This window comes from Mangifera indica, chromosome 9 (genome assembly GCF_011075055.1).
Source record: "Mangifera indica cultivar Alphonso chromosome 9, CATAS_Mindica_2.1, whole genome shotgun sequence".
Classification (NCBI taxonomy): Eukaryota; Viridiplantae; Streptophyta; class Magnoliopsida; order Sapindales; family Anacardiaceae; genus Mangifera; species Mangifera indica.
In genome coordinates this window covers 4343118-4415206 of record NC_058145.1, presented here as the reverse complement: position 1 = coordinate 4415206, position 72089 = coordinate 4343118, and the positions used below count along the sequence as shown (strand labels likewise).

At 32.1% G+C, this 72089-nt stretch overlaps 3 protein-coding genes across 4 annotated transcripts; all 3 read right to left on the bottom strand.

The window, feature by feature from the left end:
- Positions 1-34281: 34281 nt before the first annotated feature.
- On the bottom strand, positions 34282-36834 carry LOC123224901 (putative pentatricopeptide repeat-containing protein At3g13770, mitochondrial). The gene is made up of 2 exons (XM_044648662.1): positions 36264-36834; positions 34282-36155 (listed from the first exon to the last, which is right to left on the bottom strand). Exons 1-2 carry the CDS (start codon positions 36754-36756, stop codon positions 34711-34713), a joined length of 1938 nt encoding a protein of 645 aa, XP_044504597.1. The 5' UTR covers positions 36757-36834; the 3' UTR covers positions 34282-34710.
- Positions 36835-36969: 135 nt separating this feature from the next.
- On the bottom strand, positions 36970-42236 carry LOC123224902 (exo-poly-alpha-D-galacturonosidase). Its single transcript, XM_044648663.1, has 3 exons — positions 41510-42236; positions 37957-38288; positions 36970-37579 (listed from the first exon to the last, which is right to left on the bottom strand). The coding sequence occupies exons 1-3, from the start codon at positions 42181-42183 to the stop codon at positions 37089-37091; spliced, it is 1497 nt and encodes a 498-aa protein (XP_044504598.1). The 5' UTR covers positions 42184-42236; the 3' UTR covers positions 36970-37088.
- Positions 42237-42502: 266 nt separating this feature from the next.
- On the bottom strand, positions 42503-46946 carry LOC123224903 (transcription factor bHLH48-like). 2 transcript variants are annotated; one of them, XM_044648666.1, is made up of 7 exons: positions 46015-46946; positions 45798-45926; positions 45651-45716; positions 44507-44575; positions 43903-43974; positions 43338-43535; positions 42503-42890 (listed from the first exon to the last, which is right to left on the bottom strand). In XM_044648666.1, the coding sequence occupies exons 1-7, from the start codon at positions 46513-46515 to the stop codon at positions 42870-42872; spliced, it is 1056 nt and encodes a 351-aa protein (XP_044504601.1). In that variant the 5' UTR covers positions 46516-46946; the 3' UTR covers positions 42503-42869. The 2 variants fall into 2 exon arrangements, with proteins under 2 accessions (XP_044504601.1, XP_044504599.1); XM_044648664.1 differs by having other exon boundaries at positions 42503-42893; positions 46015-46944.
- Between the last annotated feature and the right edge of the window lie 25143 nt (positions 46947-72089).

Sequence of the window (72089 nt, the reverse complement as noted above, 5' to 3'; positions counted from 1 at the left end):
GACGGATGGGATCGTAGGTGGGGAAGGGGTGCCAATAACGGTCGATTTCGAATTTAATTTTAAAAATGATACTTTAATATCATAATTTTTAAAAAATTATTTGAAATGTGTATAGTTAGTATTAGCATAAAATGCGCAAAAATATTAAATATAAATTAATAATAATATAATATAAATTAATAAATATAAATAATTATTATTTTAATTGAATATATTTATTTAAATGAGAGCATCTTTATCATAAAAATATATTACAATCAAAATATATATTTATTTGTATATCTAAAATGAATATATATATATATATATATATATATATATATATATATGTGTGTGTGTGTGTGTGTGTGTGTGAATGTTTTCAAATATATATATATTTTTGGTATAATTAGAATAAATTCTCAAATCATATCAATCGAATCGTGCACACCCTTAGGGGGCGTTTGGTTTAAGTAATGTTTTATTATCAAAATAGAAAAATTATCTTGAAAATATATTATTTAGAAGATTACTAAGTATAAATGATTATTATATTTGATAAAATTTGATAGGTATAAATAATTATTGTGTTTGATTAAAGATAATAAAAGATTACTAGTAAATTATTTTACTTAAATGCCCTTGAATATAATTATTTTTAAATATTTTTTATATTATTTGTCATATTAATTAAAAATAAATTTATTTTTGTCTCAAAAAATTAATAAATAATAATATAATTATAATAAAATCAAGATTATCTTGGTAATCTTTAAATACCTAAGGTGAAGGTGATAATCAAATTACCACATATATTATTTGTCACGTCAACATTGATAATAGAATATTACTGTAATATTTTATTACTGATAAATCAAACAAGGGAATAAAAAATAAATTATCAAGGTAATCTTTAAAAACTGGAACCAAACAGCCCCTTAGTGAGCTCACAAGTTCACCATTCCAACAAATATTAAGATCGAGCTTGGCTAAAAAATCATATTCAAGCCTCAAACTCATCTTGCCTTTAGTCAAACCAAACATGGTTTGTTTGTGACCCTAATTGAGAAAATTTATTATGTATTATACAACCTACAGAAAAAAAGGGATATTAATTAAAATAGACAACCGTTTTCCCGCCTAAACCTTTTTCGGCAACAAATTTAATGTTTTACCTTTTTAAGCAAATTATTTTTTTCATTCTAAAAGTACCCCTCGTTTAATTTCTCAACCTTACCGTAGCATTTCGTCGATTAATTGTCTACCTTTCACGTGGAATTTATTTTATAAAATCTACCTTTCACATCGATTAATTGCCTACCTTTCTCAGCCTTAACTATACGCATTAAGATTAATTTATCTGTAATGAATAAAATCTATAGATTGAAAAATAGATATACTACAAATTGAATAAAATCTACAAATTGAAAATGCTAATCTATAAATAAAATTGAAAAACACATTGAAAATCTATAGATTGAATAAAATTTATGAATAAAATTTATTTTATAAAATCTATAAATTTATAAAATAATTAAATTTAAAATTGATTGATATATATGGAAAATAATGGATATATCGAAAACGGTACGTTTTTATCAAAACGGTGCGTTTTCTCAAAAAGGGGTGCAGGAAAGTGTTAAGGGGTGCGGGAAGGGAATGAAAATACATACGGGTGTGTGAAAATACAAATGGGTGCTTGAAAATGTGAAGGGGTGCGTGAAAATACAAACAGGTCTGTGAAAATACAAAACAAGTGCATAAAAATATAAACGGGTGCGTGAAAATGTGAAAGGGTGAGTAAAAATACAAACGGGTGCATGAAAATGTGAAGAGGTGCGTAAAAATATAAACGGGTGCGTGAAAATGTGAAGGGGTGCGTAAAAATACAAACGGGTACGTGAAAATGTGAAGGGGTGCGTAAAAATACAAACGGGTGCGTGAAAATATGAAGGGGTGCGGGAATTGACTAAAGGGTACAGGTGCGTGAATTTACTAAAGGGTGTGGGAATGGGTGCAGATGCGTGAAAGGGTGTGGGAATTGGTGCAAGTGCGTGAAGGGGTACGGGAATTTACTAAAGGTTGCGAGAATAGGTGCGGATGCGTGAAGGGTGCGGGAAATTGCACCCCTCCACGCACCCCTTTATATATAAAGGGGTGCAGTAAATATATATATATTATTAATATAATATATATTTTTTATATTCCATGCACCTGCACCCATTCCCGCACCTATTTACACACCCGCACCCTTTCACACACTCGCACCCCTTCCCGCACCCTTTAGTCAATTCTCGTACCCTTTCAGAAATTGTCGCACCCTTCCACACACCCTTTCAGCAATTGTCGCACCCTCCCATGCACCTGCACCCATTCCCGCACCTCTTCACACACCCGCACCCTTTCACGCACTCGCACCCCTTTCCGCACCCTTTAGTCAATTCTCATACCCTTTCAAAAATTGTCGCACCCTTTCACGCACATTTTCAGCAATTATCGCACCCGCAACACTTGCCGCACCTTTTCAGCAATTGTTGCACCTTCCATGCACCCTTTCAGCAATTGTCGCACTCTTCCACACACCCGCAATGCTTGTCGCACCCTTTCAGCAATTGTCGTACTCTTTCGGTAATTGCTGAAAGGGTGTGTGGAAGGGTGCAGGAATTGACTAAAGAGTGCGATAAAGGGTGCGAGTGCGTAAAAGGGTGTGGAAATGAGTGCAGGTGCATGAAATATAAAAAATATATATTATATTAATAATATATATAAAATATATATATATATATATTATTAATATAATATAATATATATATACATTTACTGCACCCCTTTATATATAAAGGGGTGCGTGGAGGGGTGCAATTTCCCACACCTTTTACACATTTCCTGCACCCTTTTATATAATATTAAGGGGTGCAATTTTCTGCACCCTTTAGTAAATTCCCGCACCCTTCACGCACCTGCACCTATTCCCGCAACCTTTAGTAAATTCCCGCATCCCTTCACGTACTTGCACCAATTCCCGTACCCTTTCACGCACCTGCACCCGTACCCATTCCTGCACCCTTTAGTAAATTCACGCACTCGTACCTTTTAGTCAATTCCCGCACCCCTTCATATTTTCACACCCCCGTTTATATTTTTACTCACCCCTTCACATTTTCACGCACCCCTTTCACATTTTCACGCACCTGTTTGTATTTTTATGTACCCTTTCACATTTTCATGCACCCGTTTATATTTTTACGCATTTGTTTTGTATTTTTACGGACCCGTTTGTATTTTCACGCACCCTTTTACATTTTCACGCACCTATTTGTATTTTCACACACCCGTTTGTATTTTCATTCCCTTCCCGCACCCCTTAACACTTTCCTGCACCCCTTTTTGAGAAAATGCACTGTTTGAGAAAAACGTACCGTTTTCGATATATCCATTATTTTCTATATATATATCAATCAATTTTAAATTTAATTATTTTATACATTTATAGATTTTATAAAATAAATTTTATAAAATTTGTAGATTTTATTCATAAATTTTATTCAATCTATAGATTTTCAATGTGTTTTTTAATTTTATTCATAGATTAACATTTTCAATCTATAGATTTTATTCAATCTATAGTATATCTGTTTTTCAATCTATAGATTTTATTCATCACAGATAAATTAATCTTAATGCGTATAGTTAAACGTAAGTAATTAATCGACGAAATACTACAGTAAACGTTGAGAAATTAAACAAGGGTATTTTTGGAATGAAAAATTCAATTTGCTTAAAAAGGTAAAACGTATGAATTGTTGTCAAAAAAGGTTTAAGCGGGAAAACGGTTGCCTATTTTAATTAATATCCCAGGAAAAAATAAAGGCAATGTCTTTGACCTGCTTTTATAAAATTTTAGGCATAATTTGATTAAAATTAAGATTGTGTATAATTTGATTCAAATCATACAACTAAACCAAATTATTTAAAAATTATATTTTAGTTTAGTTTATAAAATAGTTTCAAACCAAATCAAACTGAACTAAATTGTGAATCATATTTTTTTATAGGCCAAAAGACTTGTTTACCACCTAAGATTTGATGTAATTTCAAAATCCTACCCCATTAACTTTCAAAAACTTAAATATCCACCTGTGAACCAATTTCTCATCTCAATTAAGATTAGAGGTAAACTTTTATTTAATAAGAAATTAAAATTTTATCACATTTCCCTTTAGGTTTTTGACTGCAGCGTCCACTTTTAAAATGTCACACATGAGTATGTATCACATACAACACGATTGTGTGTGCTTTTCCTCAAAATGAGCATACGAAAATTGTGAAATTTCCTATTTGAAACTAACAACACATGAACGTGTATAAGACCATATATAACCACGTGTCATGATCTAGAGATTGCAAAACTCATGGGTTACATGATTTTTGATTGACCTTCAACAATTTTAACATATACGTATATATGGAGGAAATATCTAGACATCCTAAACAAGTTTTATCAATTAACTAAACATATAAAACCACTCAACATTACACATCACCAACAATATCATCTTTAAACCTTATACGCCATACATAATCAGTTCATGGCATTTGCAAACGAATTTAACATCATACAAGCATATGACAATAATCAAATACTCATCATAGCATCGTGTACTTGCTTTGAAATCATCGTTGTTCGTTAAATATTTTAACTCAATAGAAAGCATGGTTGTCTAGCCAAGAGAATGCAAGACCAACTTACTTGACTTTTGAAGAATGTCATAATCTTCACGTGGTTGTGACTTTTGACGACCGGTGGCTCTTCCTGACGACCAAAGACATCTCTTCTCTCTCCTCTCTTTCTGTTTGTGCGATTGGAGTGTGAAAAAAAAAATAGAATTAGGTCAAATAACCTTTTTTTATTTTGTCCCCTAGACATAACACATGAGCTTGTACCCACTATACACAGGCGTGTGTTGTGTCACATAACTATGAAAATTCATCCAATTTTGTTTTGATCGTGATCTTATCCAAAATTCAAATTTTGCTAACGATAAATGGTTATGTATACCCATATACACGGGTGTGTATTACTCTAAAAAATATTAATTAGCTCAATTAAAAAGTAAGAGAAAATACTAGAATGCTCTTAGACTTACCTATAGGTACTACACATTTGGACTTCAAACTTTGATAACATAGAATTCTTAACTCAACTTAGTCATCCAGGGAATACTTTCTATCCCAAAACTTTGATGATGTATTCTTGGTCATTTAGGATACATTTTTGAATCCTAATATATGATGACACTTATATGCAATGCAAGTAAATACATTGGTGGTGAAGACATTTTATTTAAAGATAATTTTTATGAAATCTTTTTTTCTATATTGATTGGTTTGAGTTGAGATAGAGATTAGGCTCCTTGACCATGTGAATTGCATAACAAGCGTAGTGCATTTTCTCTACATATCTATGGACTATTGTGTCATAACTATGTCCTATTATGAGCATGTGAAGAGAGACTCTCACAGAGTTCTCTCGTAACAACCATTATGAAAACATATCAAATAAAACTATCATTAATTAAAAATAATGATTACAAAATTACATAATCGTATATCGATCACAATTGTCTCTAGGACACTACTTTAACGACAATGTCTTATAGGGTGTCATTTTAATGGTCATCTGATAACTATTATTATAAGTAAACTCCATCAATAATACAATGTTAGCTTAACTTGTTCTATGATCCATACAACAAACTTTCAACATGTCCTCTAACACTTGATTGGTCCTCCTTACTTGTCTATCAATCTGAGGATGATATGTTTTATACCTAGTGACTTATGTAAACTCCTATAAAATATTGACACAAATTTGGTATCTCTATTTGATTTCTACACATAATGTACAAATTGACATTTGTGACACAAATGTCACCAATTCGATATTTGACACAAATGGTGAATAAACCTCAGTGCTACTCAAATATTCAAATATGTTACATAAATTCATATTGTTGAAAAGATTTGTTAGTAGAGCACCGACTTTAACATGCACCTTATCAATTTTTTCAACTTTAAAATTCTCTTAAATGAAGAAATAATCACTTTTATATGATACATTAACATTCAATTCTTCAACCTCTTCATTAGGTATATATCTTACCTCAATTTCTACTTCAAATGTTTCATTCAATTGAGAGGGTTCTTCAAAGTTCACCTTGCTCATAGGAGTTTTGCCAAGCCAATTTTGAAATTAGAACTTTCATAGCTAATTTGTGCATTATGACGCGTTAGTTGCTCAAGGATTTGTAAATCTTGCTAAAATTACACTATTGTCTTGTTCATGCTATGAAGCACGCATTAATTTCATCTATGTCATCAATAAAAGGTCTAAGACAACGTGAAGCCATTGCAACCTATGTTTTGGAACCAATATGTTGTACCCAAACATTAATGATTGTGTTTAAAGAATTTTAAAGTAACATTTGTTTGGTTTTGAGGTTGTTTTATGACTTGAATAAAAAACAAAAATAGAAGAAAGACTAGCAGTCCCTTGTTTCATAAGAAATTCACTACCAACAAGAAGAGACTAGTTTTGATTTGCCACTCTCAAAGACAAAATAAGGAAAAGTATGTTGTTAATTTTCGACTAAACAAATAAATTACTTCAACAAGAATGTAGAGTATATACAAATTGTACTTTATGAAATTATTTTTCAAAAACTATTATTCAGGATATTTTCTCCACCCCTAAAATGGGGTACAATGCTAAATGGTAGGAAAATAGTCTTCCTCTTACAGTCGAGAGTCCTATTAGTGTTATTATTACTAATACTCCCTAATTACACAAGGTGCAACATCTTTGATCTAATAACTTAATCCGTTTTCAATATATTATCCTCTTTAGAGTTTAGTCCATCATAGTTTTATTTTTGAGTTTTATAACTAAAACTCATCTTAATAATTTAAGGAGTTTACATGAAATTTAACAAGTTTCATCTAAAATTCCTAAGCAATGTGGGATGCACACACAAACCTGACATCACTCTCGTACTTTACTGTATGAGATTTGTCTAGAGGTAACATCCCTAAGCGATGTGAGATGTACATACAAACATGACATCTCTCATGTGTTTTAACGATGTAAGATTTACCAAGGGATGCCACATTCACCCCCCACCCCCCCCCCCCCCCCCCAATTACGGAATTTAGTATCCTCATTGAGGTTTGTCTCATCATTATTTAAGAGGACACATTGAGTGATTCTGATACTATTTATAACATCTCTTGTCTAATAGTCTGACTCACTGTCAAGATATTTTTACTTTGGATATATAGTTAATCATAGTTTTATTTTTGAGCTTTGCAACTCAAAACGCGTATTGATAGTTTAAGGAGCTTATAAGTTATTTAACCCTTTTATCTTAACATCCCTAAACTATGAGAGATGTACACACAAACCCAATATCTTTCTCACGTTTTACTGCTATGAGATTTGTTTAGGGGTGTCACATAAGGATTTCTATTCGTTCAACAAATATTACTTTTAACTAATTAGGAAAATAATGAACCTATTAATTGAAACATATCTTATTCTAATATGGAGAACACCTAAAATAATAGACCCAGCTTAATTATGATTCCTAAAACAAGAGATTAAATTGAAGTAGGACTGTAAAACAATATAAAACAGTAACAAGAAAATAATGGCATCAATCCAATCCAAGAAGCCTATTCTTCCTAACCTTCAAGTGAGCAATGTGATTAATGGAGGTTGTAACTCCTTTGCTTTGGCCTTTAACATCTCTAAATTGGTTGTATTTTCCTATAAGTAGCAATTTATGTGTTGTTTAAAATTTCTTAGCCCTTCAATGAGTAATTTGCCCATAAACTAGGATCCTCACAATTTTAAATAACCTCTTTAATGCTATAGATCACACCATATATTATTTATAAAATGAAAAGAAATAAAGTTTTTTCTAATATATTAAATAAATGATGACTATTTTCTCATAAACTATGTTAAAATGATAAATTGTTATCTTTAAAGTAGAAGAATGATAAATTTCTATTTTCCGTTAGATTTTATCAATAAATTCTATTAAAATTTAGAGAAAAATAAGAAAAATATAAAAATTCCCTAATTAAGTAAAAAACAAAAATGCCCTCGACTATTTTACAAATCATTAACAATTCATACGCTTTTCGTCTCCTTTTGCCATTGTTCTCCTCAGCCACTAGATAATGAATTGAATCCAACAACTCATTCATCAATTGATAAGCATTACTTCTCTCTTATTTCTTTGACTACTCCAAAATCGTCTTATGCAACAACATCATTAGCCCTACTAAATAAAATGTCTAGGCACAAGAAAACGCACTTGCAAACCACTATTTTGACAAGGAGTCATAGCCACAAGCGGCCACATTACTGATTTATTTATATTTCTTCTAATCTATGCCACTCCACCATACTATGATTTTCAAGAATGGTGTAATAAGCAAACAGAAAATGACCACGAACCATTTCAGGAGAAGTTCGATGTCTCCAATTATATTAATTCCTCATTTCTCGTTACGGTTGGATCCCTTATTTTATATCTTTTACATTACCAATCATAGAATCAAATCTTATGATCCTGCATCATTGTATTCAACATACTCAAAGTAGTATCATCTAATAAAAGTGTTCTTGATTATAGTTATTATATCGATCTATCTTGAATTAATTGTGTTGAAGAAATGACATTTCAATCAATTATTTGTGGGGTTCACTAAACTAATGGTGGAGTTGGTATACGTCAAATGGTTGGTGATTAGAGTAAATTATTTATGGCCACCGTTAAAGAATTTGTCCAATATGTGTTTAGTATTGTTTTTGGTATGTATAGAACGTTAACGCCACAATTTTAATTGGAGTTACAATGAAATGATACAATTTTCATTGAATTGCACTATCTCAATGGAGGTATCAAGAAGAGTTAAACAAAGAGAGAATTTTCGGTGATGAGATTAAGATTAACAATTTATTATTTTGATATAATTAGAATAAAATATAGTTGTCTGCAATCTTAAAAGCTTCGAAGTTTTTGGTTTGTAACGATGTATTAGGACAAACGTTAACATTTCTGCTAAAGATAACATGTTCCAATCCTTTAATTTGATAAAATTATATTAGTAATTTGTTTTATTCAATGAATAGCAATAAAAGTTGGGGTTTTAAATGGAATTTTAAACCAAGGCCGGCTTAACATACTAAATAAGAGATTCAAATTCTTGAGATTCAAATTCTTTTTTAAGTAGTTTATTAATTAAAATAATATCATCCCATGTCTGCGCTGGACCATCATAATTAAAAATTATAAAGTCTAAAATACAAGTGGTAGGGATGTGAAGTGGCCGACACTCAACTAGGGTGTGTCTTGAAGAAAACAAGGCTGAATAATTTCACTAGTGTGCACCGTCATGAGTAGTTAGTTTTTGCACCGACACCGAAAGGGGTGATGGTGATTGATTTGTCATCTTTTACAAGTGTTTATATGGCCAATATATTACCCATTGGGATTACAATTTTCCTATCTCATTTGAACCATCCAGTCACTTTGGGCTTAAGTTGACTACATTTTTCATGTGAAATTTTAAGTTAAAAATCAATTATATTACACTATTTTTTTAATATTAAATTGATTATATTAAATAAATAAAATTTAAAATTTAAAATTAAACATATTAAATAGATAAAATTATAAATTCAATAATTGATCCCATAACTAATATATTAAATAAATTAAAATTTTAATTTTGATATATTATTTTAAATCTTATTTTTAACCATTCAAATTAATCTTAAGGATTTTTGGGTTAACATTATCTATATTATATATAATAATTGATATTCAGACGAGTACTTGTATTTATTAAGTTTTTAAGTATTCGGTTGGAGTTAGTGGATATGCCCTACAAAGTGGCTTCTTAGTAATATTCGCAATTGCTTAATCTATTATTAATTTAATTTTTAAAATTTAACTTACTTAGATAATTACAGTTTAAACAAAAATAAAGATCTCATTTAGAGGTGATAATAGGTTGGATCAAGTTGTATCGAGATGATTCTAACACAACCCATTGAGTCCACGTGTTGGGTTCGATGGAGGCTCACCACTTGAAAAATTTCTGTACCAAACTGATCCAACAAAAACTTAAGGCTTGAGGCATGACTTAGGGCCCTAAGATTGTGCCCCCATGAGTCCTTAGCAAGTCAATACATGTTTTTACGAATTAGCCCATTAAATTATAATTTTAAATCTTTATTAATATTTAATTAATTTTTTATCACTTAATATTTTTTAGTAGGATACGTGGAATTGATCTATAAGCCTTATCCTATGATCCATTTTTTTAATGAATATTCTTATATATATAAATAATAATATATTATCACATAATTAAATAATTTTAAATTATAAATAAAATAATATTTAATTATATAATGATATATAATTAAATATATAGTTGCAGCTCCTCAGAATTATGGTTGATCTAGAATAAAAGCCGGTGTCTTGCAATCACGTGTGATGGATTTAACATCAGAGTAAATTAAATGACGAATCCAATCCAGGACAACCCGAAATCCCATTTCTAAAAGATTACAACATTTTGGTCGGTGAAAAGCATTCTAAAAAAGCTCCTTCATTTAATATGTCCTCCCCTATTTAATATTACATGATGCATACGACATGGCTCCAATCCATCCAAGAAGTTTCATTTCCTTGGGTTCTTGAATCATTATTACATATCCCCTCCCCCGTTTGTGGGTTTCACAAGGAGATTCCAAAAGCTTCTTGAGTCAATATATGCTTACAAGAAGTTTTCAGAATATCAAGAAATGAAAGAGAGATCTAGTAGTTCAATTAAAGATCAGCCGCCGGCTAATTTATTTTATTGAAGGTGGAAACACTATCTCAAGAAGTAGATGAACCAATGATAACATAATATTACCCACAAACTATAAAAATAATACGATTGTAACCACACAACAGATGATTAAATCATGAATTCTACTAACTAGTTGTTCATAAAAAAATAAGTGTGGAGCTGAAATAACTTACTTAGAAGACCTTCCAGCTTCAAGTATTGTCTTATTCAATGTTCGTTCAATTGCTCTTTTACCTAAGGGTGAGCAAAATACTAGGTAGAAATTAGAATAGTTGAGTATTCGAAATTCAATTTTGGTTTCTATCTAGAATTGATTTATTCTAAATAGGTTTTGTTTCTAATTTTTATGGAACTATTCAGTTTCAGCTCCATCCATCAAAAAAATTACTCTAGAACTGGATCTAAAGCTAAATCATCAAACCCATCATTGACCCAGCATCATTCCCCTGCCTTTAATAGCAAAATCAATCTTCTTCATCAACTTTTCACCATTGAATGATCACCACAACCATTGTCACTACCAACAATAACAATAATAAAAACAAAACAATAAATTTCTTTGAAAATGGTGGAAAGAAGAAAATTTTAATCTCCAACAGTTTCAAAAAGGGGTTACTTCTCTCATTTTCATACATAAAATTTTGAGCTCTCAATTTCTCTTTAATCTCTAATAGTTTCTCTCTAAGTCCTTAAGTGCTCTTTAGGTTTTCTTGTGCTAAAGTTTAAACTTGATTTAATTTATCATAATAGAAGAGTATTGTCTCTCTTGTTATTCCTCTATCATTGTATCCTAAGAAACAAATAGTATTCAAATTCTTGTGCATGCAAGTGAAGGAGGTGAATCTGTTAAAGAAACTGTATATTACATAGGTCTTGACTTTCGACCTTAGTTTGTTCTATATTTTCTTCATTGGTTTCTATCTATCATATTGAATGTTTTCCTACTCTAATAATAAAATTGAAATATTTTTTAATGTCTTTAATTTTAGTGATTATATATGATATATTTTTTTGTTACTAACATAAAATTTTATTCACAAATTTTACCCACAAATGCAATATAGACATTCAATTTGACAATAATGATGCCCCTCAACATACAAAAATTATTCGTTATAACATTTACATATACATCTCAAGAGTATTATGATCATTTTACATTATTTAAGTTTTTTAAAATGTTATTCAAGTATTGATGAACAGTCATTAATGGAGAATGAATGCCCGTTTAGTGTCTATGAGATTTCATGATGGATGAACAATCACACAAGCGCAAGAAAATAAATTTAATTCCATGAATACTTGTTCAAGTAAGAGAGACATTCGTTCATGAGCGGTAGTTATAACAAATCATGATTATGGAAGATAGAGAAACATGATTCAAGCAGTGTAATTGTTATGCACACTCGTGCATAATGGTTGAACGTCTGCTTGTGATGGTTAATTATGAAAATCTATATAAAGGAGTTTGATTTACAGAAGATAAATTTTTACACTTTCATTATATATTTGCACAAAAACAATTCCAATGAGATTGAGGGCCAAAATTAAATTGACCAGAGGATTAATTATCAAATTTTAAAGCTTGAAGACGTGTTATACGTTAGAGGAAAGGTAAGTAGGCTATTCAATCTATTTTATTAATGTTATCAAATGAGGATGCATGTTATCAAGTGATGTTATTTCATGAATGATTAATCACCATAAAACATGTTTAACGATGACAAACATGTATATAAAGAGTTGTAAATTGAATGAATATTTATATTATTAAGCATGTAAACGTGAATAATTAGAATGATTGACGACCTAAGTACCTTAGAGTTTTACTTTGATGATTAGGGTGTAGAAACAATAGTTGAAAGTATGAGATTTTGAGTAACAGAATCGATTGAATGCCCATTCTTAATGGTGAATTACCATTCAATTGTAAGGTTAAGGATGAACAGTGAACATTTCAAGGGATATGAATGGCAATATATACATGAAGTGGTGAATATTTGTTACAAAGATAGTCATGTCCGTTCATAACTAAAATTTATGTCTAGTTGTGCATAAACTATGAACACATGTTCATGAAGCTATTCTATATGAAATGAGAAGGTAAATTACTTATGTAGCCTTAGGTTATGCGCACTAAAGCAAATAAATTGGGAATAATGTTAATCTTTGTGAAATAAGACGACTGAATATAGATAATAGCCTTAATCTACACGAAATAAGGTAAATAATTATGTGAACTATCTTTAACTATGTGATATAAGGCACATATTATGAGATATGAATATTATGAGTTGAAATGATGTTGATAAGTCGTAGGTTTTATGGAAACGACTAAGTATTTGAGTAATCAGCCATAAACTTTGTAATATGTGGTATGAGGTTAAGAAACAATAGCAGATATTCTATGATCATTGACTTGAAGAGATTAACTATATACCAGTGTTGTGTGATTTTTAAAATTAAAAAAAATATGTTAGCTATTATTGTGTGTTTTGTGGCGTAAAGTTAGGTGGAGGTACTACTATTGTATGATATGTGGTGTAAGAATAAGACGCCAATTTTGTGTGATATTTGACATGAGACTGAGGAAAATGTGCTACTATTGTGTGACCTATGAAATGAGTTCATGAGTCACTACTATTTGATCTTTGGCTTAGGAACCTAATATGAAAGCGTTAAGGTTGTTGTGCGATAATACCTATGAAGTGCTTCATACACACACCCATATGGGGGCTTTTGTAATAGGGCATCAATCTAATAGTCCATGTACATTATGTATATGGAAAAAGGAACTGTATTAATTTAATCGAATGATCATGATATCTTACTAGAGGCTAATCTTAGTTTATATTTGGATGGTTATCAAGTGAAAAACTCAATATGAATCCATCCACTATTAACCCAACAGAGAGTCTACGAGTCATACATAAAAAAAGTTGATTAAAATTATCTAAGTTTAATCTAGTACAAAGTTTAGGTATTTCAAGAGGTCTTTGGGCTCAAAATGTAATTATCATAATCAAGGACCAAAGTTTAATAATCTTGAGATGTTTGTATGTGTTGGAAATTGTGGAAATTGGAGTTTATCCAATTCGGTAAAGATAAACCTAAATGGATTACTTTTGGCATATGCACAATTGTACATGGATCATGCACCAATGTGCATAATCCTTGGATAAAGATAATCCATTATACTTATTTGCCCCAAAATCTAGATATATCACGAATTATAAGAGATTAAGGTTGATATACAGTATGCATTATTGATGCATGACCGTACATGACATCCATATATACATACACAAATTTCATAATTTCAAACTTTTTTTTTTTATTTACACATCATGTATGCCCATACAAAAACACCACCTACCTATGCATCACGTTTTAGCATACTTTGGTGCACATTTCATGTTCCATGGATACCGAGGTAAGGTATGATCCTACCCTTGGATCAAGAACGTCATTTACACATTCCAATGACTTGTGAAAGATAAAGGAGCCTCTAAACACATTTAAAAATTCTTAAACACTTTATGGTTGTATGTCATGTTTGTAAATCAATGCATATATGAATGAAATCCTAAGGAGTTCACAGTTTTGTTTGATTTAAAAAAAAATTGAATTGTTACTCCACTACTATAAAAGGTCATCAAAAATAATAACTTCCACCTTAGAAATGAAAAGATTACTAAAGTAATCTTAATTATTTTTTTTTTATAGTTTTACCATTATTTATTATATTTTTAAGACAAAAATATCTTTTTTTTTTAAATTAAGATAACGATAAACCTTAAACTCTTTTTGTTACTATTTTACCTTCAGTCATATAATTTTAAGACAAAAATACTCATATTTTCAATTAAATTTTCAAGCCAACCAACCCCACCCAACACCCACACCACCATCAATCACCACTGATCACCAGTTGTTAAAACCTATACAACCACCACTATAACACCCTTATGTACTTTTTAGGGGTATTATCATCTTTTCCCTAAACTTAAAATTGAATTTGAATCGTATTAGGCCGAAATAGAAAATGGAATATCCACTTTGGCCTGACATATGACCATGTCTATTAGATGTACACCTGTACATCATGGAATGTATGATTGTACATCGCATTATATAAAAGGACTCCCAATTAGGAAAGAGTCTTGATTGAAAAGGGATTGGCTACATATGTCTATTTTTCCATCATAAGGAAAGAAAATCATAATTAAAGATTCAAACAGACAAGAAGTGAATCTCAAAGAAGAGAGAAACCTCAAGTTGTCAACAAGACCAAGACTTTGGTAACCAAGATTTTTGAGAAAGAAAACTACTCTGAACTCTATTAATAATGAAACCAGGTAAGTAGGAATGATTCTTTCACTTTCTGTGATGAATTTTGATTCCTTGGGATTACTAAGATTAAATAGAAAATGAATATTGTTTGAGTAAAGTGTTGGATAATCTTACCTTGTCAATTGATTTGCATGATTGATGATGGTTTCTGTGAGAACCAGTCATATGGTAGTTCAAACCTAAAGGTTTGTATTTTTTTAATGCTTGGATGTGCGAAATTGATTTCTTGATGTTAGAATCATTGAAAGTAGATGAAAACTCTAGCTAAGAATGATCAAAATTCTATTCAAGGATGTCATATATGGTAGGGACATGGGAAGTCATAGGCGTGCATGCATTGGAATAGTAGAAATCTATAAGGATGTCTCATGTACGCCTCATTTATAATTTTGATTTTACTGATGGACAAATGTGCGATAAAGAAGGTGTGGTCATCTTTTGCTTAGAAGGGTTTTTTGATGTCATGTTTGCTTATATGCCGGTAAGTATGATCGTACATGGCTAGAAAATAAGATAAAGCCTTAGGATTTTGGGATGGAAGAAGATGAATAGTTTCAAGAGACATACTCCCATGCACCTAATGCATGCACACGCATGAGAGTGACATTCCCATACCTTAATGACATTAGAGATGTATGCTACAATAAACCATTGGAATGATCATATGTCCATAGAATACCATGTATGCCCATACATGGCCAAATACGCCTATACATAGAAGACAAAGTATGGTCGTGACTTGATTATGTACAGGTTGTTCAAAGAAAGATAAAGATGGAATTTAAATGAAAATTAAGGCTTATTGAGGTGCCAGGATATCAAAAGTATAAATAGATTAGATTAGAGTAAAGTTCGAGAAAGTTTGAGTGATTGGATATTAATAGAGATTCAAGTATCTTAATGAGATATGAGATAAGATGGTACCTATAAGACATAGTTAATAAGATTATAAACTAATTAAGAGAGTGTTGATGACCTAAGCACACTCATAGATATGGTATAGTTTATCGATTATTGTCTATAGGGAGAGATATGATTACCAAGATCGTATGTCTATTGATTGGCTAGGACTTACATTGAGAGTTTGATAATTAGGGTCCACATAATGTAAGCAAAGACTATAAGTCTGTTTATTAGTAAAAAGATGAGACAACTAGGATTAGAGAACTTTATAGATTAGTTACTAGATTGGGTACATTGATTCCTTTTACTTGTTTAAGATTTGAGTAGCCTTAGAATTGAGACAGAGATAACATGGGTTAGAATTCATTCTTATTGAGTGTTTTTCACTCACTTATTTCTTTTTCATCTTATAGGTGACAAAGTTAAAGGTGATTGGTTAATGATTGAGTGACATACGGTTGATGAACTCTTAAGGTTGGATAGATCAATTTATGGTATGATTATAAAAAACTTCGATTATTATTATTTAGTACAAATTATGCTTTATGATTTTGATAATAATGCTTGAGGATTATTTGAAGATTGTTTTTATTTTAATTAATAAAGACATTGAGACATTTTAAATAAGATATTGATTTATGCATGTTTGAGTTTAGAATACTTTATTGTATATTGAGAATGTCATACATGCATACTTAGATTTTGTAGCACTTGACCCTAAAAGATAGGTTTTTTCAAGGTGGGTGCTACAGTTGGCATCAGAACCTAGATTTTGAGATCCCAAGCATTTAGAATAAGATTGTATGTTCTAGAAATGAGTTCCACATGCCACACTAATCACATATGCATGCCTATCATTGTAAGTAAGATTTCAAATTCCTATAATTAGTTTGGTCATATGATTTATAGATTATGGGCTTTGATATATTAAGAATGAGGCAAACACAAGGAATTGCTAAAATCCCTCATACAGATAACCTATATGAGGCACAAAATTTAGGGACAACCACTTTCACACTGAGTGTTGAAGACATCCTAAACATTGTCTTAGAGGTGTTGAGGAAGCAATGAGATATTTTGGAAAAAGATAGTGAGTTGGTTCAAGCACCATCGATATATAATGAAACTGAAGGACCATACGATCCAAGAGAAGAGGCACCAACTGTGGGAAAGACATAACTACACCCTATTTATGGACTACCAGGATCATACCAACCATAGAAAATTTTTGGTATGAATGATGCTACAACAATTAAGGAATAGATGAAAGTTGTAGAATGCCATATTCCTATTCACCATGATGGATGTTGAGAATAGATATGTCGTTTATTTGTTCAAAACAAATGTCAAAGTATGGTGGAAGATGATCTCAAAATAGAAAGATGTCTTTAGATTAGCTTAGATAGAGTTTTGGGAGATGTTCGATGCTAAATACAAGGCTTTTGGCATGACCTTTGTAAGAGATTAAAAGTTTCTTAATCTCTAATAAGGGTTGAGCATAGTAAAAGACTATGCCACTTGATTTAACTCTCTAAAATGATATGTTCTTGGACTAGTGAGTTCCATTTAAGGGCAGATGAAAAAATTCATCCTTAGCTTGAATCTAACCATCACCGAACATGTGACAATAGGAGAACACCTTTTAAGAGATTGTATTAAGACATTAGATTGTGCCTTAAGATAGGAGACCTAGTACCAACCCTAATAGTATGTGTGATGATTCAATCGACTTAGTCCTAACTCGAGAGTTTTGATAAAGACAACAGGTTTTTCTAATCCCAAGATAAGAAAAAAATGAAAAGCTAGTAAGAAGTATAAGAAGAATGATTCACTCATATTTTTGAAATATGGAAAGCAACATAGAAAGGAATGTTTGACTAAAGTGTGCTTCAAGTGTCACTAACTTGTACTTTGAAATGAATTACACTGTAGCCATACCTCAAGCTGATTAGAGTAGAAGAGGTGTCATTGGGAAAGTCTACACTATTACTTAAGGCTAAGGTAGACACGTCAATTGGGCTAGACCAAATAGAAGCTTGACTTGAAACACGAAAAAAACTCGAGCACAACAAAACCTGACCCGATACTATAGAGTGTTAGGCCAAACCCATGGGCCTGTCGAGCCAGGCTTAGGGCTTTAATATTATATCCATAGGTTAGCCCAGCCCGACTTGACACTGTTTACAAAATAAAAAAAATTTTATTTTTTTTCTTCCAACACAGAAGCAGGCTTCTGCTGCCTTGCGATAGAAGCAAAAATCTACTTCTAACAAATGGCAGAAGTTGATTCTGCCACTTGGTGAAAGATTCTTCTACCAAATGGCAAAAGCTGCTTCTGCTTGGCAGAAGCCGTTGTTTAATTTTTTTTTAAAAATTTTAATTAATTTATTTTTTCTCTATAAAAACCTATTCAATTTTTTATTTTCACTTTCAATTACAATTATAAATTTCTCAAACTGTTAATCTCTCAAACTCTCAAACTCTTAATCTCTCAAACTCTTAATCTCAATTATTTTATAATATTTTTAATCTCATTTTATTTTAATTTTATCATTACAAAATATTACAAATGGATCCAATGTCAAATGAATTCAATCAATTTGAATATTATCATGCTGGTGCTGATGATATTATTGATGATGCATAAGGTGAAATAGGTGGAACACCAATAAGTGAAAGTAGTATAGGTACAAATTCGCATTATTCGACAAAGAGAAAAAGAAAACAAACGTCAATGGTATAAGAGCACTTCCATAGAATAAAGGAAATAATAGACAGAAAATTAATTCATCGAACAGTATGTAAACATTGTGGTTTTTGTTTAACATGTGCAAGTGCAAATAGGGCGAGACATCTTCACCGACATGTTATTGATTACTGTAACAAAAAGTCCACGTGAGCTTAGAGGACAAAAACAAATTACATTCACCAGATTGTGATCCGTTGGTCTAGGTGCCACTTCAGCAGGAGGTCCGAGTAGTTCTGAACATATGGGATCAATATCAACTTTTTTGTACGATTAAATGAAGATGCGAGATTACATGACCAGGTACGTAATTGCTTCTAATCAACCTTTTAGTTATGCAGAAGATAAACTTTTAGAATGGATGATGTAAAATACTATTCAAATAGCATTTAGAATCATTCCTAGGTAAACTCTTAGGTTAGATATATTGAGAAATTATGAATTAATAAAAATAAAAATTATTGGAGAATTAAGTAATTTTAATGGTGTTATTTCAATAATTTCTGATTTATGGACTGCTACAAATCAACATATAGGGTATCTTTATGCAACTGCCCATTATATTAATTCTGATTGATAATTATGCAAAAAAAAATATTGCATTTAGAAATTTAGAATATTCGCATGATGAGCTTACAATTTATCGTGCATTAGCAAATATTTTTGAGGAATATAAAATTAATAATTGTATTATTTCAATTACTTTTGATAATGCTAAAAATAATGATAAAATTATTGAATATATGTATAATCATTTATCTCCTCCATTTAATGGAAAATTATTTCATGTTAGGTGTGCATGTCATATTATTAATTTAATCACTCAAGAAGGCTTGAGCTTGACAAAAAAATATTTAGAAGTAATTAGACATGTCATTGCATACATTTCATCATCCCCATCACGGGTATAAGTATATCATCAATTATGTAGATCAATAGGGTTAAAAAGGAAAAAAAATTAAAAAGAGATATTAAAACTAGGTGAAATTCAACATATCTCATGTTGAAAGCATGTGAAGGGTATGAAGTTTCTATAACATAATACTTCAATACCCAACCAAAAGATTCGCAGGATCCTATTTTTTTGATAGATCAAGATTGGTAAATAGCTATGGCTTTAATGAACTTGTTAGAGCCATTGAAGACAGCCACAAATCATTTATTAAGTATGTATTATCCAACAACTTGTTCTATGATATATAGTATGGTAGAAATAAGTGATATTTTTAAAAAATATAAGTATGATCATTCTCATCATACTTTTCAAAATATATATATACAAACGGAACAAAAATTTAAAAAATATTGGAATAAAATTCCTTTACTTTATTCTGTAACTATTGTTTTAGATCCTAGGGCAAAAACTAATAGATTACAAAATTTATTTAATGTTATTAATAAAAATTTGTCAATTAATAACAATATAAATTCTGTTGAATATGTTTAAGATTTTTTACTTGATATGTATAGTATTTATGAACAAAAATATGAAAAAACTGGATAAAGTTCTACACCAGAGGTAAGTTCTAGTAGTTCAGGTAAAAAAAAGTCATGCATATGGTCTCTGTTACACAAAGGTAAACAAACTGCTAGTCAAAGTACAAATTATAGTCAATTTTATAATTATATCAATAGTGATCATTATCCTGAAATTGTTCAAAGATATAATGCTGAAAAACTAGATGTTTTGGCATGGTGGAAAGACAAGGCAGAAACTTTTCCTGTGCTTGCAATTATAGCCTAAGATCTACTAACACTTCTGGTGTCAACTGTAGCGTCGGAATCCGCTTTTAGTGTAGGTGGATGCGTGTTGGATGATAGACAATCCAATTTACATTCAAATATAGTTGATGCAATAATGTGCATGAAGGATTGGGTCAAAGCTAATTTCAAATTACAAAATCGTGTGGTAGAAGATGTCTTTGAAGAATTCAAAGATTTGGATGTAGAAGATGAGTAGATAAATGTTATGTAGTAGATATATTTTATTTATGTTTTGTAATTTATATAGTATGTAAATTAATTTATTTGTAGTATGTTATCAATTTATAATATTTTTCATCATGTAATCACGATATTTCTCCATTACAAGTGAGGGATTATAAATAAAATATTCGGCGTACTATTCTCGGTTTTAATAATTAAAAAATAATTTGTGTTTAAAAATTTTAATTAATTTTTTTTGAAATATTGATTAAATGGGCCGGTCTGACTTGATTATAGCTCAACCCGGTGTGACCCAATTAAAGCTTAGCCCAGCCCAATTAAAGCCCGTTATTATATTGGTCAGGTCTTTATATATCAATGGGTCAGTCTGACCTGAAGGCCCATTACTGTTTGGGTCTCGAGCCTGGCCCATTAACCCAATGGGTCAAGCTGGAGCTAGCTCGCCCTGGCCCGACCCATTGATATCTCTAGGCTAAGTAGAGGCTAGTCTAGTGGTAGTGGTCCATTAGTTACCTAATAGGGATATGATGATGAGTGAGAAGATTCTTACAAGGCAGATTATAGAGATTAAAGACATAAAACTAATGGTCTATTTCATTAATTTTGACATGTCTGGTTTCGAGGTGTTATTAGGGATTAATTTCTTTAAGAGATATGAAATTAAGATAACCTGTAAAATAAATAAAGCTACATTTACCCATAACAACAAGGACGTGTATAACTTTGGCGAGTGGCACCTGCATAGCATGATCATAAGTTGTGTCAAAGCAAGAATAATGTTAATGAAGGGATACATGAGATTTCTAGTTCATTCTGTAAGCAGTTCTGAGATAGAAAACCCTAGATTGATAGATATGCTAATGGTATATGATTTTCCTCAGGTATTTTTGGACAAGCTACCAAGGTTAACATTTGAGAGAGAAATAAAATTCAACATAGAATTGGCATGAACATAACATCGATTTCAAAAGCCCCATATTAAATGACTCCAACTAAGCTACAAAAATTAAGAAACAACTTCAAGAATTTTTAGATAGTATATTCATTTGATTAAGTCACTCTTATAAGAAAGCCCCGATCTTATTCATTAAGAAGAAATATAGGTCTTTAATAATGTGCATAAACTACTGAGAGTTGAACAAAGTGACTCTCAATAACAAATATCCACTACCCAAGATCGATGATTTATTCAACCAATTGAATTAAGCATTAGTGTTTTCTAAGATAGATTTGAGGTCCAGATATCACCAAGTGAGGTTCGTTGAGAAAAATCTACCCAAGACAACTTTAGGACTAGATATGGGCATTATAAATTAGTGGTGATGTCATTCTGGTTAACCAAAGCTCTGACCATTTTTATAGACCTAATAAATTGAGTATTTCAAGATTGTCTAGATAAGTTCATCGTTGTTTTCCTCAATGATATCTTGGTATACTTAAGAAGTAAAGATAACCATGAAGAAAACCTAAGACTAGTTTTGTTATGAATGAAAGAGAAATGACTATACACCAAGTTTAATAAATGTGTGGTTAGAATAAGTATCTTTCTTGGGACACATGGTAGTAGCTAAGGGTATATTTATTGATCCCAACAGAGTTGAAACTGTGTTATACTGGTAGAGGTTGAAAATTGTGAAAGAGGTAAAAAGTTTTTAGGATTTGTTAAATGCCAAAGAAGATTCATTGAAGGGTTTGCAAGATTACTAGATTGGTCACCACTCTCATAAAGAATGAGACCCTATTTCAGTGGACTGATGCTTGCGAGGAAAACTTCCAAGAGTTAAAGAAAAGATTAACTTCAACACTTGTTCTTATACTACTTAAAGATGGTGTCAACTACAGTTATGATGTAATAAGGTCAAGTGATCACTTGTGCCTCAAGATAACTAAAGGATGATAGGAATAGATATCCCACACACGACTTAGAATTAGTAGCAGTTGTATTTGTCTCTTAGATCTAGAGGCATTAGTTGTATGGGGTCAAATGCAACATCTATACCAATTACAAGAGTTTAAATAGTGGTGGTGGCTAGAACTAGTGAATGATTATAACTGTGAGATAAGATACCATCATAGGAAAGATAATGTCATAATTGGATACACTAATTAGAAAAGTCTTTTTAGCCCAGATTTCTATACAATGAGAGTTACAACAAAAGATTGCTAAAGAGTATATTGAAATTATGAGTGATGCATTGGTGAGATTGGATTCTAGATAGACCCCAATGGATGTGATTCAAACTCTTTAAGCTAAGGATGATTGGTGTAAATAGATTAAAAAGAGATTGGCAAAAGGCCTTGAAATTGAGTTCTAAGTTGTAGATGAGATTTTGAGATGGTGAGGGTAATTTGCATCTTTCATATGTTGATCTAAGATAAAAGATTTTGAAAGAGGCTTATAGTTCCTTTTCCGTAACTAATCTTAGGAGTGTAAATATGTACCAAGGCTTGAAAAAAGTTTTTAATGGCTTGACATGAAAATAGATATAAGTGAGTACATGGCTATATCTATCACTTGCCAAAAAGTCAAGGCTAAACATCAAAGACAATCGGGACTATTACGACTTCTAAACATACTTGAGTGGAAATAAAGGTACATCTCAATAGATTTTATATTTTGGCTTCTAAGAGTACAAAAAGGGTATAATGTTATTTTAGTGATCATGACTTGACTAACCAAGTTAGCACATTTCTTGTTAATCAAGGATAGTACCTCCACTGATTAGTTAGGACAAATTTATGTTTGAGAGATGGTGAGATTATATGGAGTATTTCACATGATAGTCTTTAATCAAGAGATGAGATTTGTATTTGCTCTTTGAAAGAGTCTACAACGATCCTTTGACATGAATTTAGCCTTCAGTATTGCTTATTAGCCATAAATAGATAAACAAATAGAAAAGACAAATTATATTATAAAAGACATACTTTGAGCCTTCTATATAGACCATCAAGCTACTTAGGTCAAAATGGTACCATTGATAGAGATATCACCTTGCAAAGCCCTCGAGCAGTCATTTAGGCCTGAAAAGATGATAAAAGATGTTTGATTGTTTAGAAAAGGAATGAAGCAAACCAATATCTTCAAAAGAGCTACATAGATAAGAGAAAAAAAGATCTAGAGTTTAATGTAGGAGATAAAGTTTTTATTAAAGTAGCTTTCTACTAACATATGATGAGGTTTGGAAGGAAAAACAAGCTCACCCATAGATTTATTGATCCATTCAAGATTTTGGAAAGGATTAGTAAGCTAGACTATAGACTTGTTTTGCTAGCAAGCATGGATTGCATCTATAACAAGTTCCATGTTTATTGAATTGTAAATATATAAAAGACTACAACACCTATAGGTATGCTCAAAGATATTTATGTATTTTTCTTGTATTTGGATTTGATGATATGTTGTTTAGAAGGTATGAAAGATCATGCATTACAAGGGTGAATGCCTATACATGTCTTAAAAAGGGCCAATCATCATTTCATGCAAGACTTGTGAAAATGGTTATGTGTAAAGGATGAACAATTGTGCATGCCCATGCATCCGTTCATTAAATTTGAATTGGATAAGGATTAATTTCTTAGTGATTTTAGGATATGTCTTAAGTTGTATAATAGAAGGAACAATCATGCATAAAGAAGACATGATTGTCCGTAGCATTATTACACTAAATTAAAAGGGGACAGATGGTATGTTTGGCTTAGTTCTATCATACCATAATTTCAAAGCAACAATGAGCAAGAGAGAATGAGTTGTATCAAGACCCAAAAAACACTAAAATAGGATTTTATCACTAGCAGCCTTGCCATGTGAAGATTATGCTTGACTTTGAAAGCCAAATAAGTATGGTGGCTAATTTAGTTGTAACTGGGTGAATGACTGTGTATATCTTTTCTATGGTTTTTCTAATGGTTCAAATAATGATCTCCAATATGACAATGTTGATGATTTCCTAAGACTATGATTATGCATATGATTGGAATAATGTAAGTGTGAACATGGATTGTTATACTAATAGAAATTTTTTTGATAATGCATGATTCATGGATTAAAAGCATGACTATGGTTTTTAGGCTATACAAAACATGTTTTAGAGTGTTAAAGACCATTATTATGTGATTTGGAATTGTTGGTTTGGTTGAAATATGTAAAAACCAGTAGGACTAAAAATTTCTAGGCGTGAATGCATGATAGTGCCTGTGTACAGAAACTCCCGTGCATTCTCATTTTTAAAGATGACTCTTTGTGCATCATGCATATATTTATCCTAAGGTTTAAGCTTGCACAAACGTATTGTATGAGATGCATGCTCATTCATGGTGTTTAGAATGATCGATGTGATAGGAATAAGGGACAAATATGATTCAAGTATAGGGATTCAACGACATTAGACAAATTTTAGGTTGAAATTACTCAAAATGATGGACGAATGCTCATTACTAGTAAAGGTGAACACTTACAAGAAGCTTTGTGAAATGCATAAGGACCAGGGTTAGACATGCCTTTAGATAGAGCAAAAAGATAATTTTACTCCTATATTATGTGTTAGAGTAGGGATTAAATTAGAAAATGCCTGTTTAAGGTGAGATTTGAATAGCTAGCAAACCATATATGCTTAATTGTGTGGAAGATGGTATAAACCCTACTAGAATAGATTTAGATCAAAAATAGAAAAAGTTAAGAAAAATGACTTAGATTGATATTACCATTAACTATGTATAAAAATGACATTATATATGAAAGTAATAAGGGTAAGCAAGAGTTAGATACCCATAAGATACATTATACACTTAACACCAAGGCACATTAAACCACTCATTTCAGTTTAGGTGCGTGTGGTAAGGGAAAGTGACATTAGTTAGTTTATCAAGTGGTTAATAAGATGCACCATGTAGGCACCTATGGCAAGGCTTATCCAAGGTGTTAATGTATGCCCTAGCAACCAATCATGTTGTCAATTTCAAGGTATTTCATTTTTGTATATATAATTTACAGTAATAAAAGAAATGTTTAGTTTTTTACATATGCATTCTGTTTCATTTTATTTGTTTATTCTTTAAATACATTGTGTACATGTGAGTTTTCTAAATAATATGCATCTTTAGAAAATCAAATCATCAAAGCATTCCCTACATATATAATGCCAATTATGCAATGACATTGCATAGTGGACATACTGAATATCTCCACTGACTATCATGAGATGATATTAGTGCGAGTGACTGTGAAAGTCATATCATTAGGGCATTAGTATGGATTAACAGTTAGTGTATTGTTTTTCAAATATGACCGATCACGATGAATCATATAGACATTTAAAATGTAGTAAATGATTTGTCATGAGATCATATTAACGTACCATTGATCTTTAGACTTGAGATATCAAAATTAGATCTGATACAGATACGTTTGTTTCATATAATGTATAAGCACAAGACTATATGTTCATCAGTTAAGTTCGCAGTAGGACACTATACCTGTAGAAAGGTACCGACTCATAATAGAACTCAATTATAGTTATATTTGGTAGTCCAATAGTGGTATAGACGAGTGGACTGTGTAGCAAATGCTTACATGATTAAAGTGTCAAATCCTTGTAATCATTCCAATCTGATCGACCTAGTATACAACTATAATAACAGTGTATTCACTAAGAAATGATATGGTCAAACTAGTTTGATATTCAGAACGATTCTTTAGTGATTGAATAGGCCACAATTAATCCTGAGAGTTATGTTATATAGCTTAAAGGTTTTCGAGTTCACAGTTATGAGTTACAAGACCTATATTATCCTAATAGAAGCTTAGTAATAGACTTCGGATGACTAAGTTATAATAGGTCAAACTAAGGGTAATTTAAGGATTATGCAAAAGAGTATAAGAGTTTCTTGCTTATTAAGTGACTTTTCACTCACTTTTCCACTTTCATATGTGTAGACACAAGTGATTGTGATAGCTGCAAGACAAGTGACAATTAGTAAGCTTAGTTTTGACACGAAGGCATTTGTGTTGGAGAACCCCTAGGTGTTTTGATGATGATAAAAACATAAGTTAAAATAGCTAACAAGTCCATGAAATTGTTAAAACATTACAAGATGGACAAATTATGCAAATTGTAGGAATTAAAGGACGAGCAATTAGTAGTCAAGTATGAACGACCGGTATGAGGCAAAATTTGTCTCAATAGCCAAATCGTGCATCATTTATTCTTGAAGTCATTCACATCTGTAAAATTTTAGAAGAATTTCATTTGGTATATACTGATCTGTACTGAAAGTTTGCAAACCATTCAAGACCAATATTTAATATAGAATAAGTAGATTACTTATTATGCTGATCATTGGCTCTAAGTCAACAAAGTCAAAGTCAAGAGCAGAGCAAGGAAAATCAACGAAATTGTCCAAATTATGCATGAAAGCATCCAAACTAGTCATAATGAAAAATTTGCTCGGTATGATGGTTCTTACCCAATTGCTCGTTGCCTCATTCATAGTTCTATAATTTTGAAACATTAGAGTCTAAGGCTATAAACGACCAATACATTCAAATGTATTGATTAGTACTAAGAGACGGGAGCATTTATTATCAATTGTTAGGAGTTCCAATCGAGATTGACCCAACACCATAATTGCCAATAATGACTGCTCCATAGAGGGGTTTAGATTATTCATACACCATTTTTCAGAGGAAAACATCTCTCTTCATTTCAATGAAAACATTTTCAAGTAGAGTGGCTCTATTTCACCCCCAAGATATATTTTCACTATAAATATAGCAAGATTCAAGTGAAGAAGGGTTTGAGAAACTATTAAACAAACTTGTATACTTTTTCTTCTTTCTATTACTCTCACTAAGCTTTCATTGTAATTCCTTGAGAGACCAAGTGATCTTAACTTCTAATTTCAGCCTTAGAGGGCATTCACACACATTAAACTCTTGTAATTAAATACTTGAGAGCAAAATCCCTTGCCAAATAGTGTTTTTGGTGTAATCCCAGGCAAAGTAAGTGTAACGAAATATTTTAAGTGATAGTAGAACTCCAAGGGGGTTTGCCTAGAGAAATGGATGTAAGAGAAAGCTCCAAACCACTCTAAATTGAGTTTTTCTAAACTCTACCTTTCATATTAGCTATTATTAATTGTCTATTATTAATTGATTGTTTGTATTAATTACTTGTGAGCATTGAATTGATTGTTGTCATTTACTTTGATATTAATTGCTTTTGTGTAAAGAAAATTAGATGTGTTCAAAAGATTTCAATTTTTCTTAAAGAAAATTATATGTTGGAGATTTGGGACACTATGCTGATATTTAGCTACACATTAGGGAATTCATTATGGATGATGATATTTTCTATTATATATGACATCCTTTGCACGTTTTTGAAGTTTATATAAATAAAGAAATTTTTGTAATTTCACATGATAAATGAAATGTTTTAAATCTATGTTGACATGGCAAAAGGGTCAGGTCAGCCTGAACCCCTTTTCTAAGCCTAAAATGGGTAGGCTAACCTAGCATGACATTGTTGCCATTTAGAAAAAAAAAATGAAATTTTTAAAAAAGTTCTGTAGATGCAAAAGTTGTTGGCCTAACCAAAAAAAAAAATTAATTTTTTTACTATATAAACCCCTTCTCCCCCTCCCAAAATTCATGCACTAATTCTCTCAATCTCTCATTCTGCTTAATCTCACATTTTTTCATCATTCTCTCATTTATATAATCTCTAAATCATAATCAATATTTCTCTGTGTATAAAATTTAGTATCTATTCTCGTTATAATTTTGTCAATCAATCATTATTTTTCATTCATCAAAATATTACAAATGAATCAAGACTCAATGGATTTGATTCATTTGAATACTATGACATTGATGATATTATTGATGAGGCATGTGAAACATGAGTACCAAAACATGAAGTGGGATAGTCATAGGCTCGATTGAAAAAAAAAAAAAGCAAAAATCTATAGTGTGGAATCATTTCGATCAAATAGAGGAAAAGGAAAATTAATTCAGTGGGCAATGTGCAAACACTACTATTCATGTTTGACATATGCTAGTTTAAGTGGTATCGGTCATCTTTGCTGACATATTACAAAATATTGTAAAAAAAAATTTCACACAAGAAGAGAGGTTGACAAAAAATTGTCATCATTAGATCACAATTTGTTGGCGATGCCAGTATAAGAAAAAGTCTGACCAATTTCAAATATATTGGAGAAATGTCCAATTTCATCTATGATCAAACTAAAATGCAAAACTACATGGTCATATATGTTGTAACTTTTCACCAACCTTTTTTTTTATGTTGAAGATGAAATTTTAGATTGAATGATATAGAATAGTGTTTAACCCTCTTTTAAAAGAATTTCTAGATCTACTCTTAGGGCAAACTTTATTAAAAATTATGAATTAATAAAATAAAAAATTATAGGAGAACTTTGTAATTTTAGTGGTATTATTTCAATATAACAAATTAGGTCCTAACATACCTATGTACAACTGTCTATTATATTGATTCTAATTGGTGGTTGTGCAAAAAGATAATTGCATTTAGGTAATTAGAATATTCTCATAATGGTGTTACAATTTATCAAACATTAGTGAATTTTTATGAATATAAAATTAATAACTCTATTTTTTCAACTACATTTGACAATGCAAAAAATAATGATAGACTAATTAAATTAATTTTGAATCATATATCTATTCTTTTTAGTGGAAAATTGATTCATATTAAGTATATATATCATATTATTAGTTTAACAGCTTAAGATGGTTTGAGCTTAGTTAAAGATCAAATATCAATAATTAGATATATCATCGCTTACATTTCATTATCTCCATCAGGAATTCAAACATATTATAAATTATGTAAGTCAATAAGGTTAAGACAAAAAAGTTAAAAATCTATGTTAGAACTAGGTGGAATTCAACATACCTTATGTTAAAAGCATGCAAAAGGTATGAAATAGTTACAATACGCTTCTTCAATACCTTATCAAAAGATTTCGAAATTCTTTTTTTTTTTTTTACTGATTATGATTGGGAGATTCTTATGGCTCTAATAAACATGTTAAAGCCCATGAAGACAGTCATAGACCAATGCTCAAGTGTGCATTATCCAATCACATGTTCAATTTTATATAATATGTTTGAAATTAGTGATATTTTAAAAATATATATATATATATGTCTCATAATACTCTTCAAGATATTACTAGACAAACGGAGGATAAATTTAAGAAATATTATAAACAAGTTCCTTTACTTTTTGCTACCATTGTTTTAGATCTTGAGGCAAAATTGTTAGAGTAAAATATTGTTTAGACACTATTAATGAAAATTTATTACTTGCCAATGGTAATAGAATAGATGATGTTCAAAAATAATTATTGAAAATGTATACTATTTATGAAAATAAATATGGAAGGAGGACACAAACTTTTGAATCGAATGTAAGTTCAGGTAGTTCAAGCAAAAAAAGATCACATGTATGGTCACTTTTGTGCAAAGGTAAGCAACCTGTAAGTTAGAGTTCAAATTTTGGTGAGTTTTATAACATATTAAAGCAAAAGGACTTATTTCCACCCAAAGATTAGTCTTTTCCTAAGTTCTCACTTATTAACTTTAAAAATCTCAAACATCTATTCATCTATTAATTTTTGTAGTTATTGTCAAGGATAAAATCGTTATTTAGTAACAATATTAAAAAAAACTAAAAAATTTATTACATTTTTCCCCTAGATTTAAAAATCTAATAATTTTCTCTCACCTAAGGTTTGAAAAGTGACAAATTCAATTTAGAGATTGGAATTTTTTCCAAGTACTTCTCCAACGATTGGAGCTAGCCTTTCCCACCCATCTTTTCTTGGTAGCCAAAGAAAAAAGAAGGGTAACCTCTTTTCAGTTCGTCCAACGCTTGAAGGATGATAAATCTTGGCCACAAGTCAAAGATCCGTGGTGTGATTCATCTCCCCAATGGCATCCGAGCATTTCTCATTGTCATCCAAGTGTCGTTCAAACGTCTCCATCATCATTCAAGCATCATCCCATCATCATTGTGGCTAAATCAAGCATCATGGTTGAGATCGACAAATCATACAATGTCCCCTTTCAAGCGTTGGACAAATCAAAAAGTAGTCTTCCTTCCTTCTTCTTCGATTGCCAATGAAAGATGGATAGGGATGGTCGACTTTGTTCATCAAAGAAGCACCTGAAAAAAATTCCAAACCTTAGGGGGAAATTTGTCACTTTTCAAACTTTGGGTTATGATAAGGGAAATTGTTATATTTTTAAACTTAAAGAGAAATATGATAAATTTTTATTTTTTAAAAATATTTTTGCTAAATGATGATTTTACCTTTAATAGTAACTGAAAAAATAAACAAATGGGTGAGTGTTTAAGTTTTCTAAAGTTAATAAATGAGAATTTGAGAAAAGACTAATTTTTGGGTGGGAATAAGTTTGTTGGCTTTATATTAACATTGATCACTATCAAAAAATAATGAAACAGTATGGTGACACTAACATATTAGATGTTTTAGCATGGTGAAAAACAAATCAAGAAAGTTTTTCTGTGCTTTCCACCACGACACAAGATCTACTAACCTTTTGATGTTTACTGTAGCATCAGAATATGTTTTTAGTGCAAGTGGATGCATGTTGGATGATAGACGATTAAATTTACATCTTAACATGTCGAGACTATGAAAGATTAGGTAAAAGTTGATCTCAAAATAGTTCAAATTACATAATTGGGTTGCAAAAGATATATTTGAAGAATTCAAGAATTTGAAGTTTGAGTACAAGTAGATGGTATGTATGTTGTACTTATATTTGTAATTATACATTATGTAAATGAATTGATTTGTAATATGTTTGAATATTTTTTATCATATACCCATAGTATTAATCTGTCACAAGTGAGAGATTATCAATAAAATATTTGAGATACTATCTTTGGTTTTAGTAATTAGAAAATGATTTTTAATTAATTTTACATAATAATAAAAATTAAAAATATAAGTAGTATTATTTAAATAACAGGCAGTCTCGCATCAAGATTCGATGGTCGGCTCATTAAAGGTTCAAAAAGGCATGACCTTATATATATAGGGTCTTGCCTTGGGCCTTTACAATGAAAGCCCCGCGATTGGGTGTACCTTGGCCTAGCACGACCTGCAAGCACAGTGGGTCACAGTGAAGTCGGCACAACCCATTGTCGTGTGTAAGTTTATGCATGCTCAAATGGTCAAAGTTAATGATATTTCTCTTTTGAGGGTAGCACTTTTGGAAGGGGTTTTACACACTAACAGCCTTGATACATAAAATTTGTCACTATTTTTTGATAGGGTCATTTAACACTATAATAATTTTACCATATTATTTGTGCCCTTGGTCAAAATAATAATAGGATTATGAATGTTTCTAGATTAGCTACCATATGTGCTCATAGGTTTCTCATGATCAAGTTACAAGTTGATTCCCTCATCATGGTTCTACCATGCTAAGAGTATTCATCAAACATATATACACATTCATATGAGTAACAAATGAATACTTATTGTTTATTAATGATAAAATAGATATATCTTAGGATGAAATTACATAGATAAACTTAATAGATAGACTCTAGAGTACCTACTCTAACATCTACCCACTTCAATCGTCCTCTTGGTGATAATGTCTTGCAAGAAACACTCATTAGGAAGAAAAACAAAACTACAATTCAAATCTCTAATCAATTTACTAGTTGAGATTAGGCTACAATTGAAAATGGAAATTGACAAAGCATGATTCAAGTTTTTATTCTTTTTAACTCCATAGTCTTAATTCCATCCATAACTACTCTTTCTTCGTTTGGCATGGTTACCCAAATTGTTGATATTGATTTTGTATTCGATTTTAATGATGCAACTTCTAATACAACATGACCATAGGCTTTACTATCTAAAATCCAACCCTTATGCTTGAAAGAGTTTTCAAAAATATTATAATGAAGTTTATAGTTGGCATTTCTTGCTTATCATCTCCAAGTAGTGATGTCAGCCTTTCGCATTGTTTTTGTAACGGATTTGTTGAATTCACCCAGGGTGTTTTCTATATTGTTTCTTTGTCTTGGTGTTTCGTGGTGGCTGCATATCCCACAGATTTGTTATTCTTTGTTTTGCCAATTTGTTGTTTACTTGATGATCTTTAAATAACCATACTATGTGTGTCCAAATCTTTTACAATGTTCATATCTAGGCTTCCTATTTTGTTCCTTTCCCTTGTTATTTCCAACTTGTACTTTGAAAACAACAATCTCATGTAAAGGTCTCCTTATTGCATTTTTCAGAGGTCAAAAAAGAATATGCATTAGATGATGAGAGCAAAGAATCTTTATATAATAAATTAGATCTCACAATGTTATAAGATTCATTCATCCCAATGTGAAGTTGGTAGAAACTTTATTCTTTCATTTTCTCTCATTGCAACACCACAAAATCATCCTATCCATTCGTTCACACGAGACTTGACAAACCTTGCAAGTTATTCCTATAGTCATCTCATTTTCAGATAATAAAAAGAAATTGTCAATCTCACGTTGTCAGGTATTACTGATCTCTCTTTTAATCTCTTGAATACAAGGACAACTTCCTTGGTAAAATGCCCCCCAAGTTCTTTTCACGTGTCGAGCATTGTGCCATGATAAAGGACACCCTTATGTAGTTCTTTCTTCAGTATCTAGGACATCATCATGGAATTAGAAGTAATCCAGTCCTCTTCTTTTGGGCCAGCAACGAACAAATTCAAAAATTTTCCATCTTCAAAACCAATCTTTGTGTTTAGACACCAATTCATTGATGATGCTTCTTTGCTAATTTAAGTTATTCGTTCCTTTCAAGATATGGGAAACAAGTTGTTTTTCCGATTTACCAGAATTGCTCAAAGTATGGGCTTCGCTTTCTTATTGGATCCTGTTTTGTTGGCTGTTGCTTCGATGGCCATCTTTCCAAAACCGTGATCATGCAATGATATTTCTAACCTTGCACTAATACCATGAAAAAAGTTTGAAGAATTATTTTCTTGTTTCTTTTATGCTTTGCAAATGACATAGTTGTATACAAGATACAAAATAAAAACATACACAAGGGTTCCAATTATAGAAGAAAACTAAGAGCAATATTATACGTATCCATTTGTAAAAAAATATGTATATATTTACGTATATCATTATATAATTGAATGTTATTTTATCATTAATTCAAAATCACTCAATTACATCGTAGTACGCATTAAATATATACTCAAAATGAATACACATAGTTTTATTATTTGTATAAGTGGGACTTCATATTAGATGTCATGTTACTGATCAATCAAATTAAACCCTAACTCCTATCTATAATTGACTACACAAACAATATAAAACTTGTAATAAAATCGACAAAGTTGTGATCATATCACCGGGTGAATTACTTCAGGAAAAATATGAATATCCCACCAATTTATGTTCAGCTCTCTAAAAAGAATGATAATCTTAAAATTATTCAGAAATCTAGAAAAGGAGAATCTTGCGCTTGCATTAACTGTTGCACAAAATCGCTCTGGTAAATGTCTTTCCATATTTACGTCCGATAAACTTTCACATTATTTCATGTCCAACGCTGAGGGCAATAGTTGTCACAGCATCCACACATTCTCAGTTTGTCACATTTGCAGAGCCTTGCCTTAATATATGGATTGCCTTTTCATCTCATTCTTTCTCCAAGTTCTAAAATTTACATCATTTCCCAAACCAAATCCAAAATTACACTCTCAAGGTGGCTAAAATAACATTTCCATTGACAGAATTCAGAAATCACCAGTAGTCTCCACAAGAGCAGATTCCATCAACAATATGATGGAATCGGTTTTTATCCCTTAAAGACACTTTTCGAGCATAAACTTTTGACACAAACTTGGCGAAATTGTGGCAATCCACACAAATCCTGAGGTTTTTTATTAGGTGAATTGGGGTTCCCTCACGAGTATTAACTAGCCCAAAAGTCAAAGCAAGTTTTTCACTGTGACCTAGCAGTACCTTCTCCTTCTGCTCTTCATCCACATCATATAAAACACAACTCAAGTCAGGGGCATAGCCAGCTTCCTTAAACTTGACTGACAACTCTTTCACTTTTGTGTATACCTCTTCCCTCTTTGGGTGGGAACAATCACTTGCATGAAATGTGTGACGCATGTGGTCAAGCTGAATCCAGGTTCTGCCAGGCTCCTTTATCACAGCCTTCTCCTTCATCAGTTCCCTCACAGTTTTAACATCTTCCCATCTCCCAGCAGAAGCATATAAATTTGAAAGAATGACATAATTTCCAGCATTTTCAGGCTCCATTTCCAACAGCCGTTGGCCTACAAATTCACCAATATTAACATTAGAGTGAACTCTACAGGCACCTAACAGACAACCCCAAATAGCAGCAGTAGGTTCAAAAGGCATTTTTTGAATAAACTGAAATGCCTCTTTTACCCGACCAGCTCGTCCAAGCAAATCAGCAACACAACCATAATGCTCAATCTCTGGCCGAAACCCATCTTTAAGATTCACCATCTCACCAAAAATTTCCAGTCCTCTATCTTCCATTCCACCATGGCTACAACCTGATAAGACAGCCAAATATGTGACACTATCAGGTTTAACTTTGTTTTCTTCTGTCATCAAGTCAAAAAGCTCCATCACTTCTCTTCCCATTCCATGTTTACTATACCCCACAAGCATTGCATTCCATGAGATAACAGTTCTCTCAGACATGCTATTAAAGACCCTGAGTGCGTAGGTGAGGTTTCCACATTTTGAGTACATGTCTATCAGGGAGTTTTGAAGTACAACATATGAGGGCACTTCGCACCGAAGAACATGGTCATGAACTTGCTTGCCATGATCCAACGCTGCAAGACCAGATAACGCAGTCAAAACACTGGCATAAGTAACATAATTTGTACTCATTCCTTCCATCTGCAGCTTCTGAAATAGCTCCAGTGCCTCTTCATCGAGACCTAGTTGGGCATAACCAGAAATTATTGCAGTACAAGAAACAACATCCCTTTCTGGCAAGTATTCAAAAACTGCTCGAGCTTCATGGATCCTACCAGCTTTGGCATACATATCGAGAAGTGAACTTCCAACATATATATGGGATTCAAAGTTGCTCTTAATTATAAGAGAGTGGATTTGTCTTCCCAGATGAAACCCAGAAACGCCAGTGCAAGAAGTTAAAACAGTTGCAAAAGTGAACTCATTAGGTCCCGTATCTGCAGAAACGAACACTTCACTATCAGTAACAGGAAAAACTGTAGGTAAACATTATCTACAAATTCCCCCTGTAAGGCAGTGGTCCGAATAGTAGAAATACAAAATACCCGATTTTAACATCTGCAGAAAAAGATTCAATGCTTCAGAGGAATACCCTCGCTGAGAATAAGCCGAAATCATTGCAGTCCAAGAAACCACATTATGCTCACGCATTTCATCGAACACTTGCCTTGCATCACCCAAACACTCACATTTGTTGTAGAAGATAATCAGTCTAGTTCTAAGGTAAACAGGCGGTAGATAACAAGTTTTGATCATGTGGGCATGGACCCTTTGGCCATCTCTAATCGTTCTTCGGTTGAGGCACGCATTTAACAGCGTGTCGTAACCTTCAAATTTCATTTCAATGCCTAAAATGGCCATTTCTAAAAGGGCTTCTGATTGTTTACCGTTGGCGCAAAGAGCTTTGAGAATTTGTGAATTTGGCTTGAGGGAGGACAGGGTTAGTCGATGAGCATATGCTAATGGATTTATGGTGGAAAGAAGATCTAGTTTTTTGGGATGATTGAAAGAGCAATTCATTTTCGAAAGCCATTTCATGTTCGTAATTAGCTGTTATAAGTGCCGAATAAATAATTATAATCTATGAACGGCGACCTTTACGGTCTTACTCTTACAACAACATGGTTTGCCATTTCAACAAACGCTCAGGGGCCTAGCTTTTGTGGACTCTGGCCTTTATAATGCTATACCCCTGGACAAGTATTTAACAGTTATACTGCGGCAGGCAGGGCAGAAATAAGTAACCATGAATATTTTTAATATAGCAACTAACATTCTGAAAAGAATGTGATTGCTCCACTCCATTCCATTATTTCCATAAAAGAAAAACAATCACTCAGGATAGCTTGCTCTGCCATCTTTCTGTTTTGTCATTGTTTGTACAAACCTGAATGGAAATTAAGCAAAGAAATATTAGTTACAGTGGAAGGTCTGAAGTCCAGGGGATTGTTCCATCTCTCTGTTTCATCATCATCGTACCATCTCATGTTTACATTCTCAACTTCAAAGCCTTGTATGTGTTCCATGATGATCCCAGCTGCACTGTGATTTACAAGTCCCTGGCATCCTGGTCTGTAGTCCACCAATCCAGCTGAATAATTTGTCCATCTTTTGTAACTGAGGTTCATGTTAATGAATCTCACATTGCATAGTAGCCCATGGTTTGAACCAGATAAGAAAATGCCATTTTCAGAATTTGCAGTGATGTTGATGAAGAGTAAATTAGAGATTGACCCTTCTGTTGAGTTAGTGTGTCTCGGACAAGTTGTTACATATATCGGTTCTGCTCTCCCCCACCAAGATGGATCATAGTATCTTGTGCTTATATTTATGTTGGAAAAGGTAATGTCGCTTACATTTCCTGTACAAAGTAATCAGTTAATACTCTTTCATTGTCAAGACTATCACGTGAAGAACCAAAAATCATGTTTCTCAAAGCAAATTGAGCTTCAAAGGTGTTTCGTGCTTCTCATTCTACAATCTTACAAAGATTAGACAAATATTATCTTCCAAAATAAAAATCATTGAAATTTCATAATCATCTGATTCCAAAGAAATCAACCAACTAAATAAACCTTTCTCTTCAACTCTGAAAATCTAAATTTCCAAAGATGTATTAACAGTTTAAATGATGCTATAACAGTAGCAACCAAAGATATGTTGTTTTTGAGAGTTTTATTTCTTCTAACTATTAAAAAAGCCCTCACACTGATAAAAAGGAAATTAAGATGATGTTACCTCCATCGCGAATTTGCAGACCTAGGCCCCTATGAGAATCCACAATAGTGATATTGTCAAACAACAGCCCCTTAAAATCATACCAACTAGCACTACCAAGTTTGATTGCAGAAGATTTTGTCCTGATCCAACAATCTGTAGCTGTCAAATTATGGAGGGGGCCTGTGTATGTCTTCGGACAGATTGCATCATCTCCTGTATCAATCTTGCATCTTGTAATCACAGTGTTATTTGAATCCTCGATATCTATTCCATCATTGTTAGGTGTATTAAAGTCTCCATAAATAGAAATATCATGAATTGATGTGTTTTCACAACGTACTATGTGCAAACTGCAATAACATAATCTACATGTCAGACAAAAACACAAAATCTAAACACATCCAAATCCAAGGGATGGATAAATTGAATTGACTGCATAATAGAGTATAACACATTTCCTTTAACCAATACTTTCAAATACATATTCCCGAGACAAATGATTCAAGATTCATGAACAACAATCAGAACATCATAATGAACCAATCCAATATCTAAACTACAGAGTTAGCAAATCAAATGCAGTTCAAGGTTTGTCATCTGATGCAAGATAAAACATGTTAAAATTACAAACAAAAGAAGTTAACCATTAAACCACATTAAACACTAAATCATATTACTTTCGGGGGGCATTTGGTTTGAGAAATATTTTATTATTAAAATGAGAAGTTTATCTTGAAGATAAATTATCTTGAGGATTACTGGATATAAATTATTACTCTATTTGATAAAATTTGGTAAAAGTGGATAGGTATAAATAATTATTGTGTTTGGTTAGAAGTAATAAAAAAATTCTAGTATATTGTTTTACTAAAATGCCCTTAGGTTTAATTATTCTAAAATATTTTTTATGTTATTTGTTATATTCATTGAAAATGAAATCATTTTTACCTTAAAATAATTAATATATAAAGATATAATTATAATAAAATCAAGATTACCTAGGTAATTATTTAATACTTAAAGTAGAGGTGGTAATCAGATTATCTCTTATATTATCTGCTATATCACTATTAATAATAAATGATTACTAAATCGTTTATAACTTATAAACCAAACAAAGTAATGTAAGTAACAAAAGAAATATTACCAGAGTAATTTTTATAAGTCTTTAACAAAACGCCCCCTCAGGTTTTCTAATTAAGATAACCAAAATTTATGATGCTTACATAATTAACCAAATTTTCAAACTCTATAACCATATAACCAGCAAAAGCCATTTTTTCAAAAATGTCCTCATCCTCCATTTTCCACCATTTTCAAAAAATCAAATGACTTTGGAGACAATTTAAACTTCAAAAAAGATCAAATTATTAGTATTTTCCACAGATCAAGTGAAGATTTAACAAGGATTTTGAAGAGTATTGACTAAAAAAGTGGTGGGAGACTAAACCAAACCACATGATCATTCCTCATTGTTGAAGTGATTTTCACATTGCAAAATGGGCAAGCATGTTAGTTTTTGATACTTGATTTTATTTGAAAAGACTTGTTTCATGGTAAATGTTTGAGTTACGTTTTTGCAAAATGTTAGGGTTTGGTTTGATTTTCGTTTTTCTGTGTTCATTTACTGAAATTATTGGTGTTTTGGTTGTTGGTGGTGTGGATGTTGTTGTATTTGATGCATGCAGAAGTGTTTTGGTTGTGCTTGTTGTAAAACTATAGAATTGCAAGTTAATCAATTGTTGGCGTAAAGTCTTTGTCTATCAGCACATTTCTAGTGAGTCAGCATAATAATTTGACATCAACCCAAAACACTTATAAAATACATTGCTTTTGAATGGCATATGTTTTTGTGAGTTACCATAAAAAATTACTAACCCAAAACAGTTATAAGATGTTTTGTATGCAGTTGGTGTATTTTTTAGGAGTTAGCATAAAATTATTACGCCAATCCATAAAACTTACAAAATGTTCTGTTTTGGTTAACATAGGTTCAGTGAACTGGATTAAGAACATTAAGCCAACTCATAACACTTACAAAATTCTTTGTTTAAAGTTGGTGTATTTTTAGCAAGTTAGTGTAAAAAACTAAACCAACCCATAACACTGATAAAACGTTTTGTTTTCAGTTGGAGTAATTATCACGCCAGGTATCAAGAATCCTTCTATAAAATACATTCTTGATAATGAATTGTTTAATTTAATTTTCTCACATCATAACACAAGTTATACCATTATTCGCCCATAAATCTTATAACAATACTCACATTAACTATAAACCAATACAACATCAAGACACATTCAGTCTAAGTCATGATAAAAAATAATAAAATGAAAAAATATATAGATTAATGTAAGATCAATCTTGTTATCTAGATCTAGCGATTTTTCTTATTTGATATTGTGTTTTTAGTGTGATAGACTGCAATTTAGAGTTTGAAAATGATAGGGTTTTGGGTTAAGTGTTCTGAGGTTAAAGATGAAGACAAAAATGGAAGTTGGTTTCATTGGTATAGGGTTGAAATTTTAGTTAATCACATAAAAACCCTCAAATTTTTTTGTTAATAATTAACTTTTTTTTTTTTCATATGAAGCTATGCAGTTTGATAAGCCAAATTGTCCCCCAGACCTTTCTAGTGAAAAAAATTAAGTTCTCACAATTCAAATTGCTTCTAAAAACACTTTTTTATTAGTTATCATGCATGCACATTACTGCACCTAAAACTTTGCTTCTGTTTAATGTAACTGGAGAATCTATACTGAGCAACATAATGCAGAGAAAGTGGAATAAATTGTCTCGCAAGTAACTTCAAAATTTAAGGGAAAGTGTGCTAGTTAGTGGATTTCACATATTTGATCACTTAATTAATTAATTACTATGAAATTATTTTGAAGTGATATAAAAAACTTAAAGCAAATATCTCAGTATGGCTGAGCTCAAGAATAAATTTGGATGCTATTCTAAAAATTAATTCAAATCTGAAAACAAAAAATCTTAATTTTCAAATTGATATTCAACTAAACAAAAACAAAAAATCAATTCAATAAATAGTACAGCAACAGAAAAGAATACTAAACAGTATGTGATTAACATTTCTCTGAAACAAAATGGTCCACTACTGTGAGTAAAGTGACAAAGAGGATGACATTAACACTGCAATGTCATCCTCTTGAGCACATTGACGATTGCAACTTGCCATTTAAAACAAATGGGCATCCTTAAGCTGAGTCCATCACACTTTTGCAGGGCCTATTTAATAAGTGACACATAAATGTTGATGAATTTGGAACACTAAACCCTCCATTGTCACAGGGCTATTCAACCTCATCAATTTATCTCAATTTTGCTTGTTGGGTTTCTATATTCAGTGCATTTAAAATTCTACTTTGTTTTTTTAATTGCGACTTCATAGCTACCATATGTGTATATATTTTAGCCTAATCTAAATATTGATCATTGAACTATGAAACTACAAATAGAACCCTAAAAACAGTAATGATGCAAACTATAAACTTGCCAAAGCTCAAAGTCAATTTCTAGAATGAAAAGGAAAAGGCAAACAATACTGACCACCAGTAAGCCGGCTCTCTTAACCTAACGCCCCAAATATTGACGTTCTTGCAATTCAGAAATCCCACCAATCTTGGCCTACACTCATCACCCGAGCAAGCACCAGTTTGGTTCCAACTCACCATCACATTTTTCTTCTCGTTTTTTTTCACAACAAACTTAAGCCCTTGACCATCTATGACTCCTCCCCCCGTTATCCCAACATCAATCGCGTTCTCCGCCATCACCACGTACCATCTAGACGACTCTTTTGGGTAGTCTTCTATCTCCGTGCCACCCAGAAGCACAGCATCTTCTTCGATGTTCAGGATCACACGGGATTTCAGGTGTATGGTGGCGGTTAAGTATGTGCCAGGTGGGAACGTCACGTGACATGGAATTGTGCAGGGACATGCGTCGATGGCCGACTGAATGGCGACGGTGTCGTAGGTAAGACCATCTCCGGTGGCACCGAAGTCGGAGACGCAGAGTGTGATGGGAGGAGAGTGGGTGGAAATCGGAAGTTCGATAGTGGGTGATGAGGTGTCAAAAATTGATCGGGTGAGAGGGAATGAGATTAGGAGCGTTATTATCGTGACTAATTTGGGAGATAAAGTAACCATTTTCTTATTGGAGTCGTTGGCTGAGCAACCTTTTAAGTGCGAGTGCTTGTGCTTGACGATATACTGTGGCATTAACTTACCCTTTGAGGTTTGGTTTCTTCAATTATGTTCTCGTTTTTGTTAGGTGAGAAGCAAAACAAATAAATAAATAAACAAATATGAATTTAATTACTGTATTTAGGCGCATAATCAATATCAAGATCAAATTTTTGTGGAGTGATAATCTACACATAATGATCCTAGTTCGGTTTAGAATTAGAAGGACCATTTATTATGGTCAAAATTACTCGTTGATCTGAAGAATTACCATGCGACGCTAGTCTAACAGTAAAAAGATCGATGGTAAAAAAAAGGTCAATGTTAAACTAAAATAACATAAATAACCATAAGATTGCAGCACAAAAGTTTTTTATTACGATATAACTCAATCAATCATCTCAGAATTCTGAATAAAATCAATCATCTCAGAATTCTGAATAAGATTGAATGATTCTATCCAAATATATATATAAATAAGACGTTCTCATCTCCAAACTCCAATACAGAGAAACATGGGTTTCCATCTTCACTCCAATGAATAGAAGACATGAAAACGCAAGAGAAATTATGAGGCCTCCCCTCGACTAACTGCTATAATTATGATTGATATTTATACAATAAAATGTTGAGGCATCCTCTCAACTAACTATTATAGTTGTGACTGATATTTATACAATACTAGCTACCGTGGAACTTCTTTGGTCTTCATAGCTCCATTTTCAATTGATTTGAGTGCAGAGCTGCTGTGCCACAGTGCAAGTTTGAAGTTAGACTCATAATTTCATAATCAACAGAGAGAAAAAACTTATGGCAATTGTATCTTTATTTTTTCATAAGACTAATGGGTTCTGCTTCTAAAGACACTAACATAAATCCCGATGTCAATAAATATCAAATTCTACATATAAATTTAGATTTATAAAAATTTGCAAATTACAAACAAACAAGTTAGCCTTCAATATATCATATGAAATGACAATCCATTCCACAGCAAACTGAGAGATCAGGGTTTATTTAGACATATGAATAGTAATAAAATGAATATTACTTTTTTAAGTCATTGCTTTTAAGAGTTGGGAATTCATTTAAGAAAATGGGACTGGTTTAAATCCTCTGTCCATTGGTAATCAAGTGTAAGGATTAAATAACAAAATTCAGTTCCCAACTGAAAATAATTTTTTGTCTACCTGAATTTGCTGAGTCATAGGTGAGTTTTCCGGAGTAACAAAGTGATGGCTTTCTTCTTCTCTTCCCCAAATAGGCTGATGATGTGCATTCAAATGCCATTGCTGTTGATATTGTTGCCAGCTTGCATTGATTTGAACCTCAGGAGACATTAGAGGCATAGACATGTTGGAAAAGTTACCGTCCGTTAAGGATCCACTCTGCAGGTATTTAAGAAGAGTTGTAAATGTTAGTGATACTGATACCAAAGGTTGTCTGATGAACAGAACAATACATTTGGCAGGTGGAAAAAGGGTGGTCCAAGTCTGACCCACTCCCACACCCATATTAGTGAAGAGAAATACTCCTAACATTCTGGATAGGAGTCTCATCAGATATGCTATATTATAACTACAAAAGTTCTTGTTGCCCAGTCCACCAACAGAACAGATTATATGCCGTTTACTGATGGAAATTAGTATTACTAGGAATATGAAAAACAATCCAGCTACAATATCATCAATTAGAAATTACACCCATGGAAAAGCTACTTGTTGAAATAAGATGAAAAGAGGAAATGTATATTACTTCTGAAGCCAATATATTGTCAAAATTGGCATCAATTCTTGGATTCACTGCTGCAAGTCTCATTGATAAGAACTGAAGACAAAAAGAGATACAAATAGAATAAGATCGCAATAATAAAAGCAATAACAGATAATGAAAATATTATCAGGACAATATAAATACACGAAGCTTGCTAACTACATCTGACGTTTCTTCTTCATCATATAGGGGTTTAACTTTTACCTGCCACTGTGGCAATGGATTAGTTGGGAGCAATTCATTTCTTTTTAGTTTTGAAAAAAATAAGGCTAATGCCAAAAAATGAGAACTAAATGATGAAATAGGAAGACTAATTTCTAGCCATTTCACTTTCTATATGTTCTTTGCAAGAAAATTTAGTACAAAAAAATGCCACCTAAAAGTTTGAAAATAGGAAGACAATAATTTTTTTAAACCCAAAAATAGTGCGCTTAAGGTGTTGAAGGTCACATCTTCCGGCATAAACCCTATTCTAAAAACATTCCATAAAAAATCTTTGTATCTCATTTGTCCAGAAGAAAAAAGGAAAAAAGAGATAGGAAAATGAAAAGATAAAAGATTGATGACTGGGATTTTCAAGTCTGACCTCCACTTGACGCTGCAGCAACTGCACATGATTGATGATCTCATCTAAAACTAAAGCTGTACCAGAAATCTGCAAAGCAAAGACTTTCCTCGTCAAACACTATCAAATTTAGTATCAACTTCAATGTCAAAAAGAGTTTCAGTTAACTCAATTCTTGAAATGATTTATAGGGAACATTAAAACCGATTTCTCATCCTCCTCAGTCAGATTAAACATAAAATGAGGTTAATGCAGGCAATTTGCTATATTGCAATACAATGCATTGACCCCTCATGTATAAAAACAAGACCTTAATGATTTTGATTAAAAGGATGCTAATCATTTTACAAAGACCATACAGGGCCCCAAGTATTAATCGGCCCTACATATGCTAGAACTTGCAAATTATAGATGACATAAAATATGCCATTATTTATCACCCAAACAAAAGGATGCAAGTAGAAAAAACGTTCAGTTTCATTGGCCAAGTTCAATCATAAAGTCTTTGCTAATTTACTTAAACTTCACTGTCAAAACAATCTTGCCCAAGTAAAATCCGAGTCCATGTCTAATCTCAATCAATTAACTGCATCAGATCAAGGCCATTAACAAAGAGGGAAGTGAGTTTGGCAACTGGATTTGTCAAAGAAGCCATTCTATTGTCCTCCATTTATCACCATCCTCATTAGCGAAAGGTACCAAACTTATTCAAGAAGATAGTACCATAAACGTTTCTTATGGGCATCAAACTTTCCATTTCAATGAAATGGGACCCAAAAGCAATTTCATCCGATACAAGTCCACTGTACTTGTCTCCCAAGCGCTTCAATACAGCTAGCATTCCCACATTACTTAGATTTACCTGTCTAATGCCCAGCAATGGCGTTCTCGTCATTTAAACCAGCAGTCCAAAGCATTATTGCGAAACTGACGTTGAAAAGGACTTGTAAAAACTCAACCCAAATATCACGTTAAAATTTTGAAATTACCGTATTGCCACTTGACAACACCATCTTGACAGAAGCATTCCCCACTCAAGTGAAAAGGAGTGACAAGGACAATACCGTTACTTAAAAAAGAGCACATAGCCTAAAAATATAGAATTATCGCTTTTGGAAAAGAATATTCTTAATCTAATGATTAATTAATCAAATTACAAACTAACCTTATCGCATCCTGGGACCAGTTCTTGTAGCAGCTTCATTCGTGCATTAATCTTCTCTCTCCTCGCCTGTGATAATAAATCAATTAAATGATTAATCATCACTAAATAATGATTAATCAACGCCTAATTAATTATTGAGATTATTACTCTCTCAGCTAAGCTATGGCTATCTGTGGCTTGACCACGACGAGCTCGAACGTGAACGTATGGAAGCTTCTGCGCATCTACGCTGCTATCGTTTGCACCGCTTTTGCTCTTCTTTGTCGCTACTTTGACCTGTGATAACACAAATTAAGAAATTAATTTACAGCTAATTGCCACTTAAAGACAAACACTAGAAACCCTAACATCATTGTTTGTTCACCTTCTTATCGCACTCTTTTCTCTTCACCGATCTCTTATTCTCCGCCGGAGGTGATGAATTGGGGTTGTTGGAGTCTGATTCTGCTGGCTCGTTCTTTACTTTCCCGAGATCCCCGCTTGAATTTGACGGCACCGACTCCGTGGTTTCCGGAGTGTTATTTCTGTTATTATTTTTTTCATTCAATCTCGCGGCGCGTCCAATCAAAGCTATGTTAGATGGAAAAGTCAAGTTTGCTCCAACGGGGAAATGATAGGGTGGGCAGTGAGCATCGGCGGTGACTGTGTGGTTGTTTGAGTAAGCAGGCGCAGCAGAGTCCTCGGAATCACGAGAGTAGTGGAGGAGTTTCACGGCTTGTGGGGTGGGCAGCTCGAGGAGTGCAGTGAAGGAGCTTGCATTTTCTTGTGGCACGGCCATCAACTGTTGAATTTCTTCGTTGAATTGGAATGAATCGAGGGCGTTCGGGTCAAGTGAGGGTCCAATTGCACTGGATCTGGGTTCCATTGAACCAAAACGAGGAAGAACCAGTTGGAAAGACGTTCAGAACTTGAGAGAAATTGATGGTCTAAAAGGAGAGGGATGCGGACTAGAAGAGTTTAAATGATTGCTTTGTGGTTTGCTTATGTTATGCTTTTTCTCTCTGTGTGTAGGAGATTACTTCTCAGCCATTTGAAGTAGAGAGAAAGCAACGTTTCTCCGTTGGATGTTTTGAGCGAAATTATACGGAATCTTTTACGAGAAAGAGCGTAGTGAGCTTCAACAGAGAGGACCAGTTGGTTGAAATTAGGAGAAAGAAAGTACTAGAGACCGGGTGAGGTTGGGTCCTACCTTCACATGTATTTCGGAGATCAAGATCCATGTAATCAGATCCAGCCGTTCGATTCATCGGCCAAAAGACAAACCGTTTTCTTTGACTGCTACGTTATGATGAACTTTTTATTTGGTTCCTATTGCTATCTTGAGCATGGATTAAGAAATCATATCCATCTTATTATTAATTAAGTAGCTTTTTCGTCTTCCTAATTAATTTTTTAATTCAATGATTAAATAAATAAATCATTAAGATTTCAGGAATAGATTAACAGGATAACACATGCAGCAGGTTTAAGCATCAGTTGATTTGATAAATAACCTAATTAGTTACCTTACCTGTACGAGGCCATAACCGGAGCGAGCCTCGTTGCGTAAGCTATAGTTTCGCTCCCATAGGGTGGGGACCGGACACGAATCGGGATCAGACACTGTTATTAAACACAGAAGATGACCCATCGCTTTCTTGCATTTACATGCAATCTAAAAAATAATAATAATAATAATATTTTTATTTTTACAGTCCGCCCTATATGATAGGTAGAGGATTTGACTCTCCAGTTTGACCGCCTCAAATGGAATAACAATTAAGGCCACTTACTTGCCAATTCGCTCACTCCCTTGGGAAATTCAGTTCGTAGCATTTATTAATGGGTCATTTGTCGTTGTAAAAGTTTGGTAACGAACTAACAGATATTTCACAATTTTAGAGTACTTAAAAAATATTTTTTGTAAATAAAGGCCATAAAGGAATATTTGTACTAAAATGTTAATATTATAATTACAGCAGTTAGCTTTTAATTTAATAAAATCAAAATAATCTCTTAAAATTGATACTAATTAGAAAAGATTTTTTGGTTTTAGTATTAAATTTTAAAGAAGAAATTAACGACACTTAGCTTTTTTTTGTTGTACAAATCATAATTGTTTCCTTGGTAATCACAATCTTTATTTGTTTTGTTTAAGAGTCGCTATTGAATGTTAAAAGTTAAAACTTCAATTCAATATATATATATAAAAGTTGATAGAAACATAGTTTCTGACAATGGAAAGGCTAATGAGAGACACTTCTACACTTGATTTATCACTTTAGTATTGTAATATAACATCTAATTTATATTATTTAGGTAATATCACTATTTTGGATATAGATCATATTAAAAATTAACTGTTTATTTTATTTTTAAGTCTCTTCACATTCTTACACTTAATTCTATAACAGTTTAATGTACTTTTTATTAGTGTAAATCTCATCTCCAACAATTTGGTGCTAAAATTTTATATTACTAAAGACTCTTCTTTATTTTGGTAATAACATTCCTTTCTTTTCTCAATTGAACTTTCTCCAATGGTATCCTATAAAAGAAAAGCTACAAAATCTATTATTGCCACTAATTGCATCTATAAAAGCAATCTTTGCCATAATTCCCTATCTCAAGAACTCAACCTCATTGGAAAATAGCCTAATCCTATGACCAGAGGGTACCCATTTATGCCCTTAGAGGTGGTGGCACAATTAGCTAATCTAACAAGTGTAATTCAAGTGTTTATCCAACTACTCAATGTTGTTGTCCTAACAACACTTATGGGGGCATCAGTTCCCCCAACAATAACCAACGTGATGTCTTACTTTTCACGTATGAATACTACAAGTCTCTTTGAAAGACAACAATAGGTAACTCTTATGGTGAGGGTTATGTCCCCTATTTGGTATGTAGACCAAAACTCGCGTAGAAAACTTGTCATGCCCAATCATTACACTAACGTTCCACATGTAGACTTGAACTCATGGAATAATGATGTTGACCTACGACATGCAACCCTTAACTCATGTCATGACAAGGATAATTATTCGTGGCCCACAAGTTCTCCTTAACCTCCACAATTGACCTTTTAAGTGTTAGTATTCATGGACTCAAAATATAATAGATTGTAATGGAAGTATAAATTAAAATTTTATATATAATAGTCATCCATGATTTCAACAAGATTAGTTTATGAGACAAAATATGCATAGTTTGAATATATAAAACATTCGTAGGGTCTATTTAGTGACTTACTCACGTTTGGAGGTTCTTTCGTCTTTTAATGGAAATTTGACAAGAATATACTTTCGATCTAAGATTGGATGGCAATAAGATGATCCATATGAAACACACAAGCAAAAGAGACTGTAAGGGACATTTAGAGTCTACTAGAACCCCAAAGAAAATGAAAAACATGTTATAGAGTATAAAGAGTGTCAAAAAGTTCATATAGATTGCAATACAGTCTGTTCATGTACAAACTCATTAATAAGTGTTTCAAAAGGGTGAAATACACATTACAAGCATGATATAACTGGGATAGTTATATGACACATCATTCAAATGAGCGTTCATTAAGTATGTATGATCATTCATGTTATATTGTATCTATCAGAATTCCACGATTGATTCTTGGGATATATGATATAATATTAAATAAGGTCACCTAGGGAAAAGGAATGGCCATTCCTTTAACTTGAAAGTTCATTCATCTGACTTGAAATTTATCGAATATTTAAATATCTTCTATACAATCTAAATAAGGTCAATTCTCAATATTTCATTACAACCCCTCTATTTATGGGTTATTGTAGTTTGGTCTATTAGGTAGATAAAATCACACTTAAGTTAAAGCTCAAAATTGTCATCTTATATTCTAGACATGATTCACTTTAAATATCCCAACGTCTCCTAATCTCATGGTCTACCCTTTTGTGTATGACTTGTGAGCTCTTCATCATGTTAGTAATGAGTAGTTTCGTGACAAATCGACAATCTATAAACCATTTGCACATACACCAAGAATGGTTTCTACCAAGGACATGTCTACCCAAATGATGAAATGTCAGTGATAGATAGACATGGTTGAGGGGCATGCCAGGTTAGGTCGAGTTGGCTTTGGCATAGCTCACCATGTTAGGCCAAGGTCCATATAGGAGTAGGCCTTGCGGGATGAGCCAACCTATATAAAATTAAGGCTCGTAGGCCTTGTCATAGGTTAGCCTGATTTTTTATTTAAAAATTAATTATTAAATTTTACTAATTTAATACGACCGAAAATTGTAAGTGGTAGAGCAATCCTCCAAATAACATTTTATATTTATTTTCAAATGATGTAAAATCATTTTCTATTATTTATTGTCGTATATAATTAAAGGAAATTCTTTATTTTATTGGTAACATTGCATTGGAGTTTTTTCTTTGATTACATTTTCTTGATTTATTATATGTTTGAGTTGAAACAATTATTGCTTATATGCTCTGTTGTAACAACCACAGATAAGTCCAAGGGCATTTCAATATTTTTTCTTGTTCTAAATAGAATTTTTAAATGTTCTCCAAAGTGATATATAGTCGTGTATCATTAGCAAATTTGAATTTTTAGATAAGATTGTGATCATGGCAAGATCAAGTGTTGTCTTAGTTGTGCGACGGGACACATGCCTGTGTATCACATATAGTAGGCAAAAATAAAAATGTGTTTAACCTAATTCTCTCACATTATTCTCATCGAGCTACACCCTAAAAAAAGTGAGTAGAGAGATAAAAGTGCTTTGGTCGCCGAAGGAAGCCATCGATCGTTAAAAATCCTTGTAGCCACGCGAAGAATTGCTTGTACATAGAAAGACAAGTAAGTTGGTTCCCTCCTTAATTGTTAAAGATGTTTATAATGATTGTTTGCATTCTGATGATCAAATGACAACCTTCTGGATGTTGTATATATGTCTTGATGAATGTATATGTGTGTTAATTGATGTATGAATTAGGTTGAATTCATTCCATAAATTCTATAAATGTGTTAGCTAAGATTAAGCTATAATTTGATAATTGAGACTGTATAATCCAAAATTGTTGCATCTATTAAGTGTTTTAATTAGAGAAAGGTATGTATAACTACCTAGTGACATGTTTAGATCAATTGTGTGTGCTTGGATTGCAGGAAATAGCACAAAATAGTTAGATTCAACAATTTTGCGATAGCCAGATCACGACACACGGTCATATATGGTCTCATTTACACTTATGTGTCCTTAGTTTAAATAAGGAAATTTCACAAGTTTTGCATGCTCGTTCTAAGGAAAGGCATACATGACCGTGTATGACTTTTCAAAAGTGGATGCCACATTTAAAAGAGACAATAGGGGTCTACCTTAGATACACACTCGTGCAGTTAGTAAAAAGAACCATTTTACACTTAATTTAAGTACAATGAAAGGGAAACAAGTGAAAAAGGAAGGGATAAGAGATTTTATAAACAAAAACAAGCTAGATAGACTAGAAAAAATGTCTGACTATGTGAAAGATTGCACAAGAGCTCAATCAAGTTAGATCCAAGTCAAAAATCATGCCCTTGTATGAAGAGGTACACGTTTGTATGTGATCAACAAAATTTGAATTGGGGATAAGGATTAGTTTCGTGGTGATTTTAGAAACTATCATAAATGTGTAACAATAGGCATGCTCGTATGTATGATGGCACACGGTTGTGTGTCATTTGTTCCTAGTAAAAATAAAAGAGGTATGGCGATCTGTTTGGCTTATTTTTCTTTGATATTTCATATTTTTAAAACACAATAGAGAGAGTTTGAGAGTCTTCTGAAGTCTAGAAGGACCAAAGGATTGTTGGGGAATTCATATGTGCCACATGAAGATAGACGAACGCCAAAAAAGAGGTAAGTACGATGATCTTTTTATGGTGAATGGATTTCTTTTTGGATGATCTAATGATGTTGTGTTTGCATATGTTGTTAGAGAATTATTGCTTGATGATGATGTTATTATGCTTTTAGTATTACAATAACACTTGTGATTGATGTGTAGTTAGAGTCATGTTCTTTGTGAGTTTACATCCTTGCAAATAGAACAAATTATGATTCATTTGGACAGGTGGTTTTACTATAATGATCTATTAATGAATACAAATTTGGATTGAGGATTTTGTGTGTGATTACGAATACCTAATTTCCTAGAAGTGGTTAAATGTTTGCTTAAGGATAGAGAATTTAAAGCATGCTAAACTGAATTCGTAAGCTTGTATGGTTGAAATGATCATGTTTACCTACGATTTTGCTTTGATGACATGTTAAAATACGCTTAGACTCGATACTCAATGGAATTGGGTGATTGGAAGTTGGTTTTTAATAGTCGGAGATCGATATTCAGATGAATTTGCAATCTACAGAAACAATGACATATGCGCATATAGATTAGATCGTGGTTGTGTGTATTTAGGTGCAAATAGTCTCTGTGTATTAAGGAGGGAAGATCATTTAAAATTAGGAAAATACACACGTCCATGTGGTTGGGGCACAATACTGTGTGTGATAGTAAACTTGTGTAAGGAAAATACATAGTCATGTGTATTTGGGCAATTTGAAAGTAAGTGTGTATAATGTAGCCAGGTCCATTCATGGATATAAAATGACTATTTTACCCCCTAAGAGAGGAGAATAGAGAGAATAATGATATTTTGGTCTTAACGAAGGCGGATTGAGTTAATTGGGTATTTTGGAGGCACTCACTATGTGGATGACCACATGGACCTCGATCAAAGTAATTTTGAGTCATTTTAAATTTTAGATTTTAATTATATTTGAAAAACCCTTAAAAGAATTATTCAATTCTATTTAAATCTTTTAAATTTTAGTCATTTTAATTAATTTTCTACATAGAAAAGGCCAAAAGACTATTTCCTATCCAAGTTTTAACTCAATCTCAAAACACACTCACGATAAAGGAAAAATCTAAATACCTACCCATAAACTAAATGTTATTAAAATTTTTAGTTAAATACAACGTTTTGTCATCCTTTATAATGGTGGGCGGTCGTTCTTTATATTCAGATTTGAAAGATGGATGAAAAATGTCAGTTGTCAATTGAAATGGTAGTGACCAGATAAGGAAAACAAACCCTAAGAGTAAAATATAAATTTTTCAAGTTTTGAAAATAGGGGTTAAATATTTATTTTTAAAACTTGGGGAAAATGATTTTAACTTTTAAAGTTTTACGGTTTAATAATAAAATGATGATTGTATCATTATTTCTAACTAAATATTTTAATAATAATTAACTCATAAATAAATATTTAAACTTTTTATTTGTCATTAGTCTGTTTAAAACTTGGATGGGAAATTACCTTTTGGCTATAAAAAATTAGGCAAAGCTTACATACGGTACTTAAAATAGGGTAAAATCGTGGGATGATAGGTTCGTGGTGTACATTTGGTATCAAGAACATGGATGGCCCTGATGCTTAGCATTTTTTATTAGTTAGTGGGTCCATGACAGTAGATATTTGATTGATTCTCCTAATTAAATCAAACCAATTATTTATCAGTTTGTTGGATTGGCCTTAACTATGGTAAGATGTTCGGGGTGTACTTGATCAAACTCTTCTTTCAATTACTTATAATTAGAGTTCATCACATGTTCTCACCCAAGTAATTGTTTTAGAACGCTTTTCAATCTTTAGTTGATAAAAATAATATATTTTTAATTAAAATTAAATATAAATAATATTTTTTATTTAAATTTAAATTTTTTAAATAAAATAATAATATTAAAAAAATAAAAAATTATCATTTTATCTTTATTATTTTATTTTTAAAATTATTATATAAATCTAAATTAACAAAAATTTAAAGTAACTTTTTAATATTCAAATTATATGAAAAATTTTTTATTTTTTTTTCTTTTCACTCATACCATTTTTTTCTTTCTTCATAAGGGTATCTTTGTATTAAAATCATATATCAATAGGTAAAATATAATTTTTAAAAATATTGAGATCTTTTTAAAAATTTTAAAGGTTATTGGAAATTAAAAAAAATAAATAAGAATCTTTAAAAAGAATTTTTAAATATCAATTTATTCCCAATTACTAGTTTGCTTTTACGTTATTAATATCTTTAAAAGAGTTTGATTTTAAGTAAAAAAATATTATGTCAACTGAAAATGCAAAAGAGTTGTTAAGTCAAATCTTGGGTGGGCAAAGGCCATTTACTCTTTATAATTAAGTCAGTCCCCAACGCCCAAAGTGACAAATGCCATTTATTCTTTAAGCACCAAAGCAAACTTTGAAGCAACCCTTCAAAAATCCAATTATGATGTTAAGGCCAAAAAACTTTTTCCCACCCAAGATATAGTGAAATCTCGAACTCATACCTTCTAATTTTTAAAAACTCAAATACCTATCCATGCCATGAGTCCATTTTCGTTAAAATTTTTAGTTAGATTTAGGGGTAAAACTATCATTTAATAAAAATTTTATCACATTTTCCTTTTTTAGGTTTAAAAACTCATAATTTTCTTTCACCCAAAGTTTGAAAAATTACAATTTTTCTCTAAGGTTTTTTCCTTTTTTCTCTTGCAAGGATTCATCGTCTCTGACCATCGGTCATCCTTCCTTCTGCCTTATCTCTTTCTTCCGGCCTCTTTCCAACCATTGATTGACAGAATTTGTCTAAAAATCTAGACAATTTCAGTCTAGAAATTTAGATAAAAGTTGTTTCTATTTCCAAATAGAAATTGTCTGGATTTCTAAATGATTTTTATCTATTGGTGGTTAAAGAGAGGTTGGGAGGGAGGACAGTCAATCGTTAAAGAAGACGGATCATCATTGGAGAAAAGAGAAAAAACCCTTAAGAGAAAAATTATCACTTTTTAAACTTTGAAATAGATAGAAAATGTAATAAAAGTTCAGTTTTTAAAATTTTTTTATTAAATAGTAATTTTATCTTTAACCCAAACTGAAATTTTTAATAAAAATTATCTTATGAATAAATATTTAAGTTTTTGAAAATTGTAAGATATGACTTTAGATTTCACTCTTCTTTGGGTGGGAATAAGTTTTTTGGCCTAATGTTAATGCAAAACCTGAACACGGCTAACCCTTGGGGCTCCGGTCCAGCCTCGACCTAGCCAACTAGCAAGTGGGTACTTCCAATGTCGGATGACCTATAATTGTACTTCAATTTAATTGCAATTGCATTAATTTAGTGGTTTTTCTTGGCAAAAATAATAATAGCCTTCTGCTTTCCACAGAGAACCCAGATTAATATTTTTTAACCTATCAGGCTTGAGAGAGGGACCCATGGAAAACTTTGGCATGATTTAAAGTAGAAATTATTACAAGAAAAATATTAAACACTGGATACCAGTTATAAGGAGCCTGCCCTGCTTCAAATAGCAACTCTATTCATATAATAATAATATGTGAAAAAACTGAGAAATATTTTAGGCAACTCTGCCTTTCTAGATCTTCTCATGCTGTCCTCTGTTTGCTCCCATTGGTCATCTCTGCAACTGTTGACCATTTTAAATATCTTTGCATTTACAATTTTCAATTTTATTAATTAATATTTTATATCATTATTTTTTCAATTCACTTCAATTAATACCTTCTTTTAAATATTATCACTTCAATTTAATTAATATTATGATAATTGGGCCTTAAATTTTCAATTAATATATTTTAATCTTTACCTAATTGTAAGCACAAGTAAATAATAATGCTCTAAATTATGTCTTTATTCTAGAGAATCTGCCTCAGATCTAAATATTTACTTTGATCAAATTATTGAGAATTGTTTCTAATCCCATTAGGATTATAAATGGGCTGAGAATTGGGCTATTAAAAAGTCAGGCAATTTTAATTAAAAATGATACACGTGATTATTGAGTCGGAAAGGGTGTTTTAAGTAAGGATAAACAAAGCAGCCTATAGCAACAAGGCTGGCCTGGATGGGCCTCTTTAGCCCATAGCTGAAACAATATTCATTAATTTATGCAATTATTTTTTTCACCCATATCTTATAATTTACAACTTTAATTTTAAATTAAAAAATAAAATTATATTTAAAAACGTATAGTCTGGGATCATATATTTTCTAAATTCCGAGAAAAGTGAGCTGAGATGAAGGGCATCCATCATGTGCGAGTGCGTGTGGTGTGGCTGAGAAGGGCAGTGTCACGTCTAACATTTACTATTGTCCTACCGCCATTTAATACTAGTGATGTTACATATATTTTAATACTGTGGTAAAAATGTGATTTTTTGCAACATTCAGGGGGATTGGGTGGGAAACAGTTTTTGGGCAATAATAATAATCAATCTACAACAACACTAGACAGGGTGTAGTCCACCTGTTCAGAATGTTGTTTCATACAAAACCAACACTCATAATTCGTTCGTCCTTCCTGTCTGTAATTAAAATATAATACACTCTGAAACAAAAATATAATTCTTCCACCGCCTATTCTTTTTATCGATTAGGTTTTCGTATTACAGAATTTCAACCATTTTATTTTTAAAAGGTCAAAGTATTTATTTTTACTTAAAAAGATTTCTTTTTTTTTTAAAGTTTTTATTTATTAATTTTAAAAATTTTAAATACTTATTTACCTATTATTTTTAACTATTATAATAAAAAAGTAAAATCGTTATTTTAAAAAAAATTATCCCTATTTTTCTTTTATAATTTTGAAAACTAATAATTTTTACTTAACTTAATTTCAAAAAATTACTTATTCACCTCTACCAATTAGAGTTTCTATATTTTAGGATTAATAGTTATCTCTCTCAAATTTCAAAATATTATATTTACACTCTAAAAATTTATTTATTTTTCTGACAGTCAATTTTTCCAAGTAATTCCCTTTTACATGTCATCAACCCCACTAATGATAAACTCTCTCCCTCTATAGTGGTTTTCTAACATGGAAACTACCAAAAATCTAGCCAAAAAGGTCAAATTTATTACACAGATCTGTGCAACAAAATTGCACGATCTGACTGATGCACAACTTAGTCAAACGATGTCACACAAAGTTGGACGTCTTCTAGTAAAGTTGTGCATCGACCAATGCATAACTCTGTCGCATAAATTTATGCGATAAATCTGACCTTTTTGACCTAATTTTTGGTGATTTCATATCAAAAAACTATCAAGAAGGGAAAAGGCTTATTGATGGTGGAGTTGATGATATGTTGGAGGAAATCATTGGGAAGAATGAACTTTGAAAAAAGAAAAATGAATTTTTCAAGGTGTAAATACAATGTTTTGAATTTTAATCCTAAAATATAAAAATCTTATAAACCGTAATTGGTGGGGGTGAAGAAATAAGTTTTTAGAATTAAGTTATAGTGAAAATTGATAGTTTTCAAAACTAAGGTGAAAAATAGAAATAAATTATTTTTTTAAATAAAATTAAACAAAACAATTTTAACCGTAATTTTAACTTTTAAAATTAATAAATGAGTAGATGTTTGAGCTTTTTCAATATTAACAAATAAAAACTTGAGAAAAAAGTAATATTGGGTGAAAATAAGTCTTTTTACCTTCTAAAAATTTGCACTTTCTTTTGGCTTTGCCATAATTGGAAACACAACTTGTTATTTTGAAAAAAAAAAAAAGAAATTTATTTTCTTTGAACTATCTCAATATTATAATTTTTTTTTTATGGAATAAAATTTTTTAAAATATAAAAATATAAAATAATAATAATGGTGGTGTTGCACAAGTTGTACAATTGACATGGAAAGGACCACCAAAATCCATAGTCCATAGATATTAAATCCCCCATGATCAAGAAGAGAATGTCCGCTTTCAGATTCGCTCGGCCCGGATCCGCGTGCCTTCCACGTGAACACAAGCTATTGGTCCTTTTTTATTTCAGTCCCTATGGTGATTGTCAATACTTCTATCTGATTTATACCTATTATTAATATATAAAATATTATTGTTAGATTAAATGATTATTTTTTATCCAAAATTTAATAAAATAATAATTTTTAACTATTTAAATATGATATGTTCATTTCCCACTAATTTGTTAAAATTAGATGTTAATTTTAATGGTTAAAAAATAATTTAATATTTTATATAATATTCAAAATGTGAGTTACAGGATGTAGGAGAAGTGGGGCAATATTTTATCGCATGAATGACTAGCTGAATTGGATTTGTTGCATTTTCCAAATCATGTGGGTGACCATTTTGCCAGATTATTGGAACTCCTGGAACTGGATTTGCAGTAGTGTATTTCATGCATGTTTTTTATCCTGGTGCCACCAACTCTGATTACCATGTTATTATTGATGGCTTTAAGTCCTTAAGGTCCTTAATTTGTAGAATTGTAAAAGTAACTTTATTATTATTATTTTTTTTTTTGGTTTTGTGTCGTAGGATTGATACTGGGTTGTTACTGTTTCCAGAAAGGTAGGTCCTTTTAGGTGGATAGTTGTAACACATTTTCCATATATATATATATATATATATGAAATATGATCCAAAGAAACGTGTATAATTTGATTAGCTTTTAGACTTAGCAAAATTATAGCATGATATTATTTACTTAATCATAGAAATTTGTATAAAAAGGTGCAATAAATAAACTCATTAAGCCACATCTGTAAACTTCTAATGTCTGAAATCCATTACAAATAAATATAAGTGCATTACAAATAACACGATTTCAATATGAACAACAAATACATAAACTAAGTCATCAATGCACAAATAACCAAATTGCCCTTACCCTCATACAGCCACTAAGGTTGGACCATTGGCTCCCTCATATCTCCCGTTACTCACCTCTACTTACAAAATCACAAAAAAAGAACGTACAAGTAAAAAACACTTAGTAAGTAAGTGACTTCTCAACACTTGTACATAATATAAATTTTAAACCTAGCATTCCATAATTTTACTAATACGTGGTTAAAACAGATGTTTTATGATATATCTTATATCTTATGCCCATCCGTTTACTCTCGGCACACTCATGCCTCAAGTACATAGGTCATCTCACATAATCCTCTAAGGTCTAAGCTAAGCTTGACATATTTGATGTCCTAGTGAATGAAGTTAATATTCTAGATGTTTACTAACTATTGTGCCTTGAGCATATATTAGTTGGACGATTGGTCTAAGTAGCTATGATACCCTAATCATATGGGAAAATTAGTCGCAATCTTTCCCTTACCACATAAGCATAGTTATGAGACTACTAACTAAAATATCATCCTTGGATGACCCCTATCACAAGCACGTATGTGATGCATCCCACTAACTATGTGAGGAACAATTTGAAATGCCACTATTCTTTATCATGCACACTTGATATAAATTGCACTATATAGCTAATGCCTCTTTGAGCTAAGTGTATAATGCATCTCATGAATATCTATCTCTAATATATTTTTATTCTTTCACTTATCTCGCCACTTATACATAAAACTGGTGAGTATCTAGATATAAATAATTTTTCTTATCTTTCACTATTGTTTACCTAGATTCAACTCGGTCAAGGTCTATAATACCTGCAAATTTTTCCAGAGTTATCATTGTCTTTAGGCTTTGAATATGGCTAATTATGTTGAATTATATTATGTGTGGAATTGGGCTTACACAACCGTGTAGGAAGGCCACATACTCGTGTGTTTGATGGCAAAGGTAAAATAACCTTTTTCCATGAAAAGAGTGAAATGAGCTAAGTGTGGGTGACATGCACACCCATTACACACGCCCTAGTATCATGCCTGTGCATGTTCTACAAGTTTGAATTTTGGATAAGAATGTATTTTACAGGGATTTTGGAACATGCCATTAATGTGTAATGACATACACGTTTATGTGTAAATAGTATACACTCATGTATCATGATTTTTAATGAAACTAAAAGGAACGTAGACACTAAGACATTTGTCCATATTTTTAGAGAAAATATAGAGAAATGAGAGGGAATTTAGAGTCTCTGAGGCTTGAGGATGCAAGAAGTAGCTTTTTGGGATTAACCTAAGCCACGATATGATAAACATTTCACCAAAGAAGGTAAGTAGACAAATGTAACACGCCCCTCCAGAAGTACTACCCTCCAAAGAAAAACGTCATTAAATTGCCTACTTTGAGCATGCATTTAATTTAAACTCAAAACATTTGAATAAAACTTCATTTCTTAAACTTAATAAAATGACTGAAATACTCTTTATTTGGCCTATCTCAGAAGCACATACAAAAGATATCAAATATAAAGCATGAATTGAAATCATAATGTATGTAGTCTAATACAATCTTAAAACTGAAATAAACTAAAAAAAATGAGAAATCTAGAAATAAATTTAAAAAGACAAAAATGTTCTCGGAGCTCTACACTATTTGAGTGCCACTCGTCCTGTAACCATTATAATCACTTGTACCTACACACAAGAAAGTAAGAGAATGAGTGATAATAATACTTAGTAAGTAACAGACTCTATTGATAACTTTTATTGAAATCCCCAAAATGCCCTTAATCTCAACCTATATTAACTCTGTCATCTAGAGTCGACATTGAACTTCTCTGTGGATGATGAAAAGTTCTATGTACTGTCTTTGTGCTCATACTGAACTCTAAAGACTGTCTAGGTTGTATGTCATAACTCTTGGGTTGAACTATATTTCTCTCGATCACTAAAGAACCATTCTTCTAGATTTTTATCTAGCATGACCATACTAAACTAGGTGGAAGCATCTCAATTTGAAAATTATAATTGAAGCTATATACTAGGTTGATTGGTCTAAATCGAATACAAAGATTTGACAACTTAGCCATGTAAGTTATCTTTCTATTTCTAGACCAACTGTATCTTAACTAGGCTTTATTACGAGCAAGTATCGTATTGTGGTCTGATGTCCTACTACGCATAATGTAATGACTACATACTCACGGTACCCCCTCGTAACAATCTTATGATGGCTAGCATGCATATATCTCAAGCCTTTACTTAGCTTGTCTCACTTCCACCTAATAGTATATCTGATACCTTACTATGACTGAACTCTTAGGCATGTAAGGTACTACTACGTACCTAAAATCTATGTATTGTTACTCGGGATAACCTATAAATCTCTAGCCTAATCCCCTTACTAATTTTTTTCTCTTGTCCTAAATACACGAGTGTGTGGCTCTTGACACATGAGGGTGTGTCTCTTTACTTTACTCATATACAACCACTTTTCTATGACTTCTCCTTATGTGCTACTATCTATAGATACATGAGAGTGTATCTTATCTCACACAACTGTGTGGCCTTTAAGTAATTATGTCACTTTCCTTTTCTATTCCCTTATCGATTGCACTACTTCTCTAAGGTAATATAGTTATTTTACCCCATACACGGTCATGCTCAAACTATACACAGGAAGTCTACGTACCCTAGTTGACTATCAACCGATCAATGACATCCATCAGTTTAAAAATTGTCAAAAAACTTATCCCAAATTTTGAAGATCACATACATGGATGTGTGTCCTATACCACATGACCATGTACCGATTCCAAAACTTGAAAAAGCGGACTTGAAATTACACCTTAATTGGTCTCTATGCAATTCCTTCAAGTCAAAGCATACCAACTACATTTCTTGTCTAATCATAATCCTTTTCAAGTATCCAATTGACTCAAATCAAGGAACATCACATTAAAAATCCATAATATAGCTAGGTAGAACGTTTACGACATCAACATAAGAGAAAACTCATAACAACATTTAAATGACCAAATCAATGAAATATCTTCCCCTTAACACTAGCTACTAAGATCAACCAAGATGACACAACACATATATTATCATGGCAGACAACAATCATCAAATAATAGGGTTTGGTTATCCCATATTTATCATATGTCCAATCAACTTTCAAACTATTTTATGGACAATAAATCATCATATTTAATCATGTTTTTGGTCTAAACAATAATTATCATCACACTCTTAAAAATCATCAGAATTGTCTCAATGAGGATTACATCACATAATAGGTCTTACTTACCTCAATTCGCAGCAAAAGATAATACACACAGATGCCTCTTTCTTTCTTCTTTTCCTCGCTTTCATGTCACTGGAAACACGCCATTGGAGACACTACATGAAAGTTTAACTGTCAAACTTGCCCTCTCTCATTTTTTGGGAAACAATCGTGTGTTTAAGGATTATGGAATCATGATGCCAAAAATATAATGATATGTCATATATAAACTGAAGACGCATTACACACATCTGGGTGTGTGTTAGAAGCACACGGTTGTGTCGTTAATTTTGAATTCATGCAAAATCAGTCTAATCTGATTAACATGACATGACACATAGGCATGGGCTTTCCATACACAACCATATGTTTAACATCCCCCTCTAAAAGTACTGCCCTCCAAAAGAAAGTGTTACTAGATTGACTATTGGAGCATATCATTTAATAAAATTCATAAAAGATAGTAACTATCTTAGTAAAACCCTTTTATTAAAAATATTAAAAATGTACTAAAAGACCCTTATAAGAAAACTAATCCAGAAGCATATCAAAAGATGTTTATCAAATCCAAATCATTAAAAATATATCATATAGTACAATAACTAAAATAAAACTGAATGTAAATAAGAATATAGAAAATGACAAAAATGTCTTATAGCTCTATGCCAACTAATTGCCACTTATTCCATAACTGTCACTATCATTTCTACCAACACATACAGATAAGAGGATAAGTGATAAACACATAGTAAGTAAGAGATTCTAACTGATATGTAATCTTTGAAATTCCTTAAAATACCTTCGACCTTAAATTTTGTCATTTGGAGTTAGCATCAAACTTCTTACTGAATGATGATAGGTCATGGTTACTAAACTAGTGCTTATACGATATTTTAGGGTTAACCAAGCTATACATCTAACACTTGGGTCAAACTACATCTCTACTTGGTCACTAAGGAACCATCACCCCTGGATTCCTATTTAAAGTGATATTGTTAAACTGGATGGAAGCATTTGAATCTGAAAGTTATACTATAATTGAATACTAGGTTGATCGGTCTAAATCGAATACAAAGATTTGACACCTTGGCCATGTAAGTTCTCTTTGATTTCCCAACTCTATTATATTTACTGAGCTTTACTATGAGCATTACATTACTACGAGTTCAGTGTCAAGAGCAGTTACTCATGGTACCCTCTCGTACCGATCCTAGAATGATTAGCATGCTTATATCTCTTCAGTTTCCACCTAACTAATGGCTCATGCCTCTATATACTTTCATTAATTGGCACAAGAGGTATTATTGCGTACTCTGAGGCTTAGTCTATCACTTTGGGTAACTATTCTCTCTCTAGCCTAGTTTATGAGTTAAATTTCCTTTCTTGCCTTTTATACACGGGTGTGTGTATGCTTATACACGACATGTATATGCTAACATATGGGCATGTATCTAGCTACTGTTTCCCCTTGACTATTTTTCCCCATGGCAGTTACCTATGTATCACTATTCATAAATACACAAATGTGTGTCATCATATATATAATTATGTGTCTCTTTAACTATTACTTCTCTATTGTTTCTCAATAAGGCTACTTCACAAGGGTTGCTAGGTTAATTTATGTTTTTGTTCAGTTGTAACAAAACTATGTACTGAAGGTTTATATATTTTAGATGATTGATAATCGATCAGCTATATTTGACGATTGTTGAAGTGTCGAGAAAACCTACCCAAAGTCTAGAGATCACATATACAGACGTGTGTCTCATACCACATGACCATATGTCAATTCCAAGATTAAGAAACATGCTTATAAATGCACTGTACTTGGTTTCTACGGTTTCTTTCAAACACAAGTTTACTTAAGTGTATAAAGTTCATTCAAAAATCAAAAGCTAACATTATATAGATCTTAAAACACACCACAAACTTATCTAAGGTTTTCTTATACAACAAATCTTGCTTTCCTACATGATCAATGCAAATTTAATCAAGATTTCATTTTACAGGTATTAACAATGATTAAGAATTCCATATAATGCACATATAATCTTATCCATATCCATATTCATGTAGAATCAGTCATGACATCAATAATTTTTCCTATACATATTGATCTATAACGTTCTTGCCCTTTAATCACTTTTAAACCAAGTTTTTATTATTAAGACTATGCATATAATTATATTTAAGTTTATTTAATACCAAGAATACTAACTAACGAACAATCAATGGAAAAAATGCGATCAAAAATGGAAAGTTTTACTTACCTTGTTCTTATAAGATTGTCATGTACGAGTAGCCCTTATTATCTCTAGTTTTGATGACAATTGATTTACTGAGGAATGTCGTTAGAGTTACCACCAAGCAATCGGATGATCAGTCTCTAAATACCACACTTTTTTTAGGGTTTTTGAGCTCTAAGGTTTTTAAAAGTGATACCTTAAAAACACTACAATAAACCCTTCATAAACTGATTATGCTCTCTAAACACATGGGTGTGTATAAACGCACATAACCATGTGTCACTTAAATTTTTAACTAAATACTAAATTAGCTTATCTAGTTTACATGACAAGGACACACAAGCATGACCTCCCTCACACACGATTGTGTGTCACCTAAAATATACACTTTGACTTTTCAACTCATGTCGACATAAGTAACAAGACTATACTACCCTTGAGAAATATTGTGGGTGTTATAATTCTTCCCCTATTAATAGGATTTCGACCTTGAAATCCACTGGAAATAGCTCAGGATGGTTTTCGCTTTTAGTATGTTCCATCTCCCAAGTGGCTTCCTCGACTTTATGATTCTTTCACAATACTTTGACCAATAGGATTTGTCGGTGTCTTAATTTTTTGATCCTCTTATCTAGGATCTAAATCAGTCTCTTTTCGTAGCTTAAGTCCTCGGATAACTATGCCTCCTTAAACCTTAACACATGAGAAAGATCACCTATGCACTTACGTAACGACAAGACATGGAATACATCATGAATACATTCCATAGGTATCGATAACACAAGCTTATAAGCTACCATACTCGCTCTTTCCACTATTTCATATGGGCTGATATACCTAGGAGCTAATTTACCTTTCCTCCCAAACCTTATCATATGTTTAAAGGGGGTTCCTCTGATGAAAACTTTGTCACCCATACTGAATTTTAAGTTTCAAAATCTCTAATTGGTATAACTCTTTTGTTAGTCCTAGGTTTGCTTCTTCCTTTATCTAATCAACTGCATATTCTTGATCATTTTTTAAGTCAGCTTTAGCCTAAGGGATTAAACGAAAACATCTCTCTCACCTAACTCGTCCTAATAAAAAAGAGAGTGGTATCTCCTACCATAAAATGCTTCATAGGGCACTCTTTGAATTGTCACTTGGTAGTTATTATTATAAGCAAACGTTATTAAGGATAATATCTCAACCAACTAGCCCTATGATATAAATAGCAGGCTCTTAACATGTTTTTTAGCACATGGTTGGTCATCTTTTACTGACCATTTTTTTGTGGGTGGTAGGTTGTATTGAATGCTAGATTGGTACCCAATGACTAGTGCAAACTTTTTTAAAAAGCTGATACAGACCTCATATCTCTCGGGTACTCTATACAGTCAAACAATCTTTCTCACATATAACTTCTTCAACTGATCTGTAGAGGTGGTTTCTTTAATAGGTGAGAAGTATGTTATCTTGGTTAACTTGTCCACTATCACCTAGAGTGCATTGTAACCACCTTGAGCCCTCGAGAGTCTAATTATAAAATCCATAGAGATGTGTTCCCACTTCCATTTAGAAACACTTAGAGGCTGAAGTAAACTTGATGGTCTCTGATGCTTGGTCTTAATCTGCTGACACGTGAGACACTTAGCAATGTTTTCAACTATATCTCTTTTCATGCCAAGCCAATAGAAACGCTTTCTCAATTCTTGGTACATTTTTACACCTCTGGGGTGGATAACGTAAATGGAACTGTAAGCTTTCACTAGAATCCTTTGTCTAAGTTCACCTCTTGAAGGCATATATGTTTTATATTTAAACCTACAGACACCATCAATTACTCTAAATTCTAGCTCAATGTCACTTGAGGCTCTCTAAACTTTGTTCTTACACTAATCATTTTGTCCCTGAGCTGTCTTCATGTCTTCTATCAAAGTGGACTTAATTTCTAGTCATGTTAGAGCCCTAATCATTAGTTCAATCTACTTTTGGTACAGGTCTGTTTGAATCTCCCTTTGAACCTTCAATTGTGACAAAAATATTTTTTTGTTAAAAGTGTTTGCAACCAAGTTGGCTTTACTTTGGTTGTACTTAATGTCACAATCATAGTCCTTTACTAACTTGAATAATCTCCTTTGTCACATGTTCAACTTTTTTTGAGTGAAAAAGTACTTGAGGCTTTTATGATTTGTGTGCATATTGAACCTTACCCCATATAAGTAATGTTTCCAAATCTTTAAAGCGGACATTACTACTGCCAACTTCAAGCCATGTGTGGGGTATCTAGTCTCAAAGTTCTTTAACTGTCTAGAGGCGTATGCTATCACCTTGCCTCTTTGTATCATAACTACTCCTAGTCCACCATGAGACGCATTTGTGCAGAAATCATATTCAACTCTCTTCTTAGGAAAAACCAACACCGGAGTAAAATTTAACCTTTTTTCAGCTTCTAAAAACTTTTCTCACATGAATCTGTCTATTGGAATTGAATTTCTTTCTTTGTAAGAGTTGTAAAAGGTCTAGCTAACTTGACAAATCCTTCAACAAATCGTTGATAGTATCTTGTTAAACCTAGAAAACTACAAACCTTTTTTATTGTCTTTGGCCTTTGCTAGTCTATTATTACCTCGATCTTACTCATGTCCACTGATATCCCTTTTACTAATACTATATGCCCCCAAAAAGTTACTCAATCAAACCAAAATTCACACTTAGTGAATTTAGCATATAATTGTTTCTATTTTAACCTTTGCAATGTAATTCTCAAGTGTTGGTTGTGTCTTCTTATGACTTTTAAAATACACCAAAATGTCATCTATGAAGGCAATTATGAACTTATTTAGGCAATCATGAAATACTCTATTAATCAAATCCATAAAAACTATGAGAGCATTCATTAGTCTGAACAACATTATAACAAACTTGAAATGTCCATAACTCATTTGGAAAACTGTTTTGGGAATATTTTGTTCAACTACTCTTACCTAGTGGTAACTAGATCTCAAGTCTATCTTTAAGAGCACCATTGAACCCTTTAACTAGTCGAACAAGTCATCAATTTTAGGCATGGATACTTGTTCTTAATGGTCAGCTTATTAAGCTCTCGATAATGTATATTCTCATAGACCCATGTTTCTTTTTAACAAATAAAATAGGAGATCCCCAGGGAGAGTGACTTAATCAAATGAACCTATTCGCTAACATTCATGGAACTACTTATTTAACTTTTATAGTTCAGTTGAGGCCATTCTATAAGTTACCTTGGAAATAAGTGTTGTGTTCGGTACCAATTCAATGTTGAATTCAATCTCTCGTTCAAGAGCTAAACCTGGTAACTCCTTTGAGAAAACATTTTGGAATACTCAAACCACTAACATCTACTTTATACTTCGACCTAGTTTTGCTTTACTGATTACATGGGCTAGGAAATCTGTGCACCTAGGAAACTTGTGCACCCTTTACTCAATATCTTTCTTGTTTTCATGGCATTAACTAACAGGCTTTTGACACGTCCTTCACTGAAATCAAACTAATCTCTATTTCCTAGGCTAAATCAGACCATCATGTATCGATAATCTATTTCAACTTTGTTCTTCCCTAGAGAATCCATCCCAAGGATCATGTGTCAAAGTCTGGTATCTCGAACAGTATTAAGTCTATGAGAAGTTGTCTACCCTAGATGTTAATGGTCTACTCTAACATTGTTTACTCATTGATTATTGTCCCCCTATCTAATAACTCTATTTTAACCCTTTTAGTCACTTTAACTGGTTGTACTTTTAGTCTATATACCAAACTTTTAGTTATGAAACAATGTGTAATGCCATAATCAATTAAAATATAAATAAAAGTATTAAAGAAGGAAATCTGACTGGTGACTGCTATTGGTTGGCCTTTGTTGACCCCTGGGTGATGGTGAAGACTTTAGTAATAGCTCTACTAGTTGACTACTCAATTTGGGTTAGGTCTACTAGACACGCTCTGACTATGAGTCCTGGCTGATAGCAGTAGTAGCAAACCATCAGTCCTATCAAACATTCTCCCTTATGATATCTATTATACCTCTGGTTGGTTAGAATCTCTGGAACTCTTTTTTTCTTATTCCTCATCTAGCCTTTCTTCTTATCTCTGGCCTAGAAGGGCATTTTCCTCATTTTCTCTAAGAAACTTCCTTTTGGGTAAGGGTGCTATTATTGCTCACTTGTTGTAATGGCACTAGAATTAGAGAATATGAAGGTACTGTCTAGGTAGAACTTTGACCATACATCCTTATGATGAAGATTTCTACCTATAATGCTCTACTCAAAGCCTCACTAAATGTTGTTATGACATTTTGGGCTATAACTGGATCAAACCCATAATGAATTTCTCTATTTGTCACTTCTTGGTACTGGCTATCTCTAAGGTATACCTTGCCAAATGATTAAATTTGGTTGAGTACTCTTTTATTATGTTTGTGCTCTAGGTCAATGTTAATAACTTTTTAGCTCTAATACAAGTCAAATATGTTCCTCTATATTCTACCTCAAATCTCTTTATGAACTCGGACTAAGACGTCTCTGAGGTTTAAGTCATTTTTCTAACCAAGTTCCACTAAGTCCTAGTATTAGACTTCAAGAAGTAGGTGGATATCTAACCTTCTCATGATTAGTCATATAGAACAGAGCCATAACACTTTCCCTTAACTCAAGCTACTCCTTAGCTGTAATCAAATCTTTGGCACCATTAAATTTTTTAGGTTGGTGTATGTTATGTAGGTTAAAGATAGGATACTACTAGGTCTTAGATGAGGTTACCACTACTAGTATTGTGGGTGCTAAAGTCACCTCCACTGATCCCTGTGCCTGTGACAGAGGTACTGGGGCTGACTCACTAACCTAAGCTAGAGCAACTCCTTGTTCCTCAGACATCTCATTATAGGTATTTTTGACATCTTGAGTGTTTAAAGTTAGATGAGGAGCTGAGGGTGCTACCTTCTCACTTTGGCTCTTCTGAAGGCTTTTTGCCTATGTATTTTGGGTGTTTATTCTAATTCTCCTTATTTTCTTGAAAACTCACTTGTTAGTCTCTATAATAACTTAACAAGTATATATATAAACTGTACTTATAGTGATCGACTATGGGTGCGGTTAGTGTAGCGTGAGAGGCTTATACTCCTGTGTACTAGGCTACATACTATTTTCAAAAAACATCTTTTATTTTCAAAAACATTTTTTGGGTTTTCAAAACTATGCTCTAATATCAACTATAACATCTTCCTCCAGAACAACTGCCCTCAGAAAGAAAGACTTACTAAATTGATTGTTGGAGCATATCATTTAATAAAATTCATAAAAAAATAATAAAAATGTATTAAAACACCTTTACAAAAAAAACTAATTTGGAAGCATATCAAAAAATGTTTATCAAATCCAAATCATTAAAAATATATCGTCTAGTATAACTAGAATAAAACTGAATGTAAATAAGAATATGAAAAATGATATAAATGCCCTACAACTCTACACCCTTTGACCATTACTCGTCCCACAGTCGTCACAATCACCTATACTCTCACACATAAAGAAAATGAGATGAGTGATAAACACTCAATAAGTAGGAGATTTTGGCTGATATGCAATCCTTAAAATTCTCTTAAATGCCTTTAACCTTAAACTTTATCATCTAGAGTTGGCATCAAACACCTTATTGAATCATGATAGGTCCTAATTATTGAATTAGTGCTCATACCCTACTTTGGGGTTAATTAGGCTATACATCTAACATTTGGGTCAAACTGTGTCCTTACCTAGTCACTAAGGAATCATTCCTTCCAGATTCCTATCTGAAGTGATGTTGCTGAACTTGGTAGAAAAATTTAAATCTAGAAGTTATATTGTAACTAAATACTAGGTCGATTGATTTGAATCGAATATAAGGATTTGACATCTTGGCCATGCGATTTCTCTCTGATTTTCCAACTCTGCTATATTTTAACGGGCTCTACTATGAGCGTTACCCTACTATGGGTCAGACGTCTAGAATAGTTACTCACGGTGCCCCCTTGTAATGATCTTAGAATGATTAGCATGTTTATATCTTTTTAACTTCCCCCTAACTAATGCCATGTGCCTTTATGTACTTTAACTGATTAGTACAAGAGGTACTATTACATAGCTTGAAGGTTTAGTCTATCATTCGGGATGACCCTTTTCTCTTAGCCTAATGTTTGAGTCAAATTTCCTTTTTTACCCTTTATACACGGGCGTGTATCTAACTATTGTTTAGCTTTGACTATTTTTTCCCACAGCAGCTACCTATGTACCATTGTTCATAATACATAGACGTGTCATCCTATACACATATGTGTATCTCTTCAACTATTACTTCTCTATTATTTCTCAACAAGGTTATTTTATAAGGGTAGTTAAGTTAATTTACGTTTCTATTCAATCATAACGAAACTATGTACTAAAGTTTTACATATCCTAGATGACCAATAATTGATCGACTACATCTATAGGTTGCCATAATGTCAAGAAAACCTACCCTGAAGTCTGAAGATTGTACACACAAACATGTATCCCATACCACACAATCGTGTGTTAATTCCAAGATTCGAAAACTAGCTTAGAAACGTACCCTACTTGGTTTCCACAGTTTCTTTCAAGCACAAGTGTACTCAAGCACATAAAGTTCAGTCAAAAATCAAAAGCTAACATCACACGGATCTTGAAACACACCACAAACCTATCTAGGGCTTTCTCATGTAATAAATCTTGCTTTCCTACATGATCAATGCAAGTTTAATCAAAATTTCCTTTTTACAGACATTAAAAATGATCAAGAATTCAATATAATGCACATATACTCTTATCCATATGCATATTCATGCAGAATCAGTCATGGCATCGATAATTCCTCCCATACACATTGATATATAGCGTTCTTGCCCTTTAATCACTTTTAAACCAAGTTCTTTATCATCACGACTATGCGCGTAATTATATTTAAGTTTATTTAATATCAAGAATCCTAACTAACCAATAATCAATAGCAAAAATGTGATCAAAACTAAAAGAGCAATTCATACTTATCTTGCTCTTGTAAGATTACCATACACAAGTAGCCCTCATTTTATCTAATTTTGACTACGATTGGTCTATTGAGGAACTTTGCTAGAATTGTCACCAAGAAGTTGGATGATCAGTCTTTGGATACCAGTTTTTCTTAGGGTTTTTAAAACTGATACCTTAAAAGCACTATGATAAACCCTTTATAAACTGATTTTGTTTTCTAAACAGACAGTGAGTGTCAAGGCACACGGACATGTGTCACTTAAATTTTTAACTAAATACTAAATCAGTTTATTTGACTTATATGGCAAGGACACATAGGTGTGACCTCCCCTACACACGGTTATATGTTACCTAAAATATAAATTTTGACTTTCCAACTCATGTTGACACAAGCAAAAAGACTATACTACCCTTGAGATGTGCATGTGAGTGTTACAATGTGTCACCCACTTAAAACTCATATTTTGACTTTTAAAACATGTCAACTCATACAAAAAAAAAAAAACTATCTTATGCTTGAAACGAACTTGTGGGTGTTACAATAAACTCATTTATTGATGTTCTATATTTTTGAGAATTATAAAGAGTGTTAGAAACATGTGTGAATGGATAATTATTAGTGTTGTTAAACTGTGTTAAGGCTGAATGAACGTATAATGATGAAATTGAGAAAGTATACTGAAAATATGTAAGTTGAGATATTCATCATCGATGTTCATTGAATTAAATTGGCTTGAATGTTTTCACCTCATATATGTTTATAATGTTTGATTGATCCTAGTATATTGTTAATTGAAGTTATGATAGTGGGGTTCATGTTTATTTTCTTTTTATTAATTAACAGTGATGCATGAGTTCTTATTCTTGGATGGATGATGAGCCTTTATTTAGGGATATTTGTGTGTTTAAAAGGAATAATGGTGATCTGTTTATGGTGATTAAAGAATAGAGAAACTAATTAGAATGTGTTTGATTAGACATGTTTGTGAAGCATGTCGAGTTACAAGATGAAATTTAGATTATACGATTCAATTTAGCTTAACATGATTATTGACATTACATCATGTCTCGTTTTGGGTTGGTGATGTTGGAATTAATCTATGTGGTAAATAACATGAATATTTCAATTCCCTTTTGTTAAATAAGCTTGGTCATTAGCTATGAGA

Coding starts and splice junctions, on each gene's coding strand:
- LOC123224901 (XM_044648662.1), bottom strand. CDS start 36,756: ATGAAATGGCTTTCGAAAATGAATTGCTCTTTCAATCATCCCAAAAAA. Junction 36,156..36,263: donor TCTGCAGATGTTAAAATCGG/GTATTTTGTATT, acceptor TCGTTTCTGCAG/ATACGGGACCTAATGAGTTC.
- LOC123224903 (XM_044648664.1), bottom strand. CDS start 46,515: ATGGAACCCAGATCCAGTGCAATTGGACCCTCACTTGACCCGAACGCC. Junction 45,717..45,797: donor GCCATAGCTTAGCTGAGAGA/GTAATAATCTCA, acceptor TTATTATCACAG/GCGAGGAGAGAGAAGATTAA. Junction 44,576..45,650: donor TGGTCCCAGGATGCGATAAG/GTTAGTTTGTAA, acceptor TTTGCTTTGCAG/ATTTCTGGTACAGCTTTAGT.
- LOC123224902 (XM_044648663.1), bottom strand. CDS start 42,183: ATGCCACAGTATATCGTCAAGCACAAGCACTCGCACTTAAAAGGTTGC. Junction 38,289..41,509: donor AGAGAGCCGGCTTACTGGTG/GTCAGTATTGTT, acceptor ATGTTATTGCAG/TTTGCACATAGTACGTTGTG. Junction 37,580..37,956: donor TCTGCAAATTCGCGATGGAG/GTAACATCATCT, acceptor TACTTTGTACAG/GAAATGTAAGCGACATTACC.